The following is a 72089-nucleotide window of genomic DNA, read 5'->3' as shown; positions in this document are numbered from 1 at the left end:
CACTGACTCCCCGCCCGAGAAAGAAGACTGCTGGAAACACCTGAGAAACAAATAGACTGAACTAGGGGAGAAGGGCTGAACCCAGGCTAGAGGGTTGTCTAGCCTGTGAAAGGAATAACTGGAATTTTAAGTTGCAAGCAGTGCAGCTTGCCTTCAAGAATCTCTGAAATCTGCCTAAAACAACATTTAGGGTGAGAATTTGCTACACAATCCAATTTCTTTAGTATATTAAGCTTAAATTGCATGTTTGTTTTATTTTCTAGGTAATCTGCTTTGATCTGTTTGCTTTCCCTTATAATCACTTAAATCTATCCTTTATTGTTAATAAACCTGTTTTGTTTTGTCTAAGACCAGTGTGTGTGTGTGTGAAAATCATAACTTGGGGCAGAAAGCTGTGTATATTCCTCTCCACATTGAGGGAGGAGGTGAATTTCATGAGCTTATGCTGTACAGATCTGTGTGCAGCGCAATACAGTATAATTTTGGATTTACCCTCTAGATGGGGGTGTGCACTTGAGTACTGGGCAGTTCCTTAGCTGAGCCTTCCCATGCAGAGCTGATTTCAGCATGTGCGTGTTTCTGCAGCTGGGTATCCCTCTACCTATACGTGTGCTGGTAAAGTGCAGTCTGAAGCCTGGGAGAGGGCTTGGCAGGCTGCACTGTAGTACAGGATGTAAAGGGAACCCAGGCTGGTGAGTCAGGGAGCTCAGTGGTACCCCAGGTTCAGGTGGCACTCTGGGGACCCGTCACAGTCTCATTTTAATTCTAGCATCCTGTTTGCCAATCTTTTAGCACTGTTATGGCCAAGAAACTCCAGGTTGCTAGTACTAACAATCAATAAAAACAAAAGCAAACAAAACTACTCAAATATCTGCTTGATAAAAAATATGCTAATACCACAGGGAAGGTGACTGAATGAAGCCCAGGCAAAACTACCATTCAATTCAGTGGACTTTCAGGATTTGGCTCTTTGCTTCTATAAGTTTATTATCTATGGCTATTGAGTACTACTAAATGACTGTGAGGATTTCAACATTAAGAGTGATGAAACCAACAGACATTCCAAAATTAAACAGGAAGAAACCTGTATGTGCAAGACAACAAGATGCTGTGCATCCCGAAATAGACTTGGGAGGAGTAGTGTTGTAATTAAATTTCCGTGTGAACTTCTCATTTTTATAAATACCAGAAATCCTTTCCTCTTGGATTCCAAGTTTACCTTCCTCGTATGGCTTGTTGCTTCCTTTAGTTGGAAAAGGAGTGTAGAGAGAAGCCTGGGTAATTGTCTAATTTGCATTGTTGTTTTTTCCACAGAGAATGTCCCATGGGCTTCAAATACTGTGAGACCAGTGAAAGGTGATTTTTCTCTGTGGAGTTTGTGAGATCCGGCAGAGAAATCAAAGCAATGAGTGAAATCCTGGCTCCATTTAAGTCAACAGCAAAACTCCCATTGATTTAAATAGGGCCAGAATTTCATCCAATATCCAATACAAGACATTATTCCCTGCAGAGATAACATTTTTTAGATATTGCAAAAATCTGATGTACTGAACAGAAAACACAAAACTTTTCATTGGTCATAAGATTCAATGAAAATAATAAAATATAGAAGTATGAAATTATGTCAAGTTGCTTATTGAAATGCTGTTCACTTTATGCACAATACTTGCTGCTCCATGCATCCCCATGACTGCTTTCCATTCATTTGAGCTTATTTCACCTTGTTGCCTTGCGTTACATTTTCAAAAGTATGGCCGATGTTTGTCTAAAGACAGCACAATGAGCTTGCAATTCAATATGTAGCTATGACCACCGACCCATCTTTATTAATGAAGCTAACGATGATGATGCACAGTAAGGGAGAGTAGCATTGTCCAGACACATAAAAGACATGGTTCCAGCTTCAATGAGCTATCAGTCAAACAAACCGATCTAAAGTCTTTTGAAGTTAATTGAAGCCTTTCCATTGACTTTAATGGGCTTTGGATCAAGCTCTAGAGCTGTGTTCTACCCCTGCCCCCAGCGGGGGCCAAGGCTCCTGGGGGGGGAGGCTGCAGAGAGCGGTAAGGAGGCCGAGGCCGAGGCCGGTGCTGCAACTGGGGGCGAGTCTGGGGCCAGGAGCGGGACCGCGGCCGGGGGCTGAGGCTGGGGCCAGGACAGAGCTGTGGCCAGGCCACAGTCAGGGGCTGATATGGGGGGGTGAGGCCGGGCACGTAGCCAGGAGTCGGGGCCCCGACTGGGCGCAGGGCTGGAGCACAGTTGGGGGCAGAACAGTGCTGGGTGGCACTCCGTCCCCACCCCTTGTGGGGGCTGGCCCAGGCCCCACCATGCTCCCCCTGAATGGTCCACCGTGCCCCCACAGTTTGGGAACCACTGCCCTAGAGAATGATCCTGCTTCCACTAAAAAATTGAAATCTCCTTAGGGCAGGGACTTCGTCTTCTCTCAGTCTCTCTCTCATGGAGATTTTTATACATGTTCTTTTTATTATTATTTTCTTTAATCTAAAATTAAAATGTATGGAAAACATAATACTTGCGGCGGCAGTGAGCACTGATCAGAGCTGCTGAATGCAGGACAGGTGACTTCTATGGCCCACTGCCACATAGAGAGTGGCTGAGTCTCAGCAGGAGGCAGGCAGGAACTGTCTTCAGGCTCTGGGTTGCAGGGGGCAATAGAGGATTGTTGCTGGGAGGGGTGTTGGGATCATTCATTGCCCTCCAGACAGTTGCCCAGTTGTCTTAGAGCTGACTGAAAAATGGGGAAAATATAATTTGAAAATGGTGCCATTCTTCACTAAATATTTTACAAATTTCCAGCCAGCAGGGCATGCCATTTTTAATTGGAAACCATTTAGGAACGGTCATGGATTCATGGGGCCTAGTCTATGCTCTGGCCTTTAACCCGACTCTTGGGAGCACCTTGTTAGTGTGCTGGTCTTCAAGGATCCCACTGGTTCTGCAGGGGCAGACCCATAGCCTCCACGACTCCAAAACTGGACCTTTGGGCACCAACAATCCCCTTCTTGCTCTGTGGCTCCCTGTAGTGAGTCCAGCCGTGCCAGACTCCCACAGGAGACTTTTTCTACCCCTTCAGGCTACAGTGCTACCAATAAGTATCTGCAGTGACACCAGACAGCCTTTTCCAAAACAAGGTAACAATTTATTAGTCCCCTGGACTACAGAATCTGAAAGTTCTTGTGTTAGCATGAGAGAGGCAGAAGCTAGGTGGAAGTCAGGAATTTGCCATGGCCTGCTTCTCTGAGTCCCATCTCTGTTCTCTCTGTCCTCTTTATTTCACAATCCCCAGAGAGCTTCCCCCACCCCCATGTCTGTATACCCTGCTTTTCTTAACCCTGACTCTTGTTGTCCAGACACAGCCATGTTGTGGTCTCATGCTCAGCTGCCTCTTCAGCTAGGTGCTAATTTTCAGTCACTGGGGTTCCCATTGTTTCTGTAGGATCTTCCAGTCAAATGCGTTGATTCCAGGCCAGACAATCCTAGTGGCTGTATGTCTCAAATAACTAGCCTACTCACCGAGGTCCCATGGAGAAAATAAATTCTTTCCCCCCATGAGGTAGCAATGTCAAGGGGATAAGTACAAAGTCACACAGACAGTTCATAAAAAGATTACAGAAAATTCCCACATTCATCACATGAGTCACAGGTTTTGAGGCATATTTGAAATGAATGAGCTATCTGGGAGCCTTTGCATAGTGCATTGAAAATATACTTTATAAATGGTTTTAATAACACTAACAATAATAATTAGCAATTTATTTATATTGCAATAGCATCTAAGGGTGCCATCAGGATTGGGACCCCATTGTTCCAAGCACCATATAGTAAAAACACTTATTTAAAAGACAGTCTCTGCCCCAATGAGCTTACAGTCAAGGCTACAGTCTGTAGACAAAACAGACTGAAGGTGGAGATGGAGGAAGTGGAGGAAAAAGTTAATTGATTAATTAGTCATTTGATTAATGACAAATTTTAAACTGTTCAGACAACCCTCTTCCTATCATTTTTCCATTTTGATTGCCTACACTCTTCAAGCTGTGCCCAGGGTCAGAAGCAGAAAGTTGCAGAAACCTCATGAGATATTGGTTTTGCAAGATTTCTAGCCGAGATTTGTGCAGCCAATAGGATCCGTTAGTTCTGGTATGCATCCAAGGTTTTTTGTGCTCCCTGGGAAAACTTGCAAACCACTTGATATTTGCCCATCACCCAGGGATAACAGTTTTTAAATCGATTGGATGTCATTCCTGACAAGGGTCTATATCCTCTATTATTGAACTGATATTTGTGGATAGCTTCCTGAATTGGGTTCAGCATGGTACCAACAGGCAGAATGACCATGATAAATACAAGGAAGGCAATAAGCAGAAATAGTGCTCTAAATCAAAACAAAGAACTGACCTCTATTGAGTGCAATTTTATAAGGAGATCTGGTCAGCTCCTTCAACACTATTAAAAAAAACATGCAAGAGATCAGACAATGGCTACCTGCTGCCATATAACACTGTGGAAATCGACTACAAATGTGCACAGCGCATGGATTATAAAATCATGGGGTCAAATTCTGTCCACAAATATACACTCTTGCAGCTTCACTAAAGTTAACATATTTTGCATAGATGTCACTTAAAGTCACTGAGCCACATTCTGTTTTTATCTACAAGTGTCAAATCAACAAGTCCTTGTTCAGGATCAGATTCAGTGACTTGTTGATTTGCATGGAAGTTGAGGGTGCACAGATCTTGCAACTCACAGGATTGAGCTTTTAGCCTTGCTTATTTACTTATGGACTTTTCTAGGACCATCATATCTGAGCATCTTTCTAATATTAATATGGTCTGGAGATTTTTAAAGGTACAAAAGTGAATTAGGTGCTCAACTCCCATTGACTTTCAATGGGTGTTAGGCACCAACCAGCCCTTTTGAAAATGTCTCTTATAAAGCCCATGCCAGTGTAAAATTCTTAGTGGCATCAGTAAGTTTTCCCAGAGTAGACACTGCCTGGTTTTTCCTGATTTAGTATTTACTAAAGTCAACAGTTTGGAAATACAAATGCAGAATGGAAAATGAAAAAAATGCATGTTTATTTTTTCGCTTTAGCCATTTTACATGAAAGGAATTTTCTTATTTTTCTCTCAGTAAAAAAAAAAAAAAAGAGTAAACAGGTTTCCTTGTCTTGTTTGGCAAGCCAGTAGAAATTTGCAGGATATCTATATATAGCACTCTCCAATGTGTTCAGAATGTGTAGGAAATACCTCAGTTCCTGATACTGTAGAAGATTTCCTTTGTATCACTTGTCGTAAGCATGGTATAGCTAGTGATGTCCTTATTGCATACTTGAAATGTTAGGAATGCATTGTTCATTTGCAGCCAAAAGACTGAAAATCGAGGCCTAAATTCTCCCATCAGATCTCCTGGGTGACTGTCAAATAAGCACCTGAAGTACTGTACAAGCAGTCCAAATACTGTCTTGTATGCAGTATATTTGTGGTGCTGAAGAACTATTCACATCAGCGCATAATCGTGTTTTATGCAATATCTGCACCTTCTCCATGGTGGGGCACAGTGATCTCCAAAAATCTTTTGCCAAAATGGAGCAATTTTAGTAGATCTCACTATTAACTTTCACTATGCAGTTCAGGTGAAAGTTATTTCCACTTTTAGCACATGTTTTAAAATGCGGTCCTCTAGGCTTTTATCATTCTTCACATACGCTCTGAGACTCAGCTAGTAAAGAACTGCTTTGCTTAGACAATAATGTTCAAATTAACTTAGTGTTTTGCTTGTGTGAAGTATTAGCCAACTTCTCCCACCATTTTTCTTCATTAACACCATGCAGTATAATGAATAAATCAAGCCTGATATCCCTTCCTGCAGAGAACCCCCACTCTTGAGGTTTTCAATATCTACAAGGTATATCTTGGAGTTTACAAAAAATCCTTCCTTGGGTTGCAGAGTGGAAAGGGGGGAATGCCTTTCTAGCATGCAGCTTCCAAGCTTCTGCAGGAAAAGGCAATGGATGGCTTTCCTTCTGTGCAGCTGTACTGTCCACTACATTTACCCGCACAGACGTACTGTGCTGCCATAGCTTGAGTCCTCTTGCAGCTGAGTTGGCCTGCCAGTAGTAGTCACAGAGTTAATGCTGGTTCAAGCAACAGTGTTATCCATCTGGATTCACTCTCTGGCCCTACCCCTAAAACACTATAGAGGAAAGACTCCAACAGGGAGTCCAGCGGGAGAGGAGAGGAAGCCATGTATAGTGGCGAAGTCATGAGTGAGTTATGCAGGTCATTCCAAACAAGTGCCAGTCAAGTCTTTATACCATGTACACCTTGTGGGCCACATATGTTAAAACAACACTCTTAGGGCTTGTCTACACTACAACGTTAAATTGACTTAAATTACGTCAACGTACAGCCACCACTGTAATTAAACCACTGCTGCATGTCCACACTATGCTCCTTGTGTCAGCGGAGCGCATCCACAGAAGCAGCTCTTGCATCAACATAGAGAGCAGTGCACTGTGGGTAGCTATCCCACCATCCCATTGGCCGCAGGGTGTTTTGGAAAGGATTTGCAGTGGCTCATGTGGGCAAGTTCAGCATCGCATGATGCAGTTTTCTCAATCCCATTATTCCATGGGCATCCTACTACATTTTGTGCAGCTTTTCAACTGCCCTGGTAAACCTGCGTGTCAGCCATCTCTGTTAGAAAGCATGGATCCTGCACTGCTCTTCAGTACTGTGCTGTGTGTTATGAACTCAATGCTCTAGATCCTGCAGTACTTCAGGGTGAGGGAGGCCTGGAAGGAGCATTTTAGCAATGAGCCACATGAATGCGTGTTGCTGTAGTGTGCTGAGCCTGGCATTGTTTGTTGGCAGGATGCTATAAATCTTGTAATGATTGCTGTGCGTGCGCGACTCTAACAATGCACATGCACCTATTGCTATTGTCTGTGAATGTTAGCAGCAGCCACCATGTGATGGCGAATAATAAAGATAAATTATCTTTCTTTTAGTTTCTCTTTTCTTTTAAATTTATCTGAAAATTCAGTAGATTTTTATTCTAAGCCCATGCAAATATACCTATGTTTACCTTTGTATCTGCAGTTTATATCAACATGAAAAAGTGAATGCCAGTTGTATCTGTTTTTACCACTGGTGCAAGTAGAATTCATTTCTTATCGGTACGCTGCACCAGCTAAAGGGGAGTGGGGGTCACATGACCTCCCCACGTGACTCCACATGTGACCCCCGCCCCCAGCCTGGAGCCCCGCGCTCTCCCCCTCCCCTTCCCTTCCCTCCCTTGCCTTCTGGTATGCCTGCTGCAGCTTTTTGATTTTTGCATAACACTGCTGCATGTCCCTATTGTAGCCCTTCTCCTCTATGCCCCGAGTGATCTGGCCATAGGTGCCAAAGTTCCTGCAGCTGGAGCAGAGCTGTGACTGCACAGCCTCTTCTCCCCACAGGCCCAGGAGATCCACCACCTTCCATGTACGCCAGGCAGGAGCGTGGTTGCTGCGTGGAGCGGACATGGTCAGCTGGGCAGCAAACAAGAAGAGCAAGTTCAAAACTTCCCGGGGCTATATGAGGGAAGGGGCACATACCTGTGTACCTGGCGGCAGGGCAGTGGAGTTCAAAACGGTGACCAGAGCGGTAACGGTGAGCATTGTGGCACACCTCTTGGAGGTCACTTAGGTCAACACATGGACGGTGGGTGACTTCGGGGAGACTAGCCCCCGGCTCCACCCCTTCCGCCCACGCTCCCTCTGGGCCAGAGCGCCAAGCCTCCCTGTCCCTTCCCAGCCAGAGCAATGAGCGCCCCAACCTCGGCCAGAGGAGCCCTGGGCTAGCGAAAGCCCTGAGGCCTCCCCATCTGTCCAGAGGAGCCCCAAGCCAGCCACGGCCATGCCTCCCCTCCCCAGACTCCAAGTCACCTGGGAAAAGCCGCAGCATGATAGCGTTTCTTTCAAAAGAACCTGAGCTTTTGCTATGCCTCATGCAGGTTCCGGGGTGGCTGAGGAGGCAGTATGTGTTACTCAGCTTCCTGGGTTCATCAGTAATCTCTCTGGAGTCCAGGGAGATTATTGATGAACCCAGGAATCTGAATAGCACATACCAACTCCTCAGACGCCCCAGAACCTGCATGTGGTATAATAAAGGGAAAACTTCCCCTGAAACCTGCAACCAGGCATCCGGAGGCAGCGGCAAGCACCAGGGGAGGCTCTGCCTCCCCTGGCTTATTATACCCGCCGCCCATGAGTCAACATAAGCAACACGCTGTTTACACTGCCACTGTATCGACCTAACTATATCAACTTAAGCGCTACGTCTCTCGCTGAGCTGGAGTTATAAAGTTGATGTAGCAGGTGAGTTGCATTGGTGGGAGGGGCCTTGTAGTGTAGATGCTGACCTTATTAGGTCAGCGTAAGCTGCCTTATGTGGACCTAACTCTGTAGTGTAAACCAGGCCTCAGAAATGTTTTAAGAGAGGGTTTCAAAAAATTTTATTGATACTATTTTGTATGTATCTCTGCCTGTAAAGCCAGGCTGCGTTAGCCTCATGAGTCCAACTATACTGGCCTTGAAGGAAGATACTGTATACAGTAGAAGTGCTATAATATCCTACAATAACTAATACCATTATTGCCCAGTGGTGGTCCCTCTGGATTTTGTTTACCTTCTACCGATGGGCTGTTTGCTTCAATTCCCTCTTCCCCTCACCCACCTCACAGCCTCTTAAATCTTTCCATGTGTCCTACTTGCTCCTCTTATTCTCCCTCCCTTCAGTATCCCCACTCCCTCCTTTTGTCTGTATGTTTAGCTAATCCTCTCCCAGCACAATCACACTCCCCCAAAACAAAAAGTTTAATGCAGAAACCAGAAACAACAAAAAATGGTGGACCTGAGATAACATTTGCAGAGCATCGCATTGTTCACTCTGCTTGTATGTTCTAGTTCTTCTCTACCCTCATCCCCTATCCTTAGTCCTGAAGAGCCTACCATCTAATAGATAAGACAGACGATCTCTTAACTTATGTCTGTACAATGCCTAGCACAACAGATATGGGTAAATGTGCAAAATGAATGCAATTCATCACATTATTCTGCGATTTATCATGTCATATACCTCAAATTATCACTGTGAAGTTGGGATGCAAGGTTAGGGCCAGATTTTACAATCCCTCTCAAAATCTGAGGGGTTTGGATGATGTCGCCATTTCATGATGAACAGTTCTGCATAAATCGACTTTTAAACTGGCCTCATCTAACAGACCCAGCCTAATGTATAGTCATCATGAAAATCTACATTATACAATATTGATTTCTCTAATATAATTATACTGAGGTGCAAATTGATAATAAAACTGAATTAGCCTCATAAACAAATAGCAGCATTAGTATGATAACGTGGTTTGAAATGTCTAGAGCAATTGTTTTTATAACATTACCAATCTGTACGTTTATAATTGTACTGCTTTATCTACACACTCCCTGCTGCTTTAGTACTTAGCTAAACTGTAATGCTAAATACTTGTTGCCAGATTAAGACCTTTATCAGAAAATATAAAGATGTCTTTGTGATTGTAATTGAAAACGACACATAAGTGCACCCAAAAAGTTCCTATTGTGAAGTTATCTCCTGAGGGCTGTGTTCATTAGTAATACCCAGAGTTTAAATAGATTTTGTTATACCCCTGAGTCTTAGCTTACTAAGTAACTGATAAGATAGGGTATGTTTTCACTCAGTTCTGCTGGTCTGCCCTAGTAAATGGTGCTGCTGTATTCCAGCAATGTAGTTTCGCATCTTATCCCGCCATGCAGCCAGGCAGGAGCCACCTCAAACTGTCAGGAAACATGGCTATTATGAACACATAGGGAGCAACCTCAGCTCAGGCCTGGAAATATTTCTTCAACCAGAAGCATCAGTGCTGAGGTGAAACCAGTGAGTCAGGTACAAAGGCCATGCTAACACTGACTAGTATTTGCAAACTTTGGGGGTATATCTGGATAGTGTGTTATTTTACCTATTCAAACAATGGCACAGTCCTTCTCCCATGAAGTCAATGGGAGTTTTGACACTGACATGAATGGAAACAGAATCAAATACATCCTGGCATGGTGGCCAAATGGAAGTGCTGACTAGACCTCAACCCCCATTGAAGTCAGCCGGCAGTGGGTACCTTTCCATCAACTTCAGTGGACTTTGGAGCAGGCTCTTAATTCTAAGCAGAGGAGTAAAGTAAGCCTTGTGTCAATCAACAGCAAAACCTGCTGGCCAGTCAGAAACATTAGTGCCAACCTGAAGTATATAATATTGCCAAGTGCACGTGATTCCAGCAACCTTAGGTATTTTTTTTAATTAGTCATATTTTTAATAGACACCTGATTAGACTGGAAGACAAAAAAAGAAGCAGGCACAGGTTTGACCTGGACTCCTTGTGGCCCATACAGACCCCAGATGCTTCAGCCTTTGGTAATGCCAAAAAACTGCATCACAGAGGGGAGTGCTGGATAGCGACTGGGGAATGGTGGGTTCAGACAATCTCCTGGTGCAGAACGGTAACAGCTGTATAACCTTTGTTTAACACTCTCATATTCTTTTGTTGTCTGGCTTCTGTCATCTCAAACCTATTCAAAGGCATAACAGGAATACACTCTCTAAAACAACTGCTCTGGCAATAACAAAATGCAACAAGGACTTTAACCTGCTATCCACCATATGCAAAACTCCCATTGACTTCAGTACAAATTTTGCATGACTAAGAACTGAAGGGATATAAACTCCCAAAAAATTCTAGGCTGTATCTAACAAAGAAATGAAATTTATACCAAACTATTACTAAGGGCAGTGAAGCAAGAATAAAACTATGCATTTCACTATGGTTTAACAGTCCATCAACTATCTTCATAGACAAGATTATTTCTCAGCGGCATGTCAAAAGGCATTACTGACTTAATATAGAAATTAGTGCATTTAAAATGGGTAGAGCTACGTAAAATTGTTGAAAACTTGCTCATGAAATGTCTCAAGAAAACTTTCACCATTTTGCTTTGGGTGTGCCCCTGCTGCTTATGTTTCATTTTAAAAAGAAAATTGAAAATAAGGTTATTTTTGCATCAAAAACGTGAAAATTTGAATTTCAATTATGAAAACATTTTTCATTCTTGAAATGTGGTCAATTTTCTGGTGAAATTGACTGACTTTTGAAGTTCATATCAAATTATTCAAAACTCATTTTGAGTCATTTCACCCAGGGTGAATTTTGCTTGTGACGTTTGTGATAACATGTATTTGAAAACCTAGATGTCAATTAGAAGCTTTGGGTGGCATCCTGGCCCTAGTGAAACCTATGAGAGTTTTGCCATTGACCTCAATAAAACCAGGATTTTACCCACTGAGTTTATTAAGTAGCTTAATTCACTAGCTCTTGATTGAAAATTACACAAGGAAGATAGAAAGCACTAATTCCATTCCATCCCAACATCATTCCTCAGCAGGATGTAATGGCACATATTCAGCCAATGGAACACAATTCAGAAGCACTATATCATCAAAAGAAATCATCAGTGGTTCATCAGTGATCCTGAGAGCAGGACACTATTGCCTAGCAACTTTTGAGAGCTGATGAGAGAGTTATATGCACCCCAAGTAGGAAGGAGTGTCAGTTAATTCTCCTTTTTGTTGTCTTGTCTTTCTCAGTGTAGTATGCCCCGAAGTTCTGATTCTCCAGTAAACATCCACATGGAGGTAACTTGCATCACGGCACAATTTGTTCCTAAGAAAATAAAACGAAAGGTGCACAGATTTCCAATTCATCTTGCACAGTGGTGGGGCAGCAGCTGAGTTTCAAAGCTCAATGAAAAATTCATGTTTTTAATTTTCCTCAAAACGTCCTCAGAGCTGGAGAGCACTATACAAACTAGGGAGCCAGCCATGTGAGATGTTGAGTAGCCTCAACTCCCACTGAACAGTAAAATTAGGCCCATAAAATCTAACCAAAATAGTTCACAGAAAGAAAAATTTAATAGCTTTATTCGTTCTAGTTTTAAAAAATCAAATGGCGCTGATACTTTTCTGTGATCACTGTTATGACACCAGAGCGTCTGTTTCACTTTAGACAGAGTGGCAGGTACATATGTTTGATTTTTCAAGCTTAGTAAAACTGCTACCAAAGCAAACCCCATCATTCATCATAATATGTCATCCTAACAAGATGCAAGTCTGAGATACTTCACGTTTTAACCCACCAGTGGCAATCAGTGAATAATTTATGGGCTACCAGAACACCTCTCATCATGAATCTGATATGCTTAACAGCTAATTACATCTGTGTAGGGATTATGGTTTACGTTGTAGTTTTATAGTAACAAAACCCAAGCTTCCTAAGATTCCATTAAACAGCTCCTTATCTCAGCTGTTGCGATGCTTATCAGCACCATATGTTAAGAACTCCTGCTATGTTTCCAGATGACCCCAGGGAAGCCTTCTAGGATTTAATTAGGCTGAAATGTCAGGAGGGCAGGAGTTGAGGACATAGCTCGTGACTTACAACACATCATTCAGCCAAGCAGAATTTAAACCCAGGTCTGAAATCCAAAGAAAAGGTCTTTATAATCTAGCTTTTATACCTAATAAATTTATCAGATAGTTTCGCAATTGTTAACTTTGTTTTCTCTGTTATTGCTATACACAATGTTGTGATGTAATATAGTGCATGTAGTCATCCTTTATATTAGTGATGGGTGAACCTCAAATGAATCATGGTTTGGGTTTCAGTCATAGGAAAATGCCAAAGTCCATCATCTTCTCTTCAGGTTATCCGCATTTTCTGAACACACTATACATAGAACCACTGACCTAAGAGCTGGAAATGACCTGTTAGGTTTGCCAGTCCATCCCCCTGCCATTGCAGGATTGTCCCAAGAGTACATTTCTAATGCTTTCTCCATACTCGTTTTAAATGACCCAAGTAATGGAGTTCTGCCACCTCCATAGGGAGACTTCCACAGCTTAATCCATCTGAATGCCAAAGCTTTGGGGCCTACATTTGCTGGTTTTGCTCAGCCAAAGCACCCATTGTAGCTTTTACACCACTGGGAGCTTTGTCTGAGTAAGTACTGTAGGATGATACCTCCAGGGACAAAACCCCATGCACCCGAAGAAGGTCCCAAATGCCGTGGAAATGTTATGTTTCTGAAGTATGGGAGGCAGACCAGTAGAGAGACTTCTGTGTGGTAGCATACAGTTGCACTCAGACAGGAGGAAGTGTGGGAAGTCTGACAGCACAGACGTGTACTGCACAAAGCCATTGGGATGTAAGCCCAAACTAAGGAGACAACAGGCCATGCCTGCCCCTTACGCCCCCAGCCCTGTGGTGGTGGGCACGGCCCTTGCTTTCAGGTCACATTGCTATTCCTCAGCTGCCTGGGTTTTTCTTCGGGAACAGAGCAGTTTTGCACAGGGTTTTCTTTGTGCCATAGTGTGCAGCTGCATAGGTGACAGGTAGGTCGCTGAAGTGTGACCGATCACTTGTGGGTGTGACTGTTTGGGAGCCTAGAAAGAAAACTAAGAATGTGTTTATCCTGCTTTATTACCGGTTTAGCCGTTATGAAGCATTCTGACAAATTCATTAATTAATTCTGAGAAATGAAGCTGCAAAGTTTTCCCATTGTTAGACTGGTTTTACAGCAGGATTAAGCCGGATTTAAGCCCCTGACAATAGCTTCCCACTGGAGCAGCAGCACCCAGGGAAAAACTATCACTTGCAGTACAGCTTCTTGCCTTTTTTGGGGGGGAGAGGGGTGGACAAGGAATAAATGACTATATGGTATTAGCTAAATCAGTGGCCTGCTCTTTCCAGTACCCAATCCCTGCAGGCCTCAACATGGTGCTGTACACTTCAGAAGAATGGAGCGGCGTGCATGATAGTCAGCCTTAGTTGGCCAACTGAGCTGCCCATCACTTCATGAAGTGTAGTTGCTTTTGAGGGAGGAAAAGTTCATAGGTAAAACTTATGCATGGATTGTGTTTCATAGAGATTGCCCCCAAAATTAGAAATCTTTTGACTAGAGCTGGACCCAGACCCTGTGTTTGAACATTCCTGACTTCTGGGAGCATTCAAAACCCAAACCTTGCAACTGGCCCTGTATTTACAATGGGGCTGAATCAAAACTCCATAATGGAAACACTCCTGAACTTCAGGAGTTCCAATTGCAGATCCAATTTTGAGGCTTCATCCCATGTCTCCTTTGGGGGCAGATGAGCATAGGGAGGGGGTTGTGTCTCTGGGGTATCATAGCTTTGCCAGGGCTGTTTGAGATGTGAGTCTCTTAAAAACATGTATTTTAGAATGTAAACCATCTGCCAAGGCAGATGTGACCTGACTGTGTCTAGCCAAGTATGCTGCATTCAGAATATAATAAAAAGCCCAGGTGTCTTTAAGGATGTAATTGCTATGGCTGCAGAAAAGAATTATGGAACTAAGTGCCAAATATGCGAACATATTTATAACAGCTTTTCTTGTTCCTGAAACTGAATATAGGTAAAAATAAAGAAAGAGGCTGATTTCCTGTCCTAAAGCAGGTGGGGGCTTGGGCCTGCATTTCTTAGACATTCATAAAATGATTTGGACCCATGGAACAATCTGATTGGCTGGCAAGGAGCTGTGTCATTACTGGTAAAAAGTCCTTAGCCAAAATATTTAAGTTGCCATTTTTAAAGGGTATTGATACATTTAATGCTCTATTTGTTATATGTGCACCTCAGATGCTGGAAGAGTACCACTGACACACCACTGTGGTTCATATATATTAGACCAGAACTGGGGATGGACCGAGATTGCAACATTTAGATCCAGATTTCAAAACTCCCCCTGCCTGGAGCATTTTAAATCTGGAGGAGATGGTGCTGCAGTGATGGTACACCCTCATTTCCCCTCGGGCATTAGGAGGTTAGTTTCTGCCGGGACTCCTCCATGCACAGATCAGCAACGTACATTCTAGGCACCTGTCAGATACAATGTTGTACGACTGGGTCTATAACACAACACTTGCTGTCTTCACCTGACTTTGTAAAAATTGTCATTCAGGAATGTGATGTTGATAGATGTACATTTATGTCAGAATATGGCACGGAACATAGTCAAAACAAAATGCTACATTATATAAATCCTACATTATATAAAAGTGAAATCCTACATTATATAAAAAATAACAAATATACATTACAACAATATAATTCAAAGGAAAGCCATCATAGGATTTAAGTGACAAACCACTTTGGCTCCATTGGCATGGTCTCAGGGAGGGATTATTTTCAACTGTATTTATCTATTATTCTCTCTGGTGTTGTTACTATTAACAAACATTTATAGAACACCAGAAATATGTATGGTGCTTTCCTGAGATTAAAAGGACGATGATCCTTGCCCCAAAGAGTTTGCAATCTAAGAGCCAGATTGCAATAGCCTTAGTCAGACTGAATGATACCTTAAACCACAAGCAGTCCCACTGAATTTAGTAAGATTTCTTGTGGTGTAAGGTTCTACTCTGCGTGCATAAAGGTATCAGGATCTGTTCTTAAATTAAGCAGTGATAGAACATGAAGAGAACAGACGAAGGAGCATGGATCTGAGAGACTAGTGTTAAAGCAAATAATGTGTCTTTTATGCGAAGGACTCCTATAGTTTTATATTTTTAAACAGATTTAAAATGGAACATAAGAACTGCCATTCTGGATCAGACCTGTGATCCATCAACTCCAGGATCCAGCAGTGGCCAGCACCAAATGCTTTGGAGGAAGGTATAAGAACCCACGGTAGGTAGAAGTGGGTTAATTTGCTCCCCTGAAGGATTCCTCCTAAACTCTACTAATTAGTGACGGTCTTAAAACCTGAAGCATGAGGCTTTCTATCCCCTACACTTTTTTCAGCATTAACCATTAAAACTCTGGATATTCCTGATATCCCTATAAATGTCCAATCTTTGAATCTTGCTAATGAGCAAGAGAGGAGGAGCAGATGGAACAGAAGAGGTGGTCAGCAGTGTAAAGGAAGGTTAAAAAAAGATTCTGAGGCTGGATTTGAAGGAAGAGCATGGAGATGGGGACAACATTCTAGACGTAGAAAGCAACATGGAAAAAACAGGAATACGACACCATGAGAGAAGGTGGGCTACATTAAAGAACATATCCGCTCCTCAGAGTAAAATTAGACCAACCATACAAGCTCTGCTTTGGTTTGAGTGGGCACAGCCCCCTCCACACCCAGTCCTTCCTCTGTGCCTGATTCTTCCATTTTGTGAGCACACAGGTAAAAGAAAATATGAGAACACTACTGACTCCATTTGTGGGAAAAATTTGTGGAAAGCTTCAAACACCTTGCATGAAAATGCAGTTTATTACAAACAGCATTTATATGGGACATTAATTTGTCTGCTTAGACTTCTATTTCTCCTCCCAACTGCAAGGAAACACTTTTTCAGAAGACTCAGTAGGTGCTAATATTCTGTTCCACTGACAATTCCATTGAACGCTATTGTTTTTCCAGCTATTAGCAAAGCCAATGTTTTACTATCAGCAGTATGCACTCAAACATTTATACACAATAGTGGTGTATAGATAAATGGCTAGACACATAGATAGTAGTAAAACACAAGTAAGCTTACTGTTTTTGTTTCCCCATGATTTGCTCTTCTGTAGTACAACTAACTAGCGGCATTCAGCTAGTGTGATGAGGGGCAGAGTATAAGAACACAAAGAGGAGAAAAGAGATCTACTCAAAGTCCCCTTGTCTTTTATGTTTTCCAATCCCTTTTAATAAAGTGAGATACTTCAGCTATTATAAAAAACTTTGTGACCCTTGTAACGCTACAAAACACTGATACAAAATGTGAATAGTACAATGTTCATTATATATATATATATAAAATATATATTTATATTTTAATATATTATATTTATTTCTACATAAACAGGCTATAAATATTATATGTGCCATATTTGCCTTATACTCGTGGTTCCCAGCATTTGACGTTATAGTACAAAAAAACCCTTAAAAAAAATAATACATAAAGAAACTCAGTAGAAATAGCTGTACATTTTAAAAATCTTGTACATATACAGTGTTATCATTACAGCTCTGGGCTACAAGAACACAGTTAAAAGCCTGTCCAGCAATTAATTAAGTTGAAAAATCACCACTCATAGAAATTTGAGCTGCCATGTAATAAGTCATTGATACTCAAGAGTTTATGGGTCAAATTCTCTACTGCTGTACATTGGAGCTGTGTCAGTTTATACCGGCACAGAATTTGGCCTTCTATGGGAGGAAAAAGAGTTTAAAAATAAGTTATAGATCCCTATGAGCCTTAGGTAACTTCTACTTTCATTTCTACCTGTTACAGGGCCTGATCCATTGTCTATTAAAGTCCATGAGAATTATTTGCATATACTTTAGGCAGCTGTTGGATCAGGCCCAAATTCACTGACTTCACTGGGAAACTCTTACCCAGAGAAATACAGCTCATCAGGTCTTACCAAGGCAAATGTGTTTTCTGTCACGGAGAGCTACCGTCAACCTTGTCTTTGTTTAATTCAGTCTATATTTAGTCAGAAACCTTCAATTAGACACAGAGCTTAAATCGGAAGGTTCTTTTTTTTTTTTGTAGAGATCTGAGTAAAAAATAATTCTGAAACAAGAAACCAGTACAGTGATATTTCCTTCCTGGAGCCCAGCCGCAAGAAGAAACAAAAGGCATGGCTGGAGCTTTATTTCATATAATTGGAAGCACAAAGTGCCCTGCTGAATGCTATTCCATTGCCTGTAGTCTTTACACTATTGGATAGACACTTAGTGTCAACATGTGTTTCATTTGGGTCTCAAAGTCCACAACCCGACTTTGTAATCAGAGAAACAAAATACATATGTTCACGGCAGTGACAGCGCTCTGCAACTTATCATGAGCTACCGATGTCTCTTGAACAAGCGTCTTGTGGCTCATCACTGCTCAATTTGCTACGTGATACTCGTGTCCTTCTTGTGAAAGCAGGTGTCCTGTGCATAAGCCCTGAATACAACCAGTCTAAGAAATACAGGAATGTTCCATATGATTTCCTGTTGTTTGTTTTGTTCTAAACAGTAGGTGAGCTCAGTGAAACACCAGTGTCATAGGTAAGTGTCTGTGTGCAGCACGTTTGAGGTGTGTCTTCTCTGATGCTCAATAGTTCTGTCTCTTCACTAGAGTAAACTGTGGTGTCCATGTCATCAGAATGATATCCTGACTGGTAGCCACTCGTCTGGTTTGAGGCTTCGGACATCACAGATTCGTTACTTTTACTGGGCACCAGCACGCTGCAAGAGAAATACAAACAACATTGAAATAACTTCTGAGAGTTTCCTGTGGAGGCCATCATTAGGCACATCAACTTGTACAAACGAATCTTCTCCAATACCAGCATGAAGCGGAGAAGAGTTGTAGTTAGCAAGGGTGGCTTGTACACCGATATAAAAGCTTTTTTAAACGTGCACCGGATTATAGGAGAGATGGTTTTCCCCTTCACTCCCCTATGACATGTAATATGCATCCTGTACAGGGAGCATTCTTATGGAAGTACAGGCTGACTGTGGGATTTAAACTGTGGCCTCTGAGAGTGAAGTGGAATGAAAGCTTGGAAATGTGGCAGTGCATTGCAGTGTGAGGTTGCAATTGTAATTACAGTGAACCTTTGATTGGAATGAAGTTGTCCTAGAAAAATAAGATCCTCAGAGGGGTTTTCAAAGGGGTAGGTGAGGCTTTAGCTGTGTGAATCCCATTGACTTTTAGGTGAGTCTCACAACTAAAATCCCGTACAATGCGCTGAAATTTACCCCTTATGTCCTTCCAGCCCATTGAAAATCATGGATCTGCTTTTAAATATAGAAACCCTTAAAACTGTTATGAACAGGCTAGAATCAGAACCACTCAAATGTGTGCCATTGGCCCAGTAGTCTCTAGTTGGTAGGGTAAAGGTGGAGCAAAATAGCACAAGTTCTCTCTGTGCTGCTGCTTGAAGTTCTGAATAGCTGTGGTGTACAGCACAGTGACAGCTACAAAGTCCTAGGAGATCTTGGACTTCTTACAAGACACAGACAGCCAGGCGTGCAGTGGGTTATTTTCTGTACTTTATATGGCACACTAAGGCCATTCAGAGAAGAGTCTATCTTTTGAGACAACTCATAGCCTAAGCATCTTCTGTAAACTGGATAGTCTTATTCCATCATATTTGCTGGCTGACCCTTACCTAAAGGGAACTGTCACTTGCTGAGCTCTGTCTTCCAGTGTCTTCAGCTCTTCAGATGCAAGAACCATCCCACTGTCTGTCTGATTGTCCTTTAAAGAGCCAAAGAGAGGCCGGAAATTGATCAGATGGAAACACACACAAAAATGGAAAAGCAGCACAAGGAATATGAAGGGATGTAACAAAAGACAGACTTACATCTTGAACAACTTTTACAGCAGGTACTAAGGGCACATCTTCAAATGTTTTCACACTCACAGGTCGGCTTTTTCGTTTACTACCTTGTCGGTACGGACTGTAAAGAGAAGAATGGATTTGTTTGCATGAGCCGTTTGGGTGAAAAAGACACAGATGATATCAGCCTCCTTTATCTTTCAACAACAAAGTTAATCATTTGTCAAAACATATTATGCAAACCTCAACTGAAAAGGGGAAACTGGCTAGAAAGTGGCATGTTTCTGACCTGCAGCTGCTAAAACCTTGATTCCCAGCCAAATCCTAAGAAACACCTTTTAAAAAACAACCATCTCCTTTTCTGAGTGATGCTTCAAGTTTCATTTCCTGCAAACTCCATGTAAAAATCTAAAAAACAGAGACACTTGGATCACAATCGTACGTCTCTTTCTTTGGACTGTACTTCTGAGACTCTTAGCTGGACCTGAGTCACCAACAGTAGACAATCTGTCTCCTGTTAAAATGTGGAAGTTGGGACTACATGTTCCACACCTTCCCCTTTCTTGAAGGCTCTTCTCCAAAAGAGGCCCTCCAAGCAAGAGGAGTTCAGTAACCCAGTGACAAAGAAAACAGCAGTGACCTATCACGGAGGCCACAGATGCCCAAATCAGCAGCAACCTCAGAGTTCCCTCTACATAAGTGTAATGAAATGTACTTTGTTTCCAAGCTAGTCTACCTAAAACTGATACAAGAGCTGCAGCAATACTGGCTGGGACCTAAGAAGGGACCACACCAACTTTACTTCTGGAAGAGGGGGAGTCAATGGGACAAAAGGCATCTCGGTATGCTACAGCGAGATCCTAGTCTGCTTTGTTGGCTGCAAAATGCTTCCAGCTCCAGGAACATAAAAATAAATCTATCCAAAGTCACGTTTCATATTCCCCACTCTGCGCCTTTTAGGGCAACGCTCCCACTGCTGTTTCATCAGAACAGATTAAAAAAATGTGGAAGCCCCTTTAAAACATATATTACCAATCTTGTTTTTTTTCCTTTTAGTCGTTACAGAATAACAGGAAGAGTGGGTTGGGAAAGCCATATAGGAAGTGTTACAAATGGAAAATGAGAGCAACGCTTTCAATGATATCAAATGTTTTCATCTTTTAAATGTAAATATTATCGACCATCACACTATTAAAACATGGTGTTTAGTTATATTACCTTGATTTCAACTGAAGTCTTAAGTGCACTGTTCCTATCTATTATTTTCCATAGCCCTATACAAAAGCAGCGGAGGGCCTTGATCCTGCACCAACAAAGTCAATGGGAGCTTTGTCATTGACTTTGGTGGATGCAGAATTAGTACCCCTGCAGTAATTAAACTGGGGCACAGTGGTCTGAAGGGGGCTTTCTGGTTCTTATATGAAATTCTTCTGTGGATTCTATCTCTGCTCTTGTCTCTTGCAACAAATCCCTCCAAGTCACCCCTGCTTCTTCTGAGGCAGCAGAAAGACACTGGCAACCATCCCTGGCATCCTGAACTCTTGAGGCTGCAGTAGGAACCACAGAGACGCCTAGGTGAGAAAATTCCTTCCTCCCCCACAACCTAGGCAGATAAGCCCTTCCCTAAGCCCATATGCACAAGATAGGTGCAGGTTCTGGAGTTTGGTCTTAAGTAAGCCTCCACTGTACACTGTTGGATAAGATTGCACGCTCTCTGCAACAGGAATCATCTCTTTGGTACATGTTTTTACAGTGCCTACCACAACAGAACCCTGATCCGTGACTCAGGCCCCTAGGTAATACCGAACACAAGTAATACATAATAAATAAGTATGATCAGTAACAGTGCCATTTAACTAAACTTCCATTAGCCATCAGTTCCTGACCCACCTAACAATGTGCTCATTTTCTGGGTAGAAATATCAGTGGGCTTGTGTAAAGATAGGCTTTTGTTAATGAATCCATCACTAGGTCTATCACCCTTACAACACCAGGGTGTGTTACAAGAATATGAACAGAACAGAAAAGAATGACTAGACATTTTCTAAAGGCTAGCTAACAATACTATCACAGCACTTTTGGACGAGAGACTGAACTCTTTAGAAGGTGGCGGGGCGAAATGTAGGTTATCACCAGTGTTTCAGAAGCTAAGAAACTAGTGTTTTGCAGATCCTCCTATAGAGACTCTATGGCTTTATTCTTATCCCTATGGACAAAGTTAAATATGGACCACGGTAGCTGAAATCTCTTCCTCTCATTTTTCCTCCCCCAACCTGAACACAACTGCCTAGAGGCCGCAATGGGATGTTCACCATATAAAATACCTAATTCCTGCTGTGTTGTCATAATGGAATTTAGGATCGCAGACTTCCTCTTCCGCCATACAGGAAACAGGTGAGGTTGGCAAAGAGAGTCCAGAATCCTCATCCATGTTCAGTGATACCGTTAGAGGAAGGACAATGTAATCTTTACCATCCTGTAGAATACAGTGAAAAAAGCCAGAGTAAAATATATATACACATTGTAAATAAGAATTCTTACAATAAAAATTAAAGCTATGGTGGGCTGCTTTATTTGACTATAAACCGTATATTATATTTGCTGGAGCATATATCAAAAGATTTGAACTTAAAGGGACAGTGTCAAAGAGTTTTAGACCAAAATGTAGACATTCTAATGGTTTTACATATCTGAGTAAGCAATCAAATGTTTACTTTTTAATTTTTTATTTCAGTTACAAATGTAAGCTTCCTATTGTGCTTTGGCTTTCTGCCCAGGCCCTAGCAAGTCTAACGCTGGCCATGCTTGGCAGAGCCCCTGAAACCTGCCCGCAGCCCCCCAGGGGGCCTTGGACCCCTGGTTGAGAACCACTGTTCTAGGGCATGAGAACTGGAAAGGGAAACCGACCATAAACTGAAAGGGAAACTGACCAATCTACATGAATTATCCAATCTGAGTGAAATGCAGAACGTGAACAATAAGCAGCAATAAAAAAAAAAAAAATATTTCAGTGTTAAATAGTCTAAAATGATATAAGTAACAATAAGGATTTTTTAAATGAATTTTATAGACAGTGTACCCGTCAGATAATAATATAGTCACAGATAATTTCTAGTTGCTGAATTTCTAGTTGCTGAAGTCTCCTCACTGATGTATGGTGGCAAATTATTTTGACGAGGAGTGTATAATTCATTAAAGTACAAAAGATAAACCAATTACATGCAGTGTGTTAAAAACAATTATAGTCTTTAAAGTAAATTGGCCTAGACGATTATAATATTTTCTTTCATGATTTCTCAGTTGAATTTATAAATAAATAAATATAAATATATATACATACACACGGCAAGTGGCAGGAAATCCACAGAAATGAGTGTCTGTCTATCTATTTTAGTTACTTATATGGTCCCATTATCACAGTATCTGAACACCTCACAGACTTTAATATATTTCTCCTCCCAACACCCCTGAGAGGCAGGGAAGTGCTACTACCCCCATTTTACAAATGGGGAACTGAGTCACAGAGAAACTAACTGACTTGCCTACAGTCCCACAGGAAGTCTGCGGCAGAGGAGGAAACTGAACTAGGTCTCCTGAATTCTAAACTAAAGCCCTTACCACTGGCATGTGTGTAGTTACCGAGCACCAAGTAGTCAGTGGGAAGTGGGACCTGAACCAATGAAGTGGCGTACAGAATACAGCTGGCTCCCCGGACTAACCCCAAAGCTATCCATATGGACAATCTGAGGGGGCAGTGGGAAGCCTTGCGGGGAGAGAGGGATAGATATGGACCAGGTTTTGTTATTATCACAAATCTCTGTGACCCTAGGCCATCCTATTCAGCCATCTGCTTCAACTCCCCAAGGTGATGTGGTATAACGATGGCCCAACAAGGCACCACTTCAGAATACTGTAGTATTGGCACAATATCTATATTTCACGTACCTGACGAACATTGGCTTGCAGTAAGTTTCCCAGGTGCTCCACTAATTCAGAAAAAGTAGGTCTTTGCTTAGGTTCTCCATGCCAGCAGTCCAGCATTGTCTGATATCTAGTGGGATAAAACCATGACAATATCAGGGCAATGAGGAGGGCACATTCTACCTATTCAGATGATTGCTATTACCATAAAGCATATTTGTAAGTTCCTACATTTCTGGTGTTGTATAGTCTGGTGCTCTCATCCTTGTTCCTTCTTTCAGTCTTCTACAAAACTCCTCATCAATTTTTACACCAGGATATGGCGAAGCTCCTAAAATGATAATGGATGCACCTTTTTTTAAGAAGACATTTAAAATTCTGGGCCTAATTTTCCACCAAATGATTTGTACATGAAATAACTGCTATTATATGAACAAGTCAGGCAATTAGAGAAGTTTGCATGCAAACTGGGTAATTGCACATGCAAAGTCAAAACTTGCAAAAATATTTCACTGTTTTTTCCACCCACTCTAGTGTTAAAATTAGAGGTTCAGTAGCAAATAAAAGTGACTTACCTAATGAAAATATCTCCCATAGCAGAATGCCAAAGGACCATACATCACTTTGAATGGTATACACTCTATCAAAAATGGTTTCTGGTGCCATCCATTTTAGGGGTAATCTGGCCTGAAAGCATTTTAAAAAAAATAATTAAACTTTAGTACGAGACAGGAAAAAGAGAACACTGTTTCCAAAAACAATGTGTTAAACTAGAATAGTTAGTATCACTTCGAATTAAAGGTCTCCAACATTTATTCTCCAAAACTTACATCTCCTTTCCTGACATAATCTGGGTCTTTGTAGATGTCTCGTGCCAAGCCAAAATCACAGATTTTGACCACGTTATTCTGTGATAAGAGGATATTACGAGCAGCCAGGTCCCTATGGATGCACTGCAAAGGGAAGAAAACAAGTTTATAGGTTGGCTGTTGTTGCAACTCTGCTCAGAAAGTTGATCTATTTCACATCTGTGCTGACCTCACTCTCAGAGGCTAGATATTTCTTAAATCCTATTAAGTAAAATAAATCCCAACGTCAACACAGTTACTGATTTTTAAGTGGCTTTTTTTATAATTGTAGCTGACCTGAACACAAAAGTCTTTCTGAGCCAAGTCCAAACACACATCTGTTTAACCAATAAGCAGCCATGGCCCTTGAGGTTAGCCAATTAATTATCCCAGGAAGCTGATGCAAAACACATTAGGATCTGATTACCACAGATTTACTTTGGTTATATTCAAATCCACGTTCCCCATCACATCTATGACACTTCACCCTTTTTAATATTCTTAGGTGAAAAATGTCATACGACAGGCCCAATGTTGAGATTATTCTCTGCTGGAAACAATTAAAGATGGAAAAGTATATCTCTCTATCTCTGCCTGTATGACAGCCGCCATCTTGGTCAATGCACCAGGGACTTCCAGAGCTAAACTCACGGGCCTCTCTAAAGCTTGACCTACAGGCTCTGGAGCTGGGGTCTGTAACCAATGCTTATGCTCTGTAGATCAGGCACAGAGGGGGACACGACACACACCCTGCCTGACCAGTAGGTTACACATGCAGGATTGTTCTTTGCAGTATATTTTTCAGGCCTTGACAAATGAACTTTTAAATGACTAAAACAAAGGGACTCTCCAATCTTTCCTTGGGAGACTATTCTACATTCTAACAGATACCACCTAATTTTGCCTTTGCATATTACCTAGTATTCCTTGTTTTTATGCCCTGTGCCACCACTAATAATTCCTCTTTCTTTCTGATGTTTACAGCCTTCAGAATATTTGCGAATGATTGGCTATTGTTTGGCCCAGTTATACAAAGTTAGGATCAAATCCTGATGGGGCATCTGCTCAGGGCTGAAATGCAGGGGAAATGTGGTGTTTCTTTTGTGTTAGCAGGTCAAGTGGAGATCCATCAAGGAGAGATTCACAGTGCCCACACACATGCATCTCTTAGGCCTTGTCTACACCCAGCCGCTAGTTCGGCGGCTGGGAATCGAAGTTCCGGGTTCAATTTATCGCGTCTGGTCTGGACGCGATAAATCGATCCCGGAAGCGCTCGCCCTCGACTGCGGTACTCCAGCTCGGCGAGAGGAGTACCGCGGAGTCGACGGGGAGCCTGCCTGCCGCGTGTGGACCGCGTCTGAACCGCGGTAAGTTCGAACTAAGGTATGTCGACTTCAGCTACGTTATTCACGTAGCTGAAGTTGCGTACCTTAGTTCGAAGTTGGGGGTTAGTGTAGACCAGGCCTTAGTCTACAATGTCTCTGTGCAGTATTATGAACAGGGGCTTCCATCCTTCCCACCGCCCTACAGAGCAATTTCTTCAGAGCAAAGCCTTTTTATTCCAACTTGGCTCCACTTATCAGGAATTGGTCCCTAGTTCCTTTTAACCTTTCCTCAAATGTCATTCCCTCCAGTCACTTTATCATTCTATTATGAATCAGTGAACAATGAACCTTATACAAATTGCTAACATTCATACCTATTAAAGCACCTCACATGGGCTGTTTAACTTTGTCATATTAATGGCTCCGATGTTTTTTGGAGCAATCAGAAAATGCTGTGCATGGTTGCCAGTCCAATGACAAACACATCACTTCCTTCTATAAACCTGTAGCATCATTTTCTACAATGGTTAATCATATGAAAAATGCCATTTCCCTGAAAAGATTCTTACTTTGCGTGAAGCCAAGAACTCCATCCCTCTGGCCACCTGGAAGCTATAACAGATAAGGTCCTCCATGCTCAGAGGGTTCTTGCAAAGGTCTTCAGAAGCTGCTGCAAGAAGCAAGATGACAACAGTCAAACATGTTCTCTATTTCAGATTTCACCTACAGATGTTTCTTATTTAAAATACATTGTCAAATCCCGTGACCTGTAGTCAGCACTTTACATTACTGTACGCAAGACCCATGTTCAAATCTCAGGCTTGATTATTTGTTTCCAGAGTTTACAAGAGCTGAGAGAGCTGCAAAAATCAGCTCATGTAGTTCCTAGCGAAAGGAAAGTCTTGCAGCTATCCCAGTGGATGAGCTAAGAGTGGAACTGAAGGGAGTTCTGATTCCACCCCCATTAGGGAAGAAAGCGCAAAGGTAAAAATATTTGTGGATCATAGAAAAATTGTTACTTGAAGAAGGGAGACATTTAATCTCACCCTCTACCAAACTGGAGGGGTAAGGTCCATAACCATACCTACTAATAGCCCAGTCCTTGCTCAGTCCTGACATCATTAGGATATTTGCTGAGTAAGAACTGCTATACTGGGTAGAATGATCTGATTATAACTCCAATCCCGCTCCTGTATAGTTAGGCTTGGAATGATTAGAACTTTATCAGTAAACATTGATTTTACCATACACACAAAACCCAACAAAACCATATTTCCATCAATAATAATAGAAATGGACAGCTAGGCAAAATAAGCAAATGCTGCCTGAGTACTTATTAGGGTTTGATTTAAGGATATTTACTTTGTATGTTTTGACAATTTTTGAATCTCAACGTCTGTGATTAAATTGTCTGAATCCCCTCAAGACTGTGCAAAACTTAAATAAAAATAGAAAAAAAGTTTTAAAAGAAACCCTGATTCCCTTGAAATTATACATCAAATAAAGTTGAATTCTTCCAAGCCTACATATAGTTGAACTGTGGCCTCCCTCCAGATGAGCCTGATCAAAGTGCTGAGCCCTAAGGCAGCCCCTCCCAATGACAAATGGCCCAAAACTAAGTAAGCACAAATCCTACCTTCTTCTTCCTCTACGTCACTAAGGGATCTCTCTTCCACAAAACCCGAGCTCGTCGAGCTCTGGCTGCTTGTGATGCTGTCTAAGCGTCGCTTCAAGTCCGCTGAGATTTCACTGATGTAGTTTTCTTTTCCCTGCCTAAATCTGGCATTTTTAGTCTAGAAAGGAAAAATAATCAGAGGTTTTCCAAGGCAGAAGTGATATTTCATAGTGTATAAGTCAGGGATGTCACTGAGCATCAGAGGGAGAGAGAAGACAGGGAGGAGGCAATTAACCTGCTCGTGGCCCTCTTCACGGGGGTGCAGCAGCCCTCCACCTTCATATGTCAGTCAGCAGCACTTATAAGCAGGTGCTACTACATTCTGTAGCTTATTGAACTAGCATGTTGTCAGGTGACTTCCCCTTCACTGTTACCGAATCCCTCCACTCTACCACTCATGCCATTATTCATTCCTTTGCCTCTTCTTCCACTGCAAAGTCCATCCTACCCCCACAAACCCACACATCTCATTTACCTGCTTCTGCTCTTATGCCACCAAATACCTCTGGAGATAGTCCTAAACCTGCGCCGCTTCCCGCAGCTCCCATTGTCCGGGAACGGCAAACCGCGGCCACTGGGAGCTGCGAGTAGCCGTTCCTGTGGATGCTCAGGTAAACAAAGCATCTCGCAGCCCGCCAGGGGCTTACCCTGAACAAGCTGCAAACCAAGTTTGGGAACCCATGTACTAAACCCACACAGACTCCTGCCAACACAAATCCAGTCTCACCTGTTTCACTTTTGCTATATTCTTGCCAAACAACACTGCTTTCCCATCCTCACGGATTCCCATCCCTATAATCCCCATTGCTTATCTGCAATGTTCAATGCCCTCTTAAAACCCATCCCCTTTCTTCATCCTCCTCTCTCCCTGCACCGTAACCAGACACAACAGATTCCTGTTGATACCATTTAACCCTCCTAACTCCCAAGACAGGGAGCAGTAGATTGCACTCACCAATATAAAATGGTAAAACTCTCCTTTCCCAGCCCCCAAAGATACAGGAAAAAAAACCCTCAGGAAAGTGATACTGTTAAAGGAGGCTCTGATGTAGGAAGAAAGACATATGACCTGCAAACTGCAAGGCACCTCTCCAGAGTTTCTAATCCCCTTAACATTGGCTCCCTCTGGGGGCTCTGGGTAAGTCTCCTAGCCCAAAATGTTCTATAAGGAGAACCTAAAGCCATATATATTCATGTCCCCCAGAAGTGGCCTGATTCTCAAAGGTGATGAACACCACCAACTTCTTCTGAAAAATCAGGCCACTGACATAAGGGCCCAAATTTAGACACTAGCCTTCATTTCTCTGGCTCCATTTCCCCATCCTTAAAGCAGGGATCTCAAAAAGGCGCAGTGAGGATTAGTTAGATCTTTGGAGAAAGCTTTGAAGATGAAAAGCGTGACATAAATTGGCTGGAGAAATTGATTTAAGAGGGAAGATTAAAAGCGCTGTATATGTATAGCCTGGCTAAACAATGAACAAGGGGGACATGATAGCAGTCTACAGAAGGGTATAAACACAAGCAGGGAGTGAAGTGATTTAAGGTGGTACAAGCTGGTTTGACTAAGAGTAAAGAGCTGAAATTAAGGGAAAAAATTGGGCTGATTATCAGGAAAAACTCCCTGTGAGATACAGCAGACTGTAGAATAGTCTGCCAAGAGAAATGGTAGATGCCTCCTCTTCGCACATTTAAAGCTTAGAATAAGAAACTAACTATATTGTATGGGCATGGGGATTGACTAAATGACCTGTAATGCCTTTTCTATATTGAATTTCTATGGTAAGTGTTAAAGATTATCATAATTAATATTAATACAAAGATACATCCCAAAGCTTTCCACTCAACGTAAAAAGAGTTTTAAAAATAAAGTTTCGTCACTCCTTAGCCTCTATTTTTAATTTTGACGATGACAGCAGACTGTACCTTGTATGGAACAAATTCACTTCTCTTGCTCCTTAAGTAAGTTGACAAGTTTCCAAACTTGCAGTATTCCACAATCACCATAAGTGGGCCTGCATAAAACATGAACCAATGAATTAGAAAGGCTATCTATTTCCCAGTTCAGCCCAGCTAAAAATATGTATTCTTTTAAAAATCATTCTACTATCTTTCCAAATAATTTTAAAGAGAATATCCACAATATAGACAGTAAAAATCTGTTCAAAGAAGGAAAGTGACACCTTTTCTGATTAGCATGTTGGATGGGGGGAAATAACATTTCAGGCCAATTTTTTCAAAAAGCAGAGACCTTATTTTGCATGTGAAAATGTGTATGAAATTGTGTGCTTATATTTATATGTGCAAGTGGCTATGACAACACATACAAATTGGCTCACTATGCATGCAAATATCCATCTACACTGATATTTGCATGCACAGTCATGCAATTAACCACCCAAATGCAGTAAACTACTTTCCTGTACACATAACTGTTCATGCATCTTTGTGCATGGAGCTGAGTCTCCATGTTTTAAAATATTTGGTCCTTAAAACCCAATTTGCAAACACAGGTACACTGATGAGCTGCCCAAATGTTGTATGCCGATGCTCAAATTGGGTTACTTGGACATTTGACATTTGGAAATGCTGATCTAAAGTCCAAGTATTGGATGTGGGCTTCTTATTATGGCCTCTACAATTAATAATTGGCCCCTATATCTACCTTTAGAAAGATTTATGGAATTCTTCTTCTTCCCAGTACTGTACTATAGTTATGGAACTGCATGAAGGAAATTCTTAGCCTAACTGTTAATATTAAACTCACAACTGAATCAACTTCTTTGGCAAGTTATTACAAAGTTACTTGTTCTAAATATCTTCCAAACTAGTGAACGATGCTGGGCTTGTTAGACCAAAACTGTTGCAATTACAAGTAAAATAGATTTAATCATCCAAATTTGGATCCAGACTCATAATCACCTTTTATCCCAGAGCTGAGGAGAGTGTTACAATTTGTGGTTTTGCTTTAGCCCATTAGAGACATAGAGGCTACCTGTGGCATTTGGATATAGATTCTGATTCCAAACCCCACAAATGTGTTTTCTTTCAGAATTCTGTTTCAGGCCTATTTCTAATTATAAACTATGTTTACTCCTCCTTTGGACAACTACATAGCATTTGAGGTTTTCATGTGAGGAATATGAATGGTCCACACCAGAAAGAAAAATAATATTGTACCTGCACTTAGCATGCCTTTTATCCAAGGATTATTACCCCATTTTACAGATGGGGGAGCTGAACTGAGGTACAAAAGATAAAGTGACTTCCTCAAGGTGACACAGCACATCAGTGACAGAGCTGACAGATTGGACTCCAGCCTTCCCATCCCCTATTGTAACCACTGGATCATGCTGACTCTTCTAATAAACAGCCCTGGAATAACTATAATGGAAAATCAAAGTCTTGCTAATGATGAAACTCAATTCTCCACTAATTGGAAATGGTCTTACTGAATTTGTGGTAGTGCCTCCAATCACTGAAAAGACATTCTATACCCGGAGAGCAACAAGGACTCTCAATCAGTCACTCACCTCCTGGTTTTGTGCAGGCACCAAGTAAATTGACAACATTTAGATGATGACCAATATGAATGAGAATCTTGAGCTCTGACATAAGTGCCCGGTGTTCACTATGTGTAGCACCCTCTGTAAAGATAAAAATTATATAACTGATCAGCATAACAGAAATAAAAGTTTTTCCCTTTGCTAACCACATCAATTAGTATTGGCATATTGAGTAAATGTTTTTGTAGGTTAACCTAGGCTAGGGTTCTCACATGAGGGACAAAACATACATTCCTCCTAACTATGCTCCGGCACTGGTGAGCTGTAGAGTTACAGAGTTGGTTTTGCTTTATTTTGAAACAGTTCCCGAATGCTGCCAAAAGGTAAAATGTCAGACTGGAGAGACAATCAGTGTATTACTGCCTGGAATCTTCTTTGCTCTATGCAACATTTTAAGCAGAGTCTGTTGAGTTTTCAGTTACCAGAGATATAACCATTACCCCATGTGGTGTCTGAATGCCAGGGGCTACCACTTGTCCTGTGGCACTAGATTGGCCTGTGAAAGGGAAGACGCGGGACAGGGGTTGGGGGCTGCATAGCCTCTCACCCAATCAATGAGAACAGCCACAGGATGATTTGTCAGCATTCTGAACATGCAGAGGAGGCAGCAGCAGCCAATATCTGAGGGGGAGGGGCAGAAGGCAGCATTCGGCAGATTTGGTAAACGCCAGGAACTTATGTAGGTGGTTGGGGTCTTCTCTTATTTTGCTTGGGGACCCATCTCATTAATGTTATGTCCTTTTACCAGGAGACTTGACAGCATGGCAAATAAACAATGAGCTTTATTGGCAGTACATGTATTGTGTGACTACTCATGCAGCACTGACAAAACTCCCAAAGTCCTTTCCCATTATTCACTGGTCTCAGTGTGAAACCTGGGACAGATTCTCTGGGTGCAGAGAACCTTGTTCAATTGTTCCAGGGTCCTGGGAAGGAGGAATGATTCTGGGATCTCAGCTTTGTATTTAATGTCAAAACATCCACATCACTGACAATAATATTGAAGAGCGCTTTAAAATCAGCCAAGGAGTAAGCTAGCTGAATCGTTTCTCCCCCCCAGATAACGTCTAAGTCATCGTTTAGGATTTGACAGAAAGCTCACATTGCAGGTACAGTATGTAGGTAAACACTGCAGAAATCAACACTTGTGTAGGATTACTTGTAGGAGCAAATTTAACCTCTGCATCTGGGTAGATCTATAAAGTGATGGTAAAGAAGCTCTAATGAGCAACCTCCTTATAGTTAGACATAAGTTACATTATTCTCACAGCAATTGTTAACTAAACCCTTCTAGGACATCAGTACAGAAATTCTGATTGTTCAACATGCTTTGTTGGCTTCTGGATACAAGACTGGCAATACAAATACATTATGTCTTTTCAGGAGGCTTTTAGTCTTCATTTTTACCTTTCAGCATTTTTACTGCAACAGTTTTGCAGGTAGCAGTTTTGTCAATTCCAAATGCATCTGCTTCTATGACTTGACCAAATGCTCCACGCCCAAGGGGTTTACCTGGTATGAGAAGATTAATAGATTTAGACTTATTGTCAAAGCAATGGACAAAAGGTAGGACAATCATTAACTAAATCAACCCCCATGTTGGGAATGATGGTTTGGCACACACTGGGGGTGGGCCTATGTAGGTGTGAAAGTGGGGTCAGGAAACACAATAACTAGACTAAGCTAGCTTTTCCTGCAGGGTGGGGTTAGGAGAGGCCATGATCCAGCCATCTCCTGCACTGGCCCAAAGGACTGAGCCATCACAGAGGGAACACCCACTGCATCCTATCAGAGTGTGATGTAGTTCCAGGGGCAATTCTATGTGTGCCAGTCAGAATTCCACCACAGGCTCCCTGGGCAGTGTATTCTTTCCTCACCCCCATCCAAAATAGTGAAAGCACACCTAGCTTTAGCCGGTCTCTAGGAAACTCCCACTTGCTGGCATCATAGGGGAGACGTTCACACTGCTCATCCATAGGAACTTCATCAGGATCCATGATGATTGACAAGTAGCCAGTCTTTAGTTCCCCTCCACTGGCCTGGAAAACAATATCAGTTCTAGTCACATAAATGGTACGTGTTGGCTGGAATGAGGCAGTCACATGTACTAACTTCTCCCTCCTCAGGGTTTTAAAATTTCACAGAAATTCAAGTCTGTAGTTTCCTCCAACTACATCATTATGAATGTGAACACGGATCCTTGCACTTTTAATAATCAAAAGCAGTTCAAGCATTTTTTCCTCCGAATGCCTGGTCAATTAAAACCAAATTTCTGCGCCCTCAATTCCAGGCAGGAATGTTATGGTATTGAGAGGAAAAATGTGCCTGTTGGTTTAAGAACAATGGAAAGAAACAACACAAAAGAGCCATAGTCAGTTTTCATTTGTCATGCAAGACCAATGCTGGTGGGACAGTAGAAGAATGGTTTCGTTACCCGTTTAACGGTCCGGAGAATGATTACAAGAAGCAACCAGAAGAACATGGCAATCACTGCAGTCCCAACCAGGATAATGAGCTCCAGGTTCATTTTCTCTTCGGCGCCTGGGGAGAAACAAATGAATATCTCATTGACAGCTGAAAGCTTATTGGTTTAGGTCATCAGTTAAAGGACTGCATAGAGTTCCTTGTTCCGAAGGTTCATTTTAAAAGTGTCCCATGTAGCAAGCCAACTAAGGCAATGCTTGATTCTTATAGGTAGGAATATTGGGCCAAGTTCCATACGAATTACACACTGTGAAACCCCACTCAAGACAATGAGGAATGAAATTTTGCAGGAGATAGGTCAGCACAGGATTTGATCCATTGTTTTCTCAGAAGCTTTCTGATTCCTACAAATTAGTGCACAATGAAATGGCAGCAAGGATTAGTCAGACTCTTATGGCCAAATTTTGCCCTTAGTTACACACCTTGTTTTGGTGAGGCTGAATGTGCATAATCGAGGGAAGAATTTGGCCCTTTGCAATTAAGAAATAAAAGGTGAAATCTTATATTTTAAAGGAAATTGCTATTTTTGAAAACACAAAATCTAGATGAATGTTGAGCACCCAGAAATGAATAACTTTTTCTCATGCAAAGAAAAAAGTGATCACGCTATGTAGGAAATAAGATGTTGCAAGAATGATCCCCTGTATTATGAAACAACATTTCTAACATTTCTTTAACTTCTTAAACTGGGATATTTGATAACAAGCATCAAAGGAATTCCTTTCTGTCCCACCCCCATTTCTCAAAGTATGTTCCTGTACATTTCAGCCCTGGCGTCACATAGGTTCTCCCACACAATAGCACACTGGGTTTTTCCATTATATGGCCCATGATGCCTTGACAGCAGTGAAATAATTTAACTGTCAGCATTGTTAAGTATCCTCATTAATACCCACTGAGGTGTGCTAGGCTCTCTGCAGACTCAGATGCAGGTATTATCGCCTTGATTTGCACTCACTCTACGTTTTCAGGTTTTTCTCTACCACCATAATGGTCAGCTGTGATTTCATAATGAAAGCTGTGATTCTGGAGACCAAGATATCAGCCTCAAAAACCAAAATCACTGGGTTGCCAGCTTGGTGTGACCTCACCCATTTCGAGCTTGATTAGGAGCCTTATCAATAAATGAATCTGATCCACTTTGGCATAAGGAAACTTTCAGCAAAGGCACTGCTAGTACATTTTCTAAACTGTGACCAAGACATGATGCATAGGCTTCCTTTTTAGCAGTTATCATTTCAAGCACAAATAAATAAGAGAAGCAAATCTGTACTGACCTTCTACTGCAAAAAAAGTTACTGCTTTTTTGCATCCGAGGACATTGCAAGCAAGGCAGGTGTAGAGACCTCCATCTTCTTTCCTTATCCTGCGTATGGTTAGAGTTTTGTTCCCATCTTTCACAACAATACCTGAAAAAAGGAATTGTTCTTAATTCTGCTATTTGCATGGGCTCTGGTTGTTGTTAAGAATTCAATGGTTGCAATTATTTTAGCTATACTTTTGCATACACAACCCTCACAGTGTATAAAATACACAGGGCCACATTCTGCCCCCACTCCGCACTTGAACTCTGCAGTGAAATCAATAGGGAGCCCTGCGTAAAACAAATGACAAGTGAAACAAGTCATACTGAAGGAGCAGTTCCTCACCTGAGTCTTCAACAAGGGTTTCATTGTTTTTAAACCATGTGATGTGTGGAGGAGGAATTCCATTTGCTGGGCATGATACTTCTATGGTTTCACCAATGTTTGCTGTTTGATTCTCCAGGCTCTCTATCAATGTGGGGGCCACAGGCTCTGTTTGCATGAAAATAAAGTTATTGAGAGTTTCCAAGTATAATCATTTTTGTGATGCCTTAGCACTCGCTGCCACTTTTCAAGTTTGAGTCACTAACGTAGTCCCATGGCCTTACTGCAATAGCACCAATCATGGTGTTCCTGGAGAGCTCATATTTAATCTTCCACGATACACGAGACAAGGACAATAGCTAAGAAAATATTATAAGGAGAAGTCCTTTGTCTTTTACATGAGTCTGGTTTTATGATTTAGAGACCCCCAGGCTGATGGAGAAGAGGGAACTGGCCAGGAATTGCCTCCCCTCATGTCTCCATTTCCAACCCCACTACAAGAAAGGTGATATTGATAGTGCTTGAGGCTCTGATTCAGGAAAGCATCTGTATTCAGGACTGCCCATAAGCATGTGCTAAAGTACTTTCCTGAATCAGGGCCTAAGTTGCCACGCCAGGATTGCAAGACCTCTATGCAAGATCACTTGTGTTTGCATCCAAAGCCAGTCACAGGCATTGTTTGTGCTGAAATGCTGCCCTGCTTTTATAACAATTTTAAAGCATGACCACAGTTTCAAACCCAAAGGTTCAGTCAAACGTTAAGTCACAAGTATAAAGAGATCATAGATGTGGAGCTATCAATTTGTGCCACTGTTTGTGCCCATCAATAAAGAGACTTCATTTGCTTGCACAGCACAATTCCCTGCTTTTCCACACCAGGCCTATTAACCCTTCCATTTCTGTTCCATAATAATGGAATACTAAGTGTGACTGGCCAGTTCATCAGCACAGCAGATACATTCTGCCTGGACTTGACCTCATGCACTTGTCACGTTAAAGGCAGTCTCATTATTAGCAACTGCTTAAATCCCTTCTACAAGTGAGCACACCTTTAAATTGGTAACGCGCTAGGTCCTACAGCACTTGAGGATTCCTGCGACTGCAGTATCTTTGTTTCCAGCTATACACAGTCTGTGCATATAACCATCTACTTTGGTATATGTAAGTGGGTTCATACCTTGAACAGTGAGGTGCTTGACAAGACAGTGTTGAGTTTTAGTCTTTTTGTCCTGGGCTATGCAAACGTAATCCCCTCGATCTCGAAGAGAAATGTTACGGAGGATGAGCTCTAAGGTAACATTTTCACCATTGCTATTGGAAACTGTGGCATTCAGCTTCAGAAGATCATCCGGGTTCTTGCACACAGGCATTGGCAACCCCCCAAGGGGCCTCTGTGAGGTGCGAGGACTCAGTTTATACCAGGTAAGGTTTTCAAAGGTGAATTTGTCCGCAGTGCACTGCAAGGACATGTTATCCTTTTCAGTGGGTTGGTTTCTAGGTTGAAGGTTAATTTCAAGACCCCCTGCAAATTAAAAATAGCTCATTAAATAGTGCATTCGTTATATTAATAAAGTTCTTTCCTTTTATATTGATTAGAAAAAGCCATTTTGAAAATCAGGATTCACAGACTTATTGGGTTTGACTCTCCAGTGTTTTGCACCTTGTTTTACACTCACTTTGCCCAGGCATAAATGACTTCACAAGGCACTGGAGAATCAGGCCCATCATTCACATTAACAACAACAACAACAAAATCACACACAAGCAAAGTCCAAGGAAGATCTATGTAATTAATAGAATTGTCCTATGCAACCTTGCACTATCCTCAGCATTAACTATCAATTTTTGTGACGGGATTAAAAATATCATTTAGACCAAGATTTTCAAAAATGAATGCCTAAAGCTAGGTTCCTAAATCCATATTTAGGCACATAAATATGTGATCTGATTTTCCAGTGTCCTGAGACGCTAGAAGCTCTCACTGAAGTCACCCAGTTTTGAAAATCTGGATCTTAGTTTTTATAGAATCATAGACCTGGAAGGGACCTCGAGAGGTCATCTAGTCCAGTCCCCTGCACTCAAGGCAGGACTAAGCATTATCTAGACCATTCCTGACAGGTGTTTGTTCAACCTGCTCTTAAAAATCCCCAATGATGGAGATTCCACAACCTCCCTAGGCAATTTATTCCAGTGCTTAACCACTCTGACAGTTAGGAAGTTTTTCCTAATGTCCAATCTAAACCTCCCTTGCTGCAATTTAAGCCCATTGCTTCTTGACCTATCCTCAGAGGTTAAGAAGAACAATTTTTCTCCCTCCTCCTTTTAACAACCTTTTATGTACTTGAAAACTGTTATCATGTCTCCTCTCAGTCTTCTCTTCTCCAGACTAAAAAAACCCAGTTTTTTTCAATCTTCCCTCATAGGTCATGTTTTCTAGACCTTTAATCATTTTTGTTGCTCTTCTCTGGACTTTCTCCAATTTGTCCACATTTTTCCTGAAATGTGATGCCCAGAACTGGACACAATACTCCAGTTGAGGCCTAATCAGCGCGGAGTAGAGCAGAAGAATTACTTCTTGTGTCTTGCTTACAATACTCCTGCTAATACATCCCAGAATGATGTTCGCTTTTTTTGCAATACTGTTACACTGTTGACTCATATTTAGCTTGTGATCCACTATGACCCCCAGATACCTTTCCGCAGTACTCCTTCCTAGGCAGTCATTTTTCATTTTGTATGTGTGCAACTGTTCATGGATTCTGTTCATTTCATAACACTATTTAATTTTTCTCGTTTATAGGTCTTTATAGCTGTAAATGCCTAACCAACCAAAGATCCTGATTTAGATCTCACTTTATACCAGTGTTCACACTACTGTAACTCCATTGACTTTAATGGAACTGCTCATATACTTACAGTTATTTGCAGTGTTGTTGTAGCCATGTTGGTCCCAGGATATTAGAGAGATGAGTTGTGTGAGGTAATATATTTTATGGGATCAACTTCTGTTGGTGAAAGAGACACGCTTTTGAGCTCTGTGTAAGCGCAAAAGCTTGTCTCTCTCTCACCAACAGAAGTTGAGCCAACAAAAGATATTACCTCACCCACCTTGTCATGCTTAAAGTTAGAAATTTGTTTCAATGCTGAATAAGGACCATATTTAGTAGGCATAACAGAGACGGGTCATCATGAGGGTTTGAATCAGCCAAATGATGTGTTGAAGCAGAGGGAATGAGATTAATTTAACGCTGCTATGCAATCAACAAGCTATACTTACTGGTAACATGAAAGGAGATAACCCTCTCACCCACTCCAGCTTTGTTAGTAGCCACACATCTGTATAAAGCTGACACGTTTGCTGCTTGAATCACAAGGGTGCTTACAGTCTACAAGAGAACAAACCAAGCAATTTCATACCACATTAGTGCCAAAGGGCTTAAATGAGTCAAACCATAAAAGAGCTGGGTGCATTGCCATGTAGCTATCCACACAACTGTAAATTCCTGCACAATACAAATCAGTGGTGTTTCTGGTACCCAGGTCATCCTGGAGGTTGATGTGATATTAAAGTTTTTCCTAATGTCCAACCTAAACCTCCCTTGCTGCAATTTAAGCCCATTGCTTCTTGTCCTATCCTCAGAGATTAAGAAGAAATTTTTTCCCCCTCCCTCCTTTTAACAGCCATCTATATGTAGATTTCTATATATGTATTTTTAAATTGTGTTATACTAAAATTAGCAATAGGTTCCCACATTTTTTCTGCTCATTAATCTCCAGGCCTTTCTCTATTACAGTTAAACACAGTTGATATAATGTTCACAAATACATGAAATGCTGAACAGAACTCTCAAAAACTGGTCATTCCTAACTAAGACAAACGAACATTAGCTCACCTTCATTTTCCCAGCAATAGCAACAAACTGATTTTTAATTCTTTCAATCCGATTTCCGCCCTTTCTGTCCGTGATGTCTTTCCATTTCTTACATGCATAAGGATTGATTCCCAAACCAACTTGACTGAGAAATAGACAGAGAGATACATTTTAGGTAAGGAAAATCTCGACCTTCAAGAGACCATTTTTGTTCAGTTTAGAAAAAATATCAAAGATGGAACAATGGCCATATTATAAAACTGGGAAATGTTCCTGAAAACTTTTCTATGTAATTGTACATACAACCTTCCAAGACCTTTGTCCTTTATAAAACTAGGAATTCCCAGGCCTAGAGGTAAATAGCCTAATTAATCTGCGTAAGCCAGCCCAATAAGGATACTTGGAGGGAAGAAGCTATTTTGGGAACAAACCTCCAGTCATAAATTGACAATTCAAGTTAATTTCATTCAAAAGAAGACAGAGAGACATAGAAATCACTGGACTCCTTAAAAGAATTTCTTTAGGACAGTGGCTCTTGTGTAGGAAGTGACCAGGCACCAAAAGAAGCTAGTGGAAGTCATTTTATAAACAGGAAAGCAGAATGCTTTTTTTTTTTTTTTTTTTTTTTAAAAAGGAAGTCTGGCCTTGTGCTAGGCCCAGATAAGAGAAGCTGCATGTATCTTGGTCAGAAGCTCTCTCTATCATTGGCTACCATCAATCAGTGCAGTTCCTTTGAGATACGCTTTTACATAGATAACAAGCAGCATCGTATTCAGCAGCTGATGGGTGTAAAAAAAAAAACCCACAAAGAGCTGCAAGTCTCATAAACAGCAAATTTTCCTTGTGTTTTTGTACTTGCTGCTGCCCAACAAGGTTTGACTGATGGGGCCCACAGACGTGTTTGGAATCCAACAAGGCAAGATGCCAGCCAAAAAAGCATCAAACACAAGAAACAACAGTGGTAGAGTTTCATCCATGGTTAGCCCTGGCCTGGGGAATTCACTCTGTGCAACAGCCCACCAGATCCCAAGTCTCGCAGTCTCCGTGTAATGCTACCTACATCTAGCTCATTTTGACTATGTTTGACAACCTGAGGGCAGTTTGGGCCTACTTGCTGTAATAAGTAAAAGCTTGACTTAAATGGAAGCAAAATGGGAACTTTGTCTGCAAACACTGTCCAGCAGCAACAGTTACTGAGCGTGGTTCTGTGGCTGACACCTCATTTAGTCATTTACACCTGACAAAAATCAGGGTACAAAATGCCCCTCATTCTCCAGTCTGGCTGAGCTGCATCAGTGCAAGGAAAGGTGGCTTTATACCACGTCTGTGGCTCGCCAATCCCAGAGATGACCCTAGCAGAAATTAGCAACTCTAAGGCTGCTCTCTAACCAATGCCCAGCTGCCAATGGCCCAGAGGGGTTGTTTCAGTGCAGTGGGAGAGGGGGAGATCATCGAAGCACTGAAATGGCTCCAGCCATTCCCTCTTTCCCTTGATCACACCACCTGTGCAGGGCTGCAAGAGGGGTGGTATAAAGCCACTAAACTGTTTCGACACTACCCAGGGAGTCCCCTTACATTGAGGAATCTCCAAGTTAAATTGGATTTATAACCCTTTTGCACTATCAAAGTGCTACCCAGGGGGTTGGCTGCTTAGTGTTTGATTTGGTGCATTTTTATATTTTTGTAAAGCGCCTACAGCACTTTAAAAAAATCTCTGAATAGTTACAGAAATAAAGTGGTGCAGATTAACTGGCAAATCATGTTGTACTTACTTAGGGCGGAATGTACACTGTTCCTCTAACTGCCAGTACCACTGGATATTGACTGGGGCCGGAATGGCATAGACTGTGCAGGTTAGGACTTGAGTAGTTGCATACTTGTAGGAATCAACAGGAGCCAACAAAGCATTCTCCCCAATCTGAGGTGGAACTGTAGGAAAAACCTGCATGTTACATGCACAGACCATCATAAAGGAGCGACATTCTTTGCCTTGTGCCATTGTCTCTTGCTAACAAGAACACAGTTTGTTCTGAAATGTACAAAGTCTCTTTCACGGGGGTTTCTCTCTCACCGTGACTCCCATACGCCTTCCAGGGTCTGAGCCTGTGTGATTCTGAGAGCCTCCCGCATGGTGCTGAGTGTCCACAACTCCCACTGACCTCAGCAGGGAGCAAAAGAATCAAGGAAGAAGTGCGCCGACTTCACAGAGTAGCTTCAATACAAGCCAAACGTTCAGCAATCCTTCCGTTGCTTACTTACAGCTACCCCTTACAAATTACCCTTCAGACAGCCCTTTCCTTCCATCACTGTCCCCAGCCAAGGAATTTATATTACTTCCAGCATTAGGTGACTGGCCTCCATTTCCCACTGTGCCCCCACCTAAACCGCACTGTACTTAGCAGAGCTGCTCTTTTGAAGACCTACTATTTTGGAAGCATCTAGACAAGTATGTTTCCTGAGGAGCAGTGTGGAGGAGGGGTGCCGGAGAGAGGGGAATGGTGGGGGGTAGTGGGGGGGGAGGAAGGGGAGGCCAAAACAGAGCTGACAGTGGCAGGAAGGATGGACAAGGCAGATGACGATGGCGGGGAAGACTCGTGATACAAAAGCAGCAGGAGAGAGCACAAAGGACAGGAAAAGAGCAAGACACAGAGGCAAAGAAATAATACACAGAAAATAAAAAACAAAAATCCTTTTATCCAACAACAAGGAAAACCTGAAACCTCGTGAGTTGTAAAATACAGCATGAGGATCCAGCTGGAGACAGATTCAGTGGATGGTTGAAGCAATGTCCAGGCAAGGTTTGAGATGGGACTTCTTTCCTGCAGTCCCCTGACTTGGTGGTTTTGAATCACCTCCTTATTTTTTTTTTTTGCCAAATTTAAATCTGGATAGTACACAGATCAAGGGGAGCACAGGGCTCTAAGAGACAGGACTCCTACCAGCTCTTTCTGTCAAGGAAGGGTTAGTACTCTATACACACACATATACAACCAAAGAGGAAAAGGCACTGTTTATATCTCACTTACCATTCACAGCCAGGTTAAATGTGTGTCTCTGTTGCTCCTTGTTAATGGGGTTTGTAAGTACAATGGTGTAATTCCCAGCATCCCTTTCACTTGCCTCAGTAATTGTTAACGTGTAACCAAGTTTAATGGTATGATTTGTGCTGATGGCTTTTCCATTTTTATACCTAAAGAAAATACATGGTAACTTAAATACTGAAGAAGTGAGGTTCTTACCCACGAAAGCTTATGCTCCCAATACTTCTGTTAGTCTTAAAGGTGCCACAGGACCCTCTGTTGCTTAAATACTTTAGAGAGTCAGCTTGACATATAATACCACAATCTGTTTTAAAGGCATCACATTCTGACTCTTACCATTTTGCTTCTGGCGGAGGATAGCCTGTAAATCTCACAGGGATTTTGACTTGGTCTCCTACCCTTGTCTCCACCACAGACCCCATTCTGTCCAAACGGATAAAAGGTTTTTCTGCAAGAAATTAATTGATGGGCTTGAAACAAAACATTGCCTTTCCATATTGCCAGAAATGTAAACTGTCTCCAATTTGGTTGTATGTAATTGGAGATGAAAGGCAGCAGATGTAAATGACAAAGTGGTCCATGTACCAGCACAGGCACTTGCAGTATTACAATCCATGAGGTAAATCCTCAGCCCAGGGCCCAGCATAACTACTGGGGTTGAGCACTAGGGAGATCCATTAGGAAAAGGGGAAGAGGGAATCCTCCACAGGCTTCAGAGGGGTTCTGAGGCAGTGAAGCAATGGAGCACTCCTGTGTGGGAAGGACAGGACAAGACAACATACATAGCAGTGGATCCTCCAGCCCCAACCTGCCTCTGGCCCATGTCACATCCCTAGGGATGCTCTGTGCCACACAGGGGTATGCAGCCCCTCTCCCCCGGCCATGCCTTTTCCTTCACCCCTTGCACAGAAAAGTGGACTAATTCAGCTACCAGGGGACTCTCGACAGCAATAGAGGCAAGAGTCTGCTCTCAGCTCCACACAGCAACTCTCAGTCCCAATGCTCTGTCCTCCCTAGCCGCTGTTGCCGTGTAACAAAACAAGCAATGCAAACCAAGTGCTGTAAAGTATGTGTTGGTAACACAATATCGCATTTAAACCTCTCCAAGGTTTCCACTTACACAGTCAGACAAAAAGGGCTCAATTTTTCCATTTCAGCACATAACAGTACTCAAAACTTCACGTGATACAATTACATAATTGAGCAGAGATTGAAGCTATCTATCTGAAGTTCTGCAACCCAAAAAATCCCACAACTCTGAAAGGATTTACACTACTTTTCTGCAACCACAGAAAGCAAAATTGTAATCAGCCCAACAGCATGATTGGCCTTTTGGCTAAGATCAAATAGAGTATCCGTTTAATATCTGATACAGCTGTGACAGAGAAGGGGGAACTGTTTCTGGTCCTGGCAGAAGAATGGACTATGATCAGTGTGAACTGAAAAAATCAAAATGCTGATGCTGAAAATCAGACTTAGTCACAACTTCAAGTCAGCCTTAGTGCTCCTGTGTAAGACATACAGTACATCCATAACTAGCAGTGCTGCTGCACTAGTTAATATTGGATCAAATCCTGCAATTCTTTCTCACTCATTCAAAAAAATCAGCTTTTTGTAGCCAATGGAGTTTTGCCTGATTGAGGACTGAGGAAGGATAGGATTTGGCCAGAGTCATTTCCTCTGAGTCATTTCCTTATGACCAAAAGTAAAGCTGAATCCAATTTTCAGAATGCAAAAAGCCGCGGGCTGGATTCTGCCACCCTTATTCATGCAAGTAACACCTTTCTCTGCAGGTAGCCACAATGGAATCAATGGAACTACCTGGGGAGTCAGGTACTATTCAGTAGGAGGAAGAGTGGCAGAATTTGACCCGAAATATACAGTTTCAACTTTACAGTACCACATAGGGAGAGATTAAATAGAGGGACCGCCAGCCATTCTGAGTTTTAGTATCACTTTTTCTAGACTACGTAACAGCTTTCAGTGATAATCACATACAAGGTCCTAAGAGAAAACCCTTTAACATTAAAATAGAAAAACCTTGAGCTATAACAATGCTACTAAAAACAACTAGAAGCAATGGAAACACTGTGGCTGACAGTTCAGAACAGAAGGCTTATACGACAAACGTTTTGATTGACATACTGTGCAGCTAATTGCTTTCAACTTATGCATTTTCCATCCCAACAATCCCCACCTATAAATATCCAGAATTAAATCAGAGAATTCCATACCATGGACAATGACATATGTGCTGTTTTTCTTTGTCATAAGGCCACTGAATGCTGTGCAGTTGTATCGGCCTCTATCATTTAAGGTCACATGGTCTATGGTAAGAGTGCTTACGAACTTCTTCGGCTCATTCCCTGATGATGTTTTTAAGTCTCTGACTGTAGCACGTTTTCCCTGTAACAGAGTAAAAGCTCTGAGAAGCAGTTCATTCCAACTCTTCCCCCGATCCTCCACACCGGTGGCGGATTAGCCACTGGGCCAATGGGGAACGTGCCCAGGGGCCCCGGACAATTGGGGGCCCCCAGAAAAATGGACACCCCTACACCCTGACCCACTCCACCCAGAACTCCTTCCAGGGAGCAGAGAAGCCCTCACACTCCAACCCCACTCCCCGGCAGTAGCGCTGGGCAGGCAGAGCGGGGCAAGTCCCCATGCCCCAACCCTGCTCCCCAGCAGGAGCGGTGGGGGGGTGAGGGAGGAACTGCAGGTGGAAGGGGTGGGGAGGGTCCCCCACTTGCTCAGGCCCAGGTCCTCACAAAACCGTAATCCAGGCTATATATTATATAGGCTGGTGATTCCTTCTCTTCATATATCATCAACTGGTTTGTTAATATTTACAGAGGAGCGGGTAAGTGGTTAACCCAAACTTTAATTGTATCTGTGGAAGCTAAAATAACCATGGGAGCTAAAACACAGGAGCATCCTTTTGTATTTCTAGCAAGAGGTTGCTTCTTTCAGGGCTCTAGGGCATGGTATTAGGAAATGATTGTTTTACCTTAACAGAAGGGTAGTCCCATTTGAAATCAATTCCAACATTTGGCTCCGTCCTCACAGTACAATTTAGAACTAATTTCTCCCCTGCTGCCAGCTCTATTTGGTGATGAGGGTTCATAGTTAAGTCATAAATTCTGTATCCTGGAAGAAGCAAAAGGAACAGAGTTTGAAAAAACATTCTGCTAAATGACGTAAGGATGCCGCTTTCCCAATGGCATTTACTCTCTCCCTTAGGAGTTACACCCACACAGCAGAAATCCCAGAAGCTTGAGTGCAGTGGGGAGATGGGCATACACCCAATTTCAAAAAGTGGAGATGAAAAGGGTAAGGGTGCCCAAAAGTTGTACTGACACACAATGGGTCTCGGGCAAGTACAGTCTACTTTCAGATTTTAGCACATGCAGAGTGAGTGGGCTACTGTGAGGCCATTTTCCAGAAGCTCCCTCATGGTCAGACACAGTAAGATAAAAGAAGCTGACATGGTGAGACATCAGTTCTTCTAAGCTGGAGTCAGAGAGAGATGTTTGGAACAGATCCTGGGAGCTGCTAAGCATCCTCAACTCTTATGGAAGGGTTTCTTGGCCCCTTGCAATGTTAGAGAGCACTCAGAGGAGAATCTCAATGGTGAACCACAAAATTCACAATAGCATGGAAACAAACCCCACTCCCCAAATATTATGATAGACCAAAAGTGGGCATCAGGTGATGTGCTTGGAACTTTACCACCACCAACAATTTGGCATTAGCAAAACTGTGCAAGGCATAAAACCTGTAATAAAAAATGTGAAATATGACAAAACATATCCAAAAATCCCAAATGACTCAAAACCAGGCAGAGGATGATGAATTGTGGGGAAACTGCTGCCCCTAAAGGGAGATGGGGTGGTGAGATACTCCCTATTTTTCTCTTCCTCTCTTTAGGAATCTCCGAGTCTAGATGAGAATGTGCTGATCCTACCTCACCAAGCCTCAGTGTCACAATGAGGCTCGGGAGGTGGGGGATTGGCCTCTTCCAGCCCTGGAGGTGGGAGTGTGCTCAACAGTCCAGGAGGAGGTCATTGCAGTTTCAGCATGGGTGGGGGCCTAAGAGGAGTCCTCATGTTGCCCTGGAGGAGCAGGTAACTTCAATGTGTCAGAGCCATATTCATCCAGTTAGGCCCAGGACATTAGCGTGCAGGGAAACAAGAATGTCTTGGGGTCAGGCCAGGTTTTGCATTTCTAGTGTGACATGCTCCCCTGTTTCTCCTCACAGCAAGCTAGAACCCTGTCTTCTTTCCTGAGCTGCTAGTGATACTTTGGGGTGCCTGTTCTCAAGGTCCTTCACTCTATGCTGACATTCATTACAAAAGAGCGGAAGTTTAGGAAAAATAAAACCCTGCATGATTGAAAAAAGCAGCATCAAGGAAGAGCAGGTAAAATCCCAAGCACAGATGCCGGCGATTCACCCGAAACAGAACACAATAATATTTTCCCTTTAAATTCAGGTGTTGTTTTTTTTCCCCAAAGCAATACATATTAAAACATGCATTTTATGTTAATTGTATTTTCAGTATTCCTGATCTACAGTCCAATCAAATGTAACTGGTCAATATGTTGCATCAAGCAAAATAGCACTGCCTAAAACAATGACCCTGGAGAGTAATCTTTGACTTACCTACAACCACAACTATGTACATCACAGACTGGTAACTTTCATCATCTATTTTAGCTTCGCAGAAGACCATGCCCGCATAGCTGATCAGGTTACTGGGAATAGTGAAGCCTTTTTTATTATCCCATGAGATTGATTTACCATCAGGAACAAATAACTTTTCTGGATACCTCTGTTAAAAGATCAATAAAACATTCAGTATAATTCCAAAACTAAATAAATTCATATTGTAAGTCTAATATTTACTACAACATTATGGATCCAGACTTGGCATCCTGACTCAGGCCACATTCTCATTGCAGTCAACAGATCTTTACACAAGAAGTATCATTTGTTAGTATAGTTATAGCATTCCCATTCTGTTCGTAAGTTTCATAATGTCCAAAGATGAGAAGCTCTTTTTAAGATATCTATTTTAATCCACCGTATTTATGTAAATTGACATTTAGCTAATTCTAGAGATAAGTACTGAAATATTTGACTTTTTTCTTACCGCATAAAGTGATACATTGAGATTTGATATGGATCCAAGACATGGAATCAGCACTGTTTTGTTCCCAGTAATGTATATAACATGAAGTTGGTCACTAACTGAAGTCACAAATGGAGATCTGTAATCTAAAAGAATATTTGATTTGCATTTGTTATAATCTCTTCGTTTGAAAGGACACAACATGCTATTTTTTCCCTCTTATTTTTCTTTCCTTTCCTGTCTTTGTAGTCCTTTTCTATTTGGCAAACATTTGTATTTTCTTGTATGTGAATGGAGATGAAATTGACATCACTATTAAGTTTAACTCCTCCTCTTTTTACAGTACCATCATGCCCAAATACACATTAATGGTGTCAACATAATTCTGGGTGCCTGACCCTGAAGTCTTTACTCAGTCAAAACTCCAATTTAAGTCAATGTGACTTCTGCCTGTGTAAGAACTGTAGGAATGGATCCCAATATTAGTTATAAGTAGCTAAGTGCTTCATAACCCCTAAAATAATGGCTATTCTTTTTTAAATTCTCAACAATAAATAAGTGGCTTTATAAACAAACCTATATATTATCGACCAACTTTTCAAAATTCTGACCATAAATTGTAGTAACAAACCTGTGCATGCAGGCGTGCACAGATAATTGATGCTAGATAATCAACAGTGAAAATAGTCAGGGGCTTAGTCTAATGCCGTTCTGTGTGTGCAGCTATCTAAATTGCATGCATAACTGAAGGCTTTGCAGTTGCATCCACATGCATTTTATATGGGTGCAACTGAAAGCATGAGTTTTGAAAACTTAGTTCTTGAAATCTATCTGGATTTCCCCATCAGAGTTCAACAGCTGTAAGATAGACCAAATTTCAGACTTGATCTGAACATTGTCCCGTTGGATAATACAAATGCGAGTGCTATATACAAATACCCTATAATCCTTGCATGTGTGAAACTCCTACTGAAGTCTACAGTAGTTCTGCATGCAAACAGATCAGATCCCAGTATTGATGTGTGGGCTACGGTCTGGAGAAGTAAATTAGGCTAACAGATTTTATTAATTATGGGAACAGGGACTTTTCTATTTATGGTAACTAGCATATTGACATGTAGTTATTCCACACAAAAATTTGCATACAGAATGTCAATTTCACAAGGCCAAGAATTCCAATATCAGGAAATTGGTCCCAATTTTAATTGTAAAGTCAGCCTGGTCAGCAGGACAGGAGGAAGGGCTGCAGGCACGTAAACATTTGGAAGCTGAAAGACAGGAGGCCAAGCTCAGCATGAAGTAATCTTTTATGTGATGCAAATGCCTCACTTACAACTTAAGGTGATCATTTGTACCATCCATGAAAAATATCTCCAAAAGCTGCCACTGAGAAGAAAAGCTGTGATCAAAGATCTCACAGTTTACTATCAAAAAATGTTCCTACCATCACAGCTAAAATATATGCTAAGTTTCTGCTGTTGCATTGTTCTGTTTATTATTCCACCCACACAAATTTATATGGCGTAGGCAAATGTATCTCTGTGATACGATCTGCATAGAACTAATAAGGATAATGTAAAATACAAACTGAGAAAAAGTTGTTTTTTGAGAGTCAAATACATTTGGCTGGCTTTTTGTATATATTTTTGCGCACACATTGTGTTTCCACATTTTGGCTGGAAATGGACGTATTGAAAAACCATGCGATGCCATTCTGCTATGTAAACTTTGTAGCTTGATCAAATGGGAAATGCTAGAAGTCTCATGAAAGAAGCCTGATCTCCCCCACTTCCTTGACTGTTATGATGAGAGTTCCCTCTCCTGTTTCAATCTACTTTAACCACTTATCGGCACTTTAAGGGACAGTTTCTGCAGTTATTTACTACACAGAATGGCCATAAACTTCAGTTGGAGTTCAATGAAAGGAGAAACTGCAGGATCTGGCACCTATAGAATGGATGTATATTTATATTCTTGTTTTCCTTAAAACCTGGAGGACAAGTGGACTGGTAACTGCTTTCTTCTTAAGCTGACAGTCTCCAGCTTACAACTGTTGATCTTGAGGCATATGCTTTGCCAAATAGGTTTTTCTGTGGGTAATCCAATGAACATTACTTCAGAACAAAGCTTTTTGAAATGCCTGTTACACCATTGTTTCTTTTTAATCTTATTGATAGGTAGGAATCACGTAAGAATCTTGTAAAAATAACAGGAGTACTTGTGGCACCTTAGAGACTAACAAATTTATTAGAGCATAAGCTTTCGTGGGCTACAACCCACTTCTTCGGATGTAACCACCTACCTTGAACATAGACATAAATGCTTGTAGTTGCCTGGGTGTCTCTGTAAAAGCACTTGTAGTCCCCAGTGTCATTCCCTATTACTTTTGTAAGAGTGAGCATCTTACAATAGGGGCCGTCCCTGCAGTCCGTCACTGCAACATGTTTCTCAGAACTGCTCTGATTGTTAGGCAACAGCCACTCCAAAGCTCTTTGACCACTAGCAAAACAAAGGAGGGAGCTGTATTAGGGCAAATGGGGCTTGCTATTATCATGCCAGGAAAACTCAGTCCTACTCATTCTTGAATGGTCCATTTTAACTTCAGGACAAATAGCTATTAGACAAACTTAATTATTTAACATTAAGAAACATGCTAAATCCGATAAATGAGTGTGAGATGCTCAATTCCACACAGCTACAAGAAAGTTTCTTCATTTGAATATTAAGAGGTGATGAATCTAAGCCATACAAGGACTCAAAAAAGGGGGTAAACGAGGTGACAAGGGCTCTGCTTAACCCCTAGCAAACTCCACTATGTTCCAGAGTACTCTCCCCAATCCCTGCTGCTTGCACCCCATCTTTCCCACACAGGGGAGTGGCTAGGGCTACCCAGGGACTACGGCTGCTACTCTGAAACTTAACACACCTGACACACTAAACTCTTGAGAACATCCCCTGATTAGCCAATAGCTTTCATTTTGTTTTTTAATCCCCTCATGATGTAACCCTCTAATACTCAGCCCAAGGCCTGCAGTGGAGAAGGAGATGGGGGGGGACAAGGAAAGAGGGAGTAGAAGGAAGGGTCCACCTCTATATCAAAATTAAATTAATAAATCATTCTCATCATCATAACGCAGGCCAAAGTTGCCCTTACCTGCAAGTAATATTTAGAGTATCATTTGCAGTTATTGTAAGGATATCTTTTTGGATGCTAAGACTTGGTTGATCCGGAGAAATGAACAAGCCTGCAAAAATAAAATCAACAAATTAATGGGCCAAAAACATATCAGATTCAATTAGAAAAGCACTGTATGAATGTATATGTAGCATGTTTTAAGTTGACCTATTTGCTTAATGTGTTAAACTGTTCTACTGCTTTCCACACATCCCAGTAGAAGTTCAAGAGCTCTGTCATAACAGGAAGAATGGGCAGATGGTCATGAGCTAGCAGAATAGCTCTGCAATTCATAAAGCTCGGGTGGAGTTCCTGTTGTTTTGCATTACCAACTTCAAGGTCTAACAAGAGGATATGGGACATTGAAATAAAGTGAACCTTCATCTGATGATCTCACTCCCTTGGGAAAGGTCTTATAATAAATTGAATAATAAATTTGCCAAGGCTGCTGATTAACAAATTCTGCTAAGAGTTATTTTACATAGTGCATCATAAACTCAAGGTCATCTGACCCAGTCTTGTTTTCCTTTATCATATTTTCTAATGTGTTTCCTTCGTTGCCTGAAACCCTAAGAAAACCTGTTCCTATCAAACTTTACTTGGGTGATTGGTTCCATTGCATTCAGTGAGAATACTCATATCAGTTAAAGCTTGCAAGATCATTTCCAATATTTGTTCTGACGTAACTGTTCAGTAAGGCAGTCTGCGCAATCTTTCAAAGAACACAAAGAGATGTTTTCGGCATTTATTACTATACTCACTCCCTTTGGGAGTTCTGTGTCAGTAAAGGATGAGTACAGAGATCTGAGTAAGTTCTGAAACATTACCTTGGCCAGACAACGCGGAGCACTTGTACAACAGAAGAATTGATGCAAATACGGATGTACAAGGAGTCAGTGAGTGAACTTACACAAGAAAATGAACAGCGATGGTACTAGCATACCGGGACACATCTCATTAATCTTTTAACTGTCTGGAAGAAACAGACTAGTCTTCATAACTAAATGTAGCTAATACAGTAATTGTAAAGTCTGAGGATGTGATACTGAGTCTGATTCTCCATTGTGTTACACCAGTTTTATGCCAGTGTAAGTGCAATATCTTTAGTGAAGTTACATTGGTGTAATGTAGTAAAGAATTAGGCCTGTTACGTTTGCCAGCCATCACAACAGCTATGAATAGTGCAATCTCTCAGTACTAAAATTAAACAAATGTTTCTATACCTAGCAGACAAGCCCATCTAACAAGAGGAACATGTTTTAAAATGCAAGAATTATTTCTTCATTATGAACAGGAATTTCTTCTACAGCCTTCTTTTCAATGCTTCTGATACCATTCAAGTCCATGATTATAAAGCAGCAAGATGCCAGGTATGGGAAGGACCCAAGTGAGTTATATTGAGAGACAGATCTGATGAATGGTAATAGAGTTGGTATCAATGACAGTAAAGTCATCCTAGAGCTAGGGGCTTCAATATTTTTTCAGGATTTCATTATATTTTTATCAAACCCTTCCTAAGGAGATTCTTTATTGACAGTAGGTTTCAGATAATTGATTTCTGTTGCACTTTACTCTAGAAAGCCACCACTAATGTAAAAACTTTAATTAGGATGGAAAATCAAATCAAAATCAAGATATGCATCTTACTCCCTATCATAGGCATTGCAAATCATGATTTATCTAATCTAACTATCAAGTAAACAGGATTAAATCTTCCTGGACCAAATCCTGCTCCCATCTGCATGCCTATAGCTCCCATGCCTTCAACGAGACTAGTGTACAGATAAATAAGAGCAGAATATGGTCTGTACTAAAATTGAGATTATTTTTTCCTCATTAAGTGTTGCTTAGTTAGACCTAAAAACCAAGCTAAAGATAAGCTCTGTTTAGTCAAGGATGTGTTCAGTCTCAATCAAACTGTGACCAACCTCTGTCTAGATTATTTTCTTCAAGGTGTAACATTATGCTATTAAATACAATTGCTCGTATGCATCTCTCTAAAGAGACTATTCCAAAAGCAAATGCATTGATAACTTACGTATGCAATTTAAAAACCCATGATGTACTAACACTAGGGTCAATAAAATAGCATTATTTATTGGATAAACATCCAAGTGTCTGACATTAAATTAATATCCATATTATAATAGTCAAAATGTTTATTTTTGCTCCAAACACAGGCATTATTTTAATTAATGTAAAAAGTCATCCCTATATATTTAAGATGCAATTTCTGCTAAGGTATTAACCTCAGTATGATTGTTTTCACTTGGCTTATTCTCAGTTTCTGAAACCTCCACTGATAGGACAGAGAATAGAACTAATCTATCATGCTGAATTTAAACGATTTTGAACCACTTATTCCCCATCCAGTGGTATAATGAACAGGGGATGTTTCCAGCAACTGGAATTAGTCTTGTTGAGGCTGTAAAGGCAGGGGTTGGTTGCGTTGTGTCTTGCACATCATATTGTTAACTCTCCGCAGATAGAAGGAAACTCCTTTTTTTCTCTCCTGTTTCTTTCCTTTCATTAAGATTTGCTTTGGGCATGGGAAAGTTTGGCAGAACTGTCCCTCGCTTCCTGTGTTTTCTAGAAAAGATTCAGGGGTGAAATTATGGCTCCAACGCCCGACATGCTAATCAGACTTCGTGGTCTCTCCAAATTCTCCTTGTAAAGCCATAGCCTGTGCACCTGCCTACTCTCCCGTGCGCGGAGTGACCAGTCAGGATGTCCTGCCCTTTGCAGCACCTGAACTGTGATAAGGAACAGCCTTCCTCTGGAGACCTCAGGGGAAGGAGGAGGGCATGGCCAAGGCTAACACCTTTAACAACAAAAATAGCTCTGGGGCAGATCCTCAACTGGAGCTGTAAATGGTGATAGCTTCCTTGACTTCCCTATCACAATTCACCCCAGCTGAGGATCGTCCCCAGGTCACCAGCAAACACAATCCATGGACACAGGGTGAAATCCTTGCCTTACTGAAGTCAAGAGCAAAACTCCCATTGACTTCAATAGGGGCATGATTTCGCCGTGGGTTTATTCTCCCCTGCCCCCGCCGCTATGTCCGGAGTATGGCTCCTCCGAGCCTGCTCGCTTTGGGGGCAGGAACAAACCTCCCATCGTATCCCAGGGGGCTCCGGGAATGGCCCTCGCCCTGCCCCCATCAGAGTAGCTGCCCCGAGGCTCAGGTATTTCCAGTCGCGGCTGCTCGGCCTCGTGTCCCAACATCTGCGCTCCACTGGCCCCTCGCCCCAGGGGGAGGTGCCCCGAGCCGCTACGCGAGCTCCCCGCGCGCACCGGCTGCTCCAGCCCAGCGCCCCTTACCTGGAGCCGGTCGGGTCCCCAGCCACAGCAGCAGCGCCAGCACCACCCTGCGCTCCATCGCAGCTCTGGGACCGGGGGTCCCCACGCCCGGACACGGGCTCCGGCTGCTGCCCGGGCTGCAAGCGGGTGCCTTCTCCGCCAAGCGGCGGGCGTGCGGTAATCCTGGCCCCGCAGGCAGGGCTGCTACTGGGGCGAGCTCTGCTGCGCCCGGGGTGCGGGAACGATCACTCCGTGCGACCTGGGGGCCTTGCCAAGCATCGCAGCCACCCGCCCGCAGCGCATCTACTTTGTGCAGGGGGAGGAGTCAGACTCCTGCGGACCCGCCCCTCCCTTCCCCTGGCTCCGCCCCCCCAGGGGACCTGGGGGGCACGTGTCCGCTCAGTCCCATGTAGTCCATTCTGCTGGTGACAAGCCCAAGGCAGCACCCCAGTCCTGCCCTTCGCTCACAGCTTGTAACACTCAACTGACCTCACCTCCGACTCTCACCTCCTCTGCCTTCAAACTGGGGGTGGTGCATTGGTCTCTTAAAGCACTTGGCTGATCCTGCAGATTCTTTAAATCAAAAACTTCACAAAGGAGCTCCAGCACATTTAGCTGGTGGCCCCTATATATATATAGTTAGATATATGTGTATTTTTATGGTTCAGGTGTCCCGCTATTCACTACTGACTGTATATGGCAGTATATATGTTCTTAGATCTGGTATAATTTCAGTATTTCCTCAATGTGTCTAGTACATCCCTGATGTTTTAATTAATTGTACCAGGATTGTGATATTTCCAGCCAGATTAAACTATTCTCCATTCCCACTAATGACCAAATCAAGTTCTTTTTACTCAGACAGCAATACCATTGACACTAATGGGATGGTTATCTTTAATAAGCCTTGCAGGTTTTTGGTCCACTCCTGACTATGGATATAGTGATATTCAGGTGGTGAAAAGCATCTCCAAGCTGTTAAAATATGTTTCTCTGCATAAATAAAATATAAAATGGGTGTGATAGCAAAAGCATTTTTTAGAGATTATTGATACACTTGCATTAAAGTAAATGTTGGCAATTCTTTTACAAAAGGTCCTCTTTTGGGGAAATAAATGCATGTTTATGAAATTTTTTAGCCATATACCTTTTGCATTAGTCTACTTACCAACAAATCTGCATGTGATACTCAGAGCAAATGAATTAGTGAATGAGCCAGAAATTCTAGCTGTTTTACTGTATTTTACTGTTTTTGGAGATCAATACAATTTCCATTGAGATTGCTCCCCTGCAGCTCACTGAAAGACAGAGTGAGAGCAGCTAAATTTCTATATTGATTTCTGCACACAGATCCAATGAAACACATTACAAGTAAAAGAAGAAACACATAAATCAAAAAGAGTGAAGTGAGCAACACTCGAACAAAATGTACTGTTGTTATTCTCCTGACAGCACTTTATTATGTTAGGCAAGGAAATCTGCAGCCTTTTTTTAAGACATCTTCATTATCCCATAGATGGGGTTAGAGGCACTTCTAAGTGATTGTGAGATCTCTGGGTGTGACTGCTAAATATCAGGCCACTGCTGTGGTTGGTTGTCAAATGTATATTTATATATTAGTGATGAATACCTCGAGGGAACCATAGATATCTGTCTAATGAAGACTCAACTGTGGTGACTTTGGGCTAGATTGTGACTTGTACTGCACACCTACACAGAAGACAACAACAAAAACCAACCCTTAACTCCTGGCTGGGCTAACATGGACGTTGAGGCCAGGCATACAGGAGTAAAAAGGCACATTCTCAGTCAGAGAAGACGGATGGGGAAGGGAACAGCCATGACTTCTGCTGAGCTGCACAGCTGAACCCGCGTAAGGAGTGGGGGACATAATTTGCTACAGACCAGTGACAATTCCTACCAATCTCTCCCTGGAGCAAACAGAAGCAAAAAATTGTGCCTTAATGACTCCCATGTCTACACCTGGGATGCTGCAACTCACACACCACCCCTTGCTCAGAGCTGCCCCGTCAGGTGCAATCTAGCCTTTAAAGATTTGAATTCTGATACAAGTCACATGCAGAAGTTCATATTTATCAGAAATAATATTTTCTGCATAAATAATAGAGCAATGATACAGGGGTGATTCTTAAGTGCTTAAGTGACTTAGGAGCACATGTCTCATTGGCTTTCAATTCCATTTAAATTCTCAAGGAAACTGTAAATAGATCAGCCATGGCATATTGCTAATTGAGCTTCATCCAAATGACAATTCTGAAAGTGAAAATTAATTTTATTAGAACTAACCAATGCTGTAAGTAAATATTGCATTTTCTTTCTTGTTTCTGGTTTCAGAGTGGTAGCCGTGTTAGTCTGTATCAGCAAAAAGAATGAGGAGTACTTGTGTCACTTGATTACAGACCTCACAGTCGCAATACTCCAACAAAAAAACTTCAAAAACAGACTCCAACGAGAAACTGCAGAATTGGAATTAATTTGCAAACTTGACACTATTAAATTAGGCTTGAATAAAGACTGGGAGTGGCTGGGTCATTACACAAAGTAAAACCTATTTCCCCATGCTAATTTTTTCCCCTACTGTTACTCACACCTTCTTGTTAACTGTTGGAAATGGGCCATCCTGATTATCACTACAAAGGTTTTTTTTCTCCTGCTGATAATAGCCCACCTTAACTGATTACCCTCGTTATAGTTAATATGGCAACACCCATTTTTTCATGTCCTCTGTGTATATATATCTTCCTACTGTATTTTCCACTGCATGCATCCGATGAAGTGAGTTTTAGCCCATGAAAGCTTATGCTCAAATAAATTTGTTAGTCTCTAAGGTACCACAAGTACTCCTCGTTCTTTTTTCTTGTTTCTGTTACTGAAGTGACACCTAAAATAAGATTGGCTAAGATTATGGGAGATGATAATCCATAAAAAGTGTTTGCCCTAAAAACAGCTTAGCCAGTTAACAAAGCAAGTCAAAATAAAGGGAGAAAATGAGAATCACTAGCATGAAAATATTACAAGGTCCAATAATTGTATTTCATTGTAATCACTTGTTACTCACTTTACTGCTCCTATATGCAAGCAAATACATTAGAACAAGCTTCCTAAAATATTGTTTGTACAAAATATAGCGCTACACTGAATTATTTAATTCAATGAGATGATGTGCAGTTATAATTGTTTGTGACTGTCAGTCTATGCAGAATATGATTTTTGAATCATAATACTTGGTATTATGTCAAGGTTGTGGGTTTAGGTTTGTTTGTTTGTTTGTTTGTTTGTTTGTTTGTTTTTTGAATGATTTTGGTGCCTGAGAATGGTAGGGACCAAATTACCACTGTTTCGGCCTAGGCGTGTCTGAGAAAGCATTCTTGCAAGCCGCCCTACACTGCCATGCCCAAGCATCTCAACTCTGCCCTACAATACATTCATTATTCCAGTACTGGCATCTCTTAAGCAAAGACTGCAGATTGTGCAGTGCTTTTGTAAAGTGCACAAATGGGGACCGGGAGGAGACTAAAAAAGTCGCTCTAGACCATGGGCCAGATCCTGCCATCCTTACATAGACTAGTATCTTACTCCTTAAATAGACCCATTGAATTCTCACTGTAAGTAATGGTTTGGCTTTTGGTTTCTCAAGGTAAAAGGCTAGAGGAATAATCCTCTGGTCTACCCCAAATGTATTTAACAGAGGCCCAACCTTGCAGTCCTTACTCAGGCAATTGAGCAACAATCAATGATGTTGATATAACTTGTTAAACAGAATTATTCAATAGGAACTGACAAATCATCATATTATTTATTATTATTGCTACAGTGCCAAGGATGTTCATAGCACTAAAAGGTAAATAAGCAAAACTCCCTACTATGGAGTTTAGAGTACAAGGCCCCAATTGTGCAAATACTTATGTAACTCATGTGAGTAACTCATGTGAGTAGTCCCATTCGATAGGGCTATTTATATGTATAAATGTTTGCAGGATTCGGCCCTTAGTAAGACTGTCATTTTTCTTGTATTGTTTTTTACTCAATGGACCACAGGCATTGGTTTGGCGAAAAGGTACAGAAAAAGGCAACAAAAATTAATAGGGGTATGGAATAGGTTCCATATGAGGAGAGATTAATAAAACTGGGACTTTTCAGCTTAGAAAAGAGTCGACTAAGGGGTGATATGATCGAGGTCTATAAAATCATGATGGGTGTGGAGAAAGTGAATAAGTGTTATTTACTCCTTCTCATAACACAAGAACTAGGGGTCATGAAATAGGCAGAAGGTTTAAAACAAACAGAAGGAAGTATTTCTTCACACAACGCACAGTCACCCTGTGGAACTCCTTGGCAGAGGATGTTGTGAAGGCCAAGACTATAACAGGGTTCAAAAAAGAACTAGATAAGTTCATAGAAAATAGGTCCCTCAATGGCTATTAGCCAGGAAGGGAAGGGATGTAAATTCATGCTCTGAAGTGGCCCAAGCTTCTGTTTGCCAGGAGCTGGGAGTGGGCGACAGGGGATGGATCACTTGATGATTACCTGTTCTGTTCATTCCCTCTGGGGCACCTGGCATTGGAAGACAGGATACTGGACTAGATGGACTATTGGTCTGGTCCAGTATGGCCGCTCTTATGTTCTTATGAGTGTGTGTGTAGTGACAATTCAAAATAATGTAAGACGTGTAATTTTTTCACACAGAGCAGATTGTATCAATTTTGCTGTTTCAGATATTTCCTGCTAGCTAGCTTTTCTTATTTTAAACTTTTCTTTAGTTTAACATGTCTTTATTTGGTGGGCTATCACTGTTAAATTATTGCTGCTGCTTTGTGCCCAAATACACCAAATCTCTAGAGTGCCAGTAGCATGCCAGGTGTACCACGACTCAGAGGCAAGCACTGTAGGGGTTTCAGGAGCAAGGCCTTGTACGCACTAGCCCTGGTGGGTCCCAAAAACCACTCAGCCACACGGCTAAGGGAAAGGGTATTTTACTTGGGCTGGAAGGAAAGGGTAAGCTTGCAAATACTGTAGGCACAGAGCCTAGGCTTAAAAAGTTACAATTCTAAGTGAGCAATAATGTTAAGTGTTTGGGCCCTGGAGGCAGTTCAGTCAAGAGTCAGGGCTCTTCAGACCTAGCCCCTGGGGTGCTCTCTCCAGTCCAGTTTCTATTCAAAGCAAATAGGATTTTGTGGGTTTCCAGGGCAGGTTCAGTTAGTGTCGCTCATTGGGCCCCTCTGCACTGACTCCCTGCCCAGCCACTGCTGCTCCCCCACAAGTCCCACATAGACCTGTAATGTCTGGCAGCCACAGCCTGTTCCACACATGGTTCTGCATATGATTCCGGTCTCCACCTTCTCACCAGCTCCTTCTTGCTGGACAAGGTTGAGAGGCAACTGGAGACAGAGTATATGTTTGTAAAACAAAAAAAGCCAAGCAACTCAAGACACGGCCGATCATCACCTTGGGCACTTTGCTTGTGTGTCGTTCCCCTTTCCCTTAGCCTTTGTCTGTCTGGCTCTCTTTTTAGATTGCAAAATCTTTGTGGGGGCAGCAACTGTGCCTTCCTTTATGTCTGTACAGTGTTTAGCGCACTGTGGCCGTCACCAGAAACAAATAATAACAAGAAGCCAATGATAAGAATGTAGAAGCCAGTGAAGTATCAGGAGGTAGCTGTGTTAGTCTGTATCCACAAAAACAGCGGGGAGTCTGGTGGCACCTTAAAGAGTAACAGATTTATTTGGGCATAAACTTTCGTGGGTAAAAAACCCACTGCTTCAGATGCAAGTGAAGGGATCCAAGCAGGGTAGTGATGTGGGCTGAATAGCAGGAGAGAAAGGTGACTTTTGCCACAGCTTTTTGGATGTTCTGGAAGGGAACAAATTAAGGAGGTATTATCTACCCCTTCACATAACACAAGGACTAGGGGGTTACTTAATGAAATTAATAGGCAGTAAGTTTAATACAAACATAAGGAAATACTTCTTCACATAGCACAGTCAACCTGTAGAACTCGTTTCCAGGGGATGTTCTGAAGGCCAAAAGTATAACGGGGTTCAAAAACGAATTATAAATTCATGGAGGATAGGTCCCTCATCGGCTATTAGCCAACATGGTCAGGGATGCAACCCCATGCTCTGGGTGTCCATAAACCTCTGACTGACAGAAGCTGTGACTGGATGACAGGGGAGGGATCACTCAATAAATTTCCCTGTTCATTCCCTCTGAAGCATCTGGCACCGGCCACTGTCAGAAGACAGGACACTAGGCTACATGGGCCTTTGGTCTGACCCAGTAGGGCCATTCTTATGTTCTTATGAGAAATGAGGCGGAAGTTGCAGTAGTCGTGGCCAAGGATGACCAAGGCCTGGATATGGTCTTAGCAGGAAGAATGGAGATGAAAAGAATAATTTTACAGATGTTGTAAAGGCAGAACTGAGATCTGACAGCAGCCTGACATATGAGGAAGAGAAGGGAGGGGGGAATTAAAATGAAATTAAAACAACATACAGAATCAAATCCCAAATCTAAATTTGCATAGATTTGGTTTATATGGCCAGGACACATTTTGGATTCACTTGCATAAAATTATACTGTGCATATTGCTCTAACCCCTAATGAAGCCACTCAAGTGATGCAAAGGGAATAGGATTTCCCCCAGTTGGGGAATATCATTTCAATATGAGAAGAGTCCTAGCGATCATAGAGCCAGCATAGACAACTCCTAAAGCCCTCTCCCTGCATTCCCGGCTGTGCTCAACTGGTGGACAGTCCCTTGGGGACTCAACACTTGGCCTAGTCCAGAGCAGCCTGCCATGGCTTTGTCTCAGGCAAAACTGCTAGAGAATCCGGGGCTATAACTGGCTCCCTGAGTGCCCTCCCCACTGCTACACTAATGGATCTTGGACACAGCAGAGGATCTGGCCCTTCATGTGAGAGCTCATAACTGAGGGATCCTATAGATGCAGATTGCCTGATTCCTGATTCGCCTTCCCTTGAGCAGAGGAGCTAGAATGCCCTTTAGAGAATGGCACAGATGAGATCTGAGCTTTAAACTCATTGTCCACACCTTGACAGGAAGCACCAGAGGCTCCCAACAAATTACCTCTGTTTTGTTTTTATTCCCAGAAGAATCATCCTGTTTCCCTGCAGTAGTTTATCTAATAAAACTACTTTTCTCTCCCTCAGCCTCTGAACTAGGAAAATCCTGTTTTCTGAAATCAATCAATGGGCAAGATCTGTATAAAGTGAGGGGAGGGAGGCTGAACGTCTCCCCTTAGCTAAACGGGGGCCAACACGCTTTTGTTTATACATCTGCTACTTTGGTGGCCAAAAGCTCATTAAATACAAGACCCAAAAAACAGCGAAGCCTCTTGGAAAGGGATTGGGCAAGAGGCTGGCAGCTTCCAGTCTCTCCCCCTTCCCTCTCCTCTCTGACTCAGTCACGACTCCTCTCCCCAGAGCTGCCATCAGCACCTCCCAGGCAGCCAGGACCCTGGCTTTAGGAGCCTAGCCAGGACAACTAGCAACAGCAGGGCAGACAGGCAGACTTTTGTTTCCTTAATTATTCCAAACAACATCCTGGGGGAGATATGGGCTGGCGCTGAGGTTCGTAGTCTTTGCTGCTTTAGCCCAGGAGCTTTATAAATGGTCTCTGTGTATATCTTCCCAAATGGCCACTTCAATCCAGCAGCACCTTGCTCAGCAGGGAATGTAAGGTTAAAACACTGTAGCACAAACACAGACTGCGCATGAACACAAGTATGGCTAAAGCACTGGGGCCCAGATCCTCAGAGGTATTTAGACACCTAAAGCCCATTAATTTCACCTTTGAGGATCTGGGCCTATTTATTTTCAAATTAGGGTGCCAAAGGTTAGGCACCTAAATGCACATTTTACCTAATTAAAACTGGTCTGATTTTCAGAAGTACTAAGCATCAAAAATTCCCATTGACTTGACTGGGATGTGTGAGTGCTCAACATCTCTGCCAATCAGGTCACTTTCATTTAGTTGACAAGTATGGATTTAGGCGCTTCTAACGTTAGGCAACCAAATTTGAAAAGTTTGGCTTCTGGTCTTGAGCTGTTAAGCCCATTCCCTTCATGTCCTAAACACTTGCCTAGAGGCTGTGAGCCCTGGTAGTACATTTAGCCTTAGGTTTTTCAAGGCCCTGTGCCAAGCAACACATGCAGAGCTCCAACCAGTGTCCTTCCCTCCTGGACTGTTGCTCCCGTCCCATTCTTCCCCCATCCACCACTGCAGTTTTAACAACAGGCCCTTCATCCAGCCAGATCCTGCAGTATGTGTCTGCAATCCCTTTCAGGCTGTGGCAACAACAACAAAAAAAAGCCCTCACTTGTTTATCTAGTTCTACTTGATGATGCTGTGACCTCCGGTCATCTCCTTCCTGTTTGGAACAGGAAGTCAAGAGGTGGAGCTGAAGCACAACTTTCAGGGCAGTAAACAAAGGGAAGGCAATTCAGTCTCTGTTGTGGCTCACTGGAACTGGAGTCAGACAGCAAGGTGGATGAGGAATCTGGGATAGCATTTGTGGCTTCTGTGTCCTATACATATGTATGGTGCCCCTAGCATAGTAGGATGCCATGTGACTGCCTACAGCCCATAGGCCTAAGGCCTCCAGAGACTTGAAATGTGTTAAGCGCCCTGTTAGTACTACACTTCAAAATGATATAAAATGTCATTTGCAAACAGCACAACTCTGTTCTGTCAGCAAATATCTCAGCCTGTTGATTGGTTGTGAGTAGCACTTGTATTCTTTGCAGTCGACCTTTGCCACCAGGGGAAAATATTCTATTTACATAACTCTTTGGGAAATGTTCAAACAATTTTCTTTACAATGATTTCTACAGCCAAGTAATCAGTGGTGCTAGGAGACCCTGATAGAACTCCTGTCCAGTCTTCCTCAATCACCAGGGTTATATGACATGACCCTGAAATGTGTAGAGCAAGAAGAAGTTGGGTAACATTAAGGTCCAGTAATACCAATCATTCTCTTAAAGACTGAACCCCCTGAATTTTCTTGGATACTAGACCTGATCTGACTGAATGTCACAGGTCATTCCAATGGTGAATATTGTTGGCATCCTTTCGTCTGCGAGAGATGGTGGGAATTGCAGCCTATGATGTAGGTGGTTCGCAATGTCTCATGTGACTGAATAGTCCAATCCGAGATTTGCATGATCTTTGGCAGTTATTGCAAATGTATATACATACATTTGGTTGTATGTATATACATACAGCTCCTTGGTTGGGAGCTGAAGGCTTGCTACAAGTGTAATGTACTCCAAAGCCATTTACATTGCTAGCACTGTAAGTATGATGGACCTCTTTTAACTTACAAACCTCAAATCCACTGAGAAGCAATACATTTCAAGGAGTTAAAAATTTCCTAAATGCATGATTTATGGCTATTGATCTGCCGAGCAAGAAGTCAACTCCTGCTGGCTAATGAAAGCCTTTACTGAAAAACAAGAAGCCTTTTTCTTAATAAATGTACAAGTTTATCTTAAATAATGGTTTATTTGCCTGTTAATTTCTTTCCTCTTCCTTCACCCCTCACTTAACCAGGTGGTGACCACTTTTTCTTCCTAAAGAAAGGATTGTCCCACTAGAGACAGGTTCTGCTTCTGTCCAAACCCCATTCAGGGTGGTAAATGGATGAGGTTTGGAAAAGAACAGAGCTGGATTTCAGGAAGGATGGATTATCTAATTAGCTTATCAGATTGAAGAGACAGTCCTTGATTTACTGTGGTGTGTGGAGTCATTTTTCAGTCCATTAAAGCGGACTCACTGAGCTCTTGCAATCAGAAGCCAAACTAGAAAGAAATACTGAGTTTTCTACACATTTTTTCTTTTGTAAGTCAATTAGTCAATCAATTTATAACAACCTTTTTATACATGTGACCATTCTCCATCCCCTAGCCAAGCAGGAACATCATTGCTAATAACATATTACCCCTTCACTGCTTCCTGCTATTGCCAGAGTTGAATTATCTCCTCTGGACACTCAGTAACTGACACAAGATAGTGGTACTGCCAGGGTTGCAGATTCAGCAGGAAAGGAAGTGACAGTACAGTTACTGAATTCCCCACTGGGCTTGTGTAGCTTGTGAGGCCATTCAAAGGTTAAAAATATGTTCCATTTTGTTTATTGGAGAGGGATGTAGGTCTAAGAGCAAGCAGTACAAGAGATTCATAGATTCGTAAATTTTTAAGACCAGAAGGGCCCATTAGATCATCTAGTCTGATCTCCTGTACAACATAAGCCATAGACAGCATGGGGATCCATCCGGGGAATTACATTTGGAACACCAGCGATAACCTTTTGACTAGAAACTCTGTAAAAAAATGGGAGGGAGGATTGGAGGGGATGGTATATTTACTAGTGGCTTGATCCTGCCTTCAGATATACACATCACCAAGAAATTGAATAATCTGTATATTTGATGGGCTAACAGTCTTCACTGGAATCCTAGGGTCCTCCAAAATGATAACCATGCAATCTTAACATTGTGTTAAAATAGTTTTTTGAAAGACCATTTCCTCTCCTCTCCGCACCGCCTCTCCCCCTCTTCCCCCCCCCCCCCCCCATGCACACAAATGCATAGTTTTTGGAGGCACAGGAATATTTCTTGTACCACACCAAAACTCCCCGGAAACGTGCCCACTATGAACTATGCTATTGATATTACAGATACACATGTCAAAAAGCGTCCACTTCACAGTAGCCTGGTGCAGTGTTTGCAAGAAACGCATCAGCCTCCCCATGATCTCAGTGGGAGAATAGATAAGATAACCCCTCCCTGTTGGGCTGGGAGGGGCCAGTCAGAAGAATGGATGGTTCTTCCTACCCAGAGTCAGCAGAGACTGACTAGGAACCCAGCAGGCCAAGGAAGCAACTCCCCTGTCACAGGAGAGAGGGCCAAAGGGTTTCCTGGAAATTCACTGCAGAGCCTAGGAATGCACCTGCTGCCACCTTTCAATTCCATCATGTATTTCAAATTTTCCAGACTCTGAAGTCCCCGGGCATTCTGGGTGCAAAATCCAACAGACTGGGAAAACTGATATCCAGGAGGCTACCTGATCCAGTATTGCCAGATTAACCATTGGGGTACTGTTTTTCTGCAGTAATTGTGCTTCAGTGATGCTATTTTCAGTTCACATTTGCAAGTAGCTTGTGGAGGGGGGGACAGGTGAAATAATGATTTCATATCCATATCTGAAGGGAAGACCAAGGCATACTGAATATGGAAACATGCAGTGTGTTAACTACATAGGTGCAAAAGTGGATGGGAACACCAAACAAGTGGGCTTAAATGGGTAGAAAAGAAACGCTCCTACAGCCATAGCCACATAAAAGTAAACAATGGAAGCCAAGATGTGTGAAGAAGCATCTTGCTTTCAGATTGTAGGATTCTTATTTACTTTAACACTCTCTCTGCTCACCAAACAGAGTAAATGGAATGTGTGCCATACACCCTTCAGGTTTGCCATCCTTTCTGATTTCCTTCATTTGTTCCCAAAATAATAGACAAAAAGCTTTCACTGGATATTCTGCATAAACCTAAAGTTTGCATCTTTATTGCAGGAAGTATTATGCCAGCCCTGAGGCACTGGCATCACAGGCCTCCTTACACTTTGAAATCTGTTGACTCTTATGGGCCAAAAAGACACCTGAACCGTTCAAGGAAAGAAGACACTGAGTCCATGGTCATTGTACCTGCCAACAAGCCATACGGTATTGCAGGAAGACTGATTTTGAGGGGAGAGGAGTCAAAGCGTAGTAACAAGACACCGCACTTGCTAAGTATTATGTCTGTTGATGACCACAACATATTTTTTATCCAGAAAATATAACTGCAAAAAGTATGGTTTAAAAAAGTAATATTCTGTGCCAGCGACAGAGTCCTGTGGCACCTTATTGGAGCATAAGCTTTCGTATTCACCCACGAAAGCTTATGCTCCAATACGTCTGTTAGTCTATAAGGTGCCACAGGACTCTTTGTCACTTTTTACAGATCCAGACTAACATGGCTACCCCCCTGATTCTGTGCCAGGGCTTTGGAGCTGTGCTCCGGCTCCGCTCCAGCTCCAGGCAAAAACCTGCAGCTCCACTGCTCCAGAGCTGCTCCGCGCTTCAGCTCCGAGTTCCACTCCAAAGCCCTGTTCTGTACTCCAGTTCTAGGATTCATAATATCTGCTCATGCAGAGCCTAGATACTATGGTGATTGGCATTCTACAAACAATGAATAGAAGGACAGACAAATGGACTCATGGGTGGACGGACTTCTTCACTTAGGGAGTAAGAATTGCTCTCTTCATAGATTCATAGCTTCCAAGGCCAGAAAGGACCATTATGATCATCTAAAGCGCTAATAAGATTCTTCTTTTTCAGGTAAATCTGTGAAAATATTTTGACTGAAGCGGTGCAAAAATATTTCAAGCAACTCAAAGCATGGATGTCAAAATATGTTTGGGGGATAAAATGCCTACTGATATGCAATGATAACATACAGTTATAAAAGGAAACAAGTGAGCAAATATAGGTCTAGGGTTTCTAACTGGCAGCTGACAACTACTGATTAAAAACAAGTATGTTGATGAAAAGGCTTTGCATTCCATTTCCTTTCCTTAATCCATTTTGGACCTGTTTGAGCACAGATTCCTTGAATCAGTCCCAGACAGCCAGATGAACACCACATTCTTTCTTTGGAATATATAGATAAGTCTGGGAGGTTTACCACTCTCTGAGGATGCAGTCAGTGAAAGTCACTTTCTGTAGCCTCTAGCCTTCCCCTTGGCTCTGCATGTCATCAGGAAAAGTGAGTCTGGGCTCACTACTTTCTCTTCCGCCCCTTTAACTCCACATGTTTCCTGACCCTTGGCTCTTCTGCTGGGCGGGTTGCCACCTGCACACCAGCTCTGTTAACACAATGACATCCTGTACCTTCCATATGTCCAGAATTCATTATTTTCATTAAACTATCCTGTATGATAGTTACATGGCACAGGCATGCTTGATGTTGTACCATCTTTGTAATGTAAGAACAAAACCAGATTATTGTTGTGCTTCCCCCTTTTTTCTAGCAGTGGAAGTAAATGAATTGTCATGTCTAAAACACCTTGCATTACACTATCCAACTCACTGTTCTTTTAAAATATAGTTATAACTAGAAATAAGCTAATTGAAAAGCAAAATCTACCTACCAATGTCTAATGGGAAGGCTAGAAACAGTGGCATAGCAAAATGCAATGTAATGATCATAGTACTTATGGAATGATGTCTGAGCACTGCTCTCCAACTAGCATTTTCAGTTTTTCATTTCATTTCCTGCTGCAGTGCTTCTAAGGGAGATATTGCTGAGAAGGATACAGGGATTGATGGTGGTGCCCTCTATGTATACTGTGTGGGCAGCAAGATACCTACCCTAACAATGGACAACACACCTGTCTTCAGACATCTGGGAAGGAGATCAGCTCTAGTTTGCACAACTGTTTATTCTCATTTGCAGATGCAAAAAGGAAGCTTTTGGAATAACTGGCTCATCCATTGCTGTTTACTGATATTGAGTCCAACCCTGAGGCCCTTATCCTCATATGAAGACCCACCGATTGTGACTGGAACTACTCACACACTAGTGGTGTTGGGAACTGTTCCCTGGCTGTTTACAAGTTTTGGGGTATTAATATTAACATTTTAGTGTGTTTTCATTGAGGAAAAAAAAAGATGGCAGAGAGAACTTTGTTTTTCCTTTACCTCTGCATTCCCAGCCTGATCTGTTGGATGTAGACAGATTTCCTGCTTCTAGGCAGATGCAATATTACCAACCCCAAATGTTCAAAAATCATGAGTCAGGCTCATCAAAAATCATGAAATTGGCCTTAAAATCATGTGATTATATAAAAATAATAGATTTGGTGTTCTTTTTATTTGCCTTCTGCTTTTTGACCCTTTAGGGTGCCCAGGGGATCACATTTTGAAGCTTTCTCCACAGCCACAAGGGCTATAAACTTACTTTTTCTTTAAGAATGAAGGCTGCAGTCATCACATATCCACTTGATTCCAGGAGCTGGGGCTCTAAGGAAAATAATAATTATCATGAGACTCATGACAAAATCATGAGAGTTGGCAACACTGCAGATGAGTTGTGTTGCTTCTTTAAGGGTAGGTCTACACTTACCCGTTAGTTCGGCGGCAAGCAAATCGAACTTCTGGGTTCGACTTATCGCGTCTTGTCTGGACGCGATAAGTCGAACCCGGAAGTGCTCGCCGTCGACTGCGGTACTCCAGCTCGGCGAGAGGAGTACGCGAAGTCGACGGGGGAGCCTGCCTGCCGCGTCTGGACTGAGGTAAGTTCGAACTAAGGTACTTCGAACTTCAGCTACGTTATTCACGTAGCTGAAGTTGCGTACCTTAGTTCGAATTTGGGGGTTAGTGTAGACCTGCCCAAAGACACTCGTGTTATGCTGGTAGAACAGAAGAGAGCAGCTGCAGCTGAGGAGGATGGTGGTAGCTGTGGTCAAAGATGATGGCTGCACCATGGTTCTCTTAGGGTATGTCTACACTACGAAATTAGGTTGAATTAATAGAAGCCGGTTTTATAGAAATCGGTTGTATACAGCCGATTGTGTGTGTCCCCACATAAAATGCTCTAAGTGCTCTAGTCGGCGGACTGCGTCCACAGTACCGAGGCTAGCGTCGACTTCCGGAGCATTGCACTATGGGTAGCTATCCCAGAGTTCCCGCAGTCTCCGCCGCCCATTGGAATTCTGGGTTGAGATCCCAATGCCCGAATGATGCAAAACAGTGTCGCGGGGGGTTCTGGGTACATGTCGTCAGGCCCCTCCCCCTCCATCAGAGCAACGGCAGACAATAGATTCGCGCCTTTTTACCTGGGTTACCTGTGCAGACAACATACCACGGCAAGCATGGAGCCCGCTCAGCTCAGCTCACCGTCACCATATGTCATCTGGGTGCTGGCAGACGTGGGACTGCATTGCTACACAGCAGCAGCAGCTAACAGCCTTTTGATGGTAGACGGTGCAGCATGACTGGTAGCCTTCATCGGCGATCTGGGTGCTGGCAGCCGTGGGGCTGGCAGCCATAGGGCTGCATTGCACCAGCCCTTGCCTTTTGCCTTTTGGCAGTAGATGGTTTATTATGACTGGTAACCGTCATCGTCGTACAGCAGTGGCTGGAACTCCGTATGTCCCCCATCCCCCCAGTCATATTCTGCTGCCTTCACAATGACGATGATGGCTATTAGTCGTAGTATGCCATTTTCTGCCAAGCGCCCAACGCACATTAGCAGAGTCTTCCCTGAGCAGCAGATCGTGCCATAGGCCTGAAGGCCATCGTCATCATACAGGAAAAATGTGGCTATAACTGCCAAGCGCCCAGTATTTGCTGCCAAGCACCCAGAAGATGCCGAGTGCTATCAGTCATGCTGCACCGTCGTCTTAAGATGTAAAAAATAGATTTGTTCTGTATTCATTTGCTTCCCCCTCCCTCCATCAAATCAACGGCCTGCTAAACCCAGGCTTTTGAGTTCAATCTTTGGGGGGGGCCATTCTGTGTGACAGTTGTTTGTGTTTCTCCCTGATGCACAGCCACCTTTGTTGATTTTAATTCCCTGTACCTGTACGCCATGTCGTCACTCGCCCCTCCCTCCCTCCTTCCCCTGGTCCGTCAGATACTAGTTTCGCGCCTTTTTTCAGACCAGACGCCATAGCTAGCACTGGGATCATGGAGCCCGCTCAGATCACTGCGGCAATTATGAGCACTATGAACAGCACGCGCATTGTCCTGGAGTATATGCAGAGCCAGGACATGCCAAAGCAAAACCAGGACCAGCCGAGGAGGCGATTGCAGCGCGGCCACGAGAGTGATGAGGAAATTGACATGGACATAGACCTCTCACAAGGCACAGGCCCCAGCAATGTGGAAATCATGGTGTTCCTGGGGCAGGTTCATGCCGTGGAACGCCGATTCTTGGCCCGGGAAACAAGCACAGACTGGTGGGACCGCATCGTGCTGCAGGTGTGGGACGATTCCCAGTGGCTGCGAAACTTTCGCATGCGTAAGGGCACTTTCATGGAACTTTGTGACTTGCTTTCCCCTGCCCTGAAGCGCCAGAATACCAGGATGAGAGCAGCCCTCACAGTTGAGAAGCGAGTGGCGATAGCCCTGTGGAAGCTTGCAACGCCAGACAGCTACCGGTCAGTCGGGAATCAATTTGGAGTGGGCAAATCTACTGTGGGGGCTGCTGTGATCCAAGTTGCCAGGGCAATGAAAGACCTGGTGATATCAAGGGTAGTGACTCTGGGAAACGTGCAGGCCATAGTGGATGGCTTTGCTGCAATGGGATTCCCAAACTGTGGTGGGGCGATAGACGAAACCCATATCCCTATCTTGTCACCGGAGCACCAAGCCACCGAGTACATAAACCGCAAGGGGTACTTTTCAATGCTGCTGCAAGCCCTGGTGGATCACAAGGGACGTTTCACCAACATCAACGTGGGATGGCCGGGAAAGGTACATGATGCTCGCGTCTTCAGGCACTCTGCTCTGTTTCGAAAGCTGGAGGAAGGGACTTTCTTCCTGGACCAGAAAATAACCGTTGGGGATGTTGAAATGCCTATCGTGATCCTTGGGGACCCAGCCTACCCCTTAATGCCATGGCTCATGAAGCCGTACACAGGCAGCCTGGACAGGAGTCAGGACCTGTTCAACTACAGGCTGAGCAAGTGCCGAATGGTGGTGGAATGTGCATTTGGACGTTTAAAAGCACGCTGGCGCAGCTTACTGACTTGCTCAGACCTTAGCGAAAAGAATATCCCCATTGTTATTGCTGCTTGCTGTGTGCTCCACAATATCTGTGAGAGTAAGGGGGAGACATTTATGGCGGGGTGGGAGGTTGAGGCAAATCGCCTGGCCACTGATTACGCGCAGCCAGACACCAGGGCGGTTAGAGGAGCACCGCAGGGCGGTGCGCATCAGAGAAGCTTTGAAAACGAGTTTTGTGACTGGCCAGGCTACGGTGTGAAACTTCTGTTTGTTTCTCCTTGATGAACCCTCCGCCCCCGCCCCCCCCCGGTTAACTCTACTTCCCTGTAAACCAACCACCCCACCCTCCCCTACCCTCCCCCCTTCGAGCACCACTTGCAGAGGCAATAAAGTCATTGTTACTTCACATTCATGCATTCTTTATTAATTCATCACACAACTAGGGGGATAATTGCAAAGGTAGCCCGGGATGGGTGGGGGAGGAGGGAAGGAAAAGGACACACTGCAGTTTAAAACTTTAACTCTTATTGAAGGCCAGCCTTCTGATGCTAGGGCAATCATCTGGGGTGGAGTGACTGGGTGGCCGGAGTCCCCCCCCACCGTGTTCTTGGGCGTCTGGGTGAGGAGGCTATGGAACTTGGGGAGGAGGGCTGTTGGTTACACAGGGGCTGTAGCGGCGGTCTCTGCTCCTGCTGCCTTTCCTGCAGCTCAACCATACGCTGGAGCATATCAGTTTGATGCTCCAGCAGCTGGAGCATCGACTCTTGCCTTCTGTGTGCAAGCTGACGCCACCTATCATCTTCAGCCCGCAACTTGCTCTGTTCATCCCGCGATTCAGCACGCCACCTCTCCTCTCGTTCATATTGTGCTTTTCTGAAATCAGTCATTGACTGCCTCCACGCATTCTGCTGTGCTCTGTCAGTGTGGGAGGACATCTGTAGTTCTGTAAACATGTCATCACGCGTCCTACGCTTTCTCTTTCTAATCTTCACTAGCCTCTGTGAAGGAGAAACATTTGCAGCTGGTGGAGGAGAAGGGAGAGGTGGTTAAAAAAGACACATTTTAGAGAACAATGGGTACACTCTTTCACGTTAAATTTTGCTGTTCACATTACACAGCACATGTGCTTTCGTTACAAGGTCACATTTTTCCTCTTATATTGAGGGCCTGCAGGTTTGGTGTGAGAGATCACTCACGCAGTGCCAGGCCACAGATTTCAGCTTGCAGGCAGCCATGGTAAGACATAGTCTTTTGGCTTTTTTAACCTTCTTAACATGTGGGAATGGTTTCAAACAGTAGTGCTCTCATTTCCCATACCAAGCACCCGTTGGGTTGGCCATTTAAAATGGGTTTGCAATGTAAAAGGAGGGGCTGCGGTTTCAGTGTTAACATGCAGCACAAACACAACTAACTCCCCTCCCCCACACACCCAATTCTCTGGGATGATCACTTCACCCCTCCCCCCCACCGCGTGGCTAACAGCGGGGAATATTTCTGTTCAGCAGAGCAGGAACGGGCACCTCTGAATGTCCCTTCCCCTTAATAAAATTGCCCCATTTCAACCAGGTGACCGTGAATGATATCACTCTCCTGAGGATAACAAAGAGCGATAAGGAATGGATGTTTTCTGCATGCCAGCAAACACCGGGACCATACGCTGCCATGCTTTGTTATGCAATGATTCCAGACTACGTGCTACTGGCCTGGCGTGGTAAAGTGTCCTACCATGGCGGACGGGATAAGGCAGCCCTCCCCAGAAACCTTTTGCAAAGGCTTTGGGAGTACATGAAGGAGAGCTTTCTGGAGATGTCCCTGGAGGATTTCCGGTCCATCCCCATACACGTTAAC

The 72089-nt window shown here is 42.6% G+C and overlaps 1 protein-coding gene across 1 annotated transcript; it reads right to left on the bottom strand.

The window, feature by feature from the left end:
• Nucleotides 1-18146: 18146 nt before the first annotated feature.
• Nucleotides 18147-53530, bottom strand: KDR (kinase insert domain receptor). Its single transcript, XM_065404670.1, has 30 exons — nt 53452-53530; nt 50107-50197; nt 49255-49451; nt 46974-47098; nt 46484-46652; nt 44831-44970; nt 44058-44229; nt 42160-42271; nt 41809-41972; nt 40555-40711; nt 38804-38927; nt 38188-38296; nt 36088-36432; nt 34932-35078; nt 34560-34691; nt 33233-33339; nt 32702-32837; nt 32206-32310; nt 30766-30879; nt 29159-29247; nt 27197-27353; nt 26130-26230; nt 24218-24340; nt 23963-24074; nt 23619-23718; nt 23412-23517; nt 21791-21942; nt 19491-19587; nt 19296-19384; nt 18147-18366 (listed from the first exon to the last, which is right to left on the bottom strand). Exons 1-30 carry the CDS (start codon nt 53507-53509, stop codon nt 18147-18149), a joined length of 4050 nt encoding a protein of 1349 aa, XP_065260742.1. The 5' UTR covers nt 53510-53530.
• Between the last annotated feature and the right edge of the window lie 18559 nt (nt 53531-72089).

The sequence above is a fragment of the Emys orbicularis genome, chromosome 5 (assembly GCF_028017835.1).
Source record: "Emys orbicularis isolate rEmyOrb1 chromosome 5, rEmyOrb1.hap1, whole genome shotgun sequence".
NCBI lineage: Eukaryota > Metazoa > Chordata > Testudines > Emydidae > Emys > Emys orbicularis.
Note: the sequence above shows the minus strand (reverse complement) of the source record. Positions and strands in the feature narration are given on the sequence as shown.

Coding starts and splice junctions, on each gene's coding strand:
- KDR (XM_065404670.1), bottom strand. CDS start 53,509: ATGGAGCGCAGGGTGGTGCTGGCGCTGCTGCTGTGGCTGGGGACCCGA. Junction 46,653..46,973: donor TCAATGTATCACTTTATGCG/GTAAGAAAAAAG, acceptor ATCTTTTAACAG/AGGTATCCAGAAAAGTTATT. Junction 33,340..34,559: donor AACTTTTTTTGCAGTAGAAG/GTCAGTACAGAT, acceptor GTTTCTCCCCAG/GCGCCGAAGAGAAAATGAAC.